The sequence below is a fragment of the Halichoeres trimaculatus genome, unplaced genomic scaffold, assembly GCF_033239565.1.
Source record: "Halichoeres trimaculatus isolate MK-OKI-2021-1 unplaced genomic scaffold, fHalTri1.1 fHalTri1_scaffold_6, whole genome shotgun sequence".
NCBI lineage: Eukaryota > Metazoa > Chordata > Actinopteri > Labriformes > Labridae > Halichoeres > Halichoeres trimaculatus.
The window spans coordinates 22,946,965-23,019,053 of NW_027437184.1; the positions used below are offsets into that span (position 1 = coordinate 22,946,965).

A 72,089-nucleotide genomic window follows, 5' to 3' on the forward strand; every position below is an offset into this window, starting at 1 on the left:
ATGCATGGAGATTGAATGAACGAAGAGGATGAATAATGTGTGTGACATCAACGTCCAACAGCCACTTATCAGTAGTGCATCTCAACAGGGTTGGCAGTGTATGGTATCTGAAACAATAAATAACAGAAGGTGAATCAAAGACAGTGTCTACCAGACGTTAATGATGCGCCCACTAGCTATTTAGCATTAGCAGTGCAACGTAAGGGAAACAAGAGCCAAAATTCCTGCCACATAAACAAACAAACTAAATGTTTATTCCCCTCTCAACACTCCTTAAAGATAACGTGCAAGCTATTAAAGTACTTACTTCCTCAAGAATGCATCACTGATAACTTATAAGATGTTTTGAAGATGCTTTTAAACAATCGCGGAATCTCCGTTCGGGATATACAACTTTGAGGACCCCAGGCTGCCCGCATAAAGGCATGAACGCAAATACGCAAAATCCTAAGGACCCCGGTCTGCCCTCCAAGTTGCCTGAATGAAATTATATACAAAATGCTTACAACACATCAACGAAGAACAGAGGCAATTTATAACAGAAAATACTGGATAGTTAGCCAGTAAGCAAAGGCAAGTGTGATCTTAATGGATCAGTAACTTAAAAGGAGAATTACAATGTGGGGTCTCTGTGTGTATAAAAAAATAAAGATATTTGGTAGCACTTTAGATTACAGCCCGCGTCTTACAGTGTAGTTTCCCGTCTCTTACAGAGTAGTTTTGTCAACTGTAGGGGTAACTCTCACACATGTACCTTGACATTTTGCGGTACCTATCGGGTAGTTATGCTCGCGTCTTACAGTGTAAGTCCTGGAGTCTTACAGTGTAGTTTCCCGTGTCTTACCATGAACTTATCAAAACAGTGTAATTTTCCTGGACATATGCTCTAACTATGCAAACCTTGATGTATCACTTCCTCTTAAGAATCAGCATGGATAAAGATTATGTAGACCAATGATAAAGTTAAAAGCTGTAAGGTATTGATGAGTATGGGTTTCACATAATAATGATATTCAGACGTATAAAATATCTGGTAGCACTTTAGATTACAGCCCGCGTCTTACCGTGTAGTTTCCCGTCTCTTACAGTGTAGTTTCGTCAACTGTAGGGGTAACTCTCACACATGTACCTTGACATTTTGCGGTACCTATCGGGTAGTTACGCTCTCGTCTTACAGTGTAGTTTCCCGTCTCTTACAGTGTAGTTTCGTCAACTGTAGGGGTAACTCTCACACATGTACCTTGACATTTTGCGGTACCTATCGGGTAGTTACGCTCTCGTCTTACAGTGTAGTTTCCCGTCTCTTACAGTGTAGTTTCCTCAACTGTAGGGGTAACTCTCACACATGTACCTTGACATTTTGCGGTACCTATCGGGTAGTTACGCTCTCGTCTTACAGTGTAGTTTCCCGTGTCTTACCATGAACTTGTCAAAACAGTGTAATTTTCCTGGGTGTATGCTTTTGCTGTTAATGTGCCACTTCCTCTTAACAATTAGTATGGTGAATAAAGTAGACCAGTGATGAACCTAAACACTGTAATGTATTGATGAGTATGTGTTTCACACAATAATGATAAGACTTGCAGATGTAAAAAAAAAAAAAACTTTATTTTTTCAAACACACAGGGACCCCACATAGTAATTAACCTTTTAAGTAACCTGGCCATTTAGTTAACACTAGCCACTGCTAACTGTCTACCTGTCCAGTACTTCCACTGCGACAACCCACTACTTTACCTGTAACTACTGGTCAACAACTGGAACCGGGCTGGATTTTAAAGTGCTCACTTGTTGGCTTGACTTACTGTGTAACTACCCACTACTTTACCTGTAACTACTGGTCAACAACTGGAACCGGGCTGGATTTTAAAGTGCACACTTGTTGGCTTTACTTACTGTGCAACTACCCACTACTTTACCTGTAACTACTGGTCAACAACTGGAACCGGGCTGGATTTTAAAGTGCACACTTTTTGGCTTTACTTACTGTGTAACTACCCACTACTTTACCTGTAACTACTGGTCAACAACTGGAACCGGGCTGGATTTTAAAGTGCTCACTTGTTGGCTTGACTTACTGTGTAACTACCCACTACTTTACCTGTAACTACTGGTCAACAACTGGAACCGGGCTGGATTTTAAAGTGCACACTTGTTGGCTTTACTTACTGTGTAACTACCCACTACTTTACCTGTAACTACTGGTCAACAACTGGAACCGGGCTGGATTTTAAAGTGCTCACTTGTTGGCTTGACTTACTGTGTAACTACCCACTACTTTACCTGTAACTACTGGTCAACAACTGGAACCGGGCTGGATTTTAAAGTGCACACTTGTTGGCTTTACTTACTGTGTAACTACCCACTACTTTACCTGTAACTACTGGTCAACAACTGGAACCGGGCTGGATTTTAAAGTGCACACTTGTTGGCTTGACTTACTGTGTAACTACCCACTACTTTACTGTAACTACTGGTCAACATCTGGAACCGGGCTGGATTATAAAGTGCACACATGTTGGCTTTACTTACTGTGTAACTACCCACTACTTTACTGTAACTACTGGTCAACAACTGGAACCGGGCTGGATTATAAAGTGCACACTTGTTGGCTTTACTTACTGTGTAACTACCCACTACTTTACCTGTAACTACTGGTCAACAACTGGAACCGGGCTGGATTTTAAAGTGCACACTTGTTCGCTGTACTTAATGTTCAACTACCCTCTACTAGTGTGCATTTTATAATCTAGTCCAGTTCCAGGTGTTGACCAGTAGTTACAGGTAAAGTGCTGGGTTGTTGCAGTGGAACTGTTGAAGCTACTGACATCTGTGTTTCTATGATGAATAATGCTTGGACACTTTATCCACACAGATACTCCGGTCAGAGAGTAAAGGCAGATACACAGTTCACAGTTCAGTCTTTTATGTATCCTTTAAGAAACAGCATTACAGCAACGGCCGGATGGATGGAGAATGAATGAACGAAGAGGATGAATAATGTGTGTGACATCAACGTCCAACAGCCACTTATCAGTAGTGCATCTCAACAGGGTTGGCAGTGTATGGTATCTGAAACAATAAATAACAGAAGGTGAATCAAAGACAGTGTCTACCAGACGTTAATGATGCGCCCACTAGCTATTTAGCATTAGCAGTGCAACGTAAGGGAAACAAGAGCCAAAATTCCTGCCACATAAACAAACAAACTAAATGTTCATTCCCCTCTCAACACTACTTAAAGATAACTTGTAAGATATTAAAGTACTTACTTCCTCTAGAATGCATCACTGATAACTTATAAGATGTTTTGAAGATGCCTTTAAACAATCGCGGAATCTCCGTTCGGGATATACAACTTTTAGGACCCCAGGCTGCCCGCATAAAGGCATGAACGCAAATACGCAAAATCCTAAGGACCCCGGTCTGCCCTCCAAGTTGCCTGAATGAAATTATATACAAAATGCTTACAACACATCAACGAAGAACAGAGGCAATTTATAACAGAAAATACTGGATAGTTAGCCAGTAAGCAAAGGCAAGTGTGATCTTAATGGATCAGTAACTTAAAAGGAGAATTACAATGTGGGGTCTCTGTGTGTATAAAAAAAATAAAGATATTTTATACGTCTGAATATCATTATTATGTGAAACCCATACTCATCAATACCTTACAGCTTTTAACTTTATCATTGGTCTACATAATCTTTATCCATGCTGATTCTTAAGAGGAAGTGATACATCAAGGTTTGCATAGTTAGAGCATATGTCCAGGAAAATTACACTGTTTTGATAAGTTCATGGTAAGACACGGGAAACTACACTGTAAGACTCCAGGACTTACACTGTAAGACGCGAGCATAACTACCCGATAGGTACCGCAAAATGTCAAGGTACATGTGTGAGAGTTACCCCTACAGTTGACGAAACTACACTGTAAGAGACGGGAAACTACACTGTAAGACGAGAGCGTAACTACCCGATAGGTACTGCAAAATGTCAAGGTACATGTGTGAGAGTTACCCCTACAGTTGACGAAACTACACTGTAAGACGAGAGCGTAACTACCCGATAGGTACCGCAAAATGTCAAGGTACATGTGTGAGAGTTACCCCTACAGTTGACAAAACTACACTGTAAGAGACGGGAAACTACACTGTAAGACGCGGGCTGTAATCTAAAGTGCTACCAAAAGTTATTATAGTGGAAATCATACTGTTTTAAATGTGGGTTTTTGGTTTGTTGTGTTTGTGTTTGAAAAATAATGTAAGCCTGACAGGTGAGGGTGGCACTGTGTGACATCGAGGGTGACAAACAGGAAATGCTTCGTGGACCAGACCGTCTCAACTCAGTTCGGCCAGGTCCTCCGAGGGCTACAGCCTATGGAGGCTGCAGCCCCTGAATTGAGACACAGCTTTTGACAGGGGAGTGATCGACACCGCTGTGAAACAAGACACAGATGAAACACATGAGGAGCAATCAGCAAGGAGAACCAAACCAATCACAGGGAAACTCAAGACAGAGACTAAATACATAAAAGGCACCGAAACACTAACAATAACCACAAAAAGACACACACATGACAAGAACCAATTCAAAACCACAAAGGACACAAACTAAGGACATAAACCGGAAACACAGAACACTCAAGAATAACTAATATTAACACAGAAACACAGGACAAGCACAAGAAAACCCAGAAATATACAAACCAAAAACCCAAACCATGACAGTTTCTTGTCATATTTAAGAAGTGCTCTGACATTATACAACTCCTTTTTTTTATTCTGTAAAAGCTTCAGTAAAAGCTTCATTAAAAGCTGCAGACACTTTTAGGGTTTGATGAGCCGAGAGCGGGTTTGAGCCCCTTCTGGAGGAAACATGACCGGAGGGGAGAAATGTACTGAAAATCACATGTGCTCATACAGCACTGCACATTAAATTTGTAAGTGAGAGCCGTGTTTAATTAATATTTAAGGGTAATTTAAAAAGCTTTTAAACACTGAAGTAACTAACATCTCAGCTTTTTCCTCCATTCTTTGTTAACTCAGTACGCCTTTGACAGTTGCTTAAAGGTCCTTTGTATTCACAGTGTCGAGTTGTTGTGTTACATATTGAACGTGTTGTTATGATTCTGTTTGGTTTTGGTTTTTGTTGTGGGGTTTTATGTTTTGTTGTGGGGTTTTATGTTTTGTTCTGCTTTTCCTCCTCCCCCTTCCCTTTCTGTTCTTTCACCTGCAGGTAGGTGAGTGGCAGGGGGTGTGGCTGGCTTCTCCACTCAGCAGCAGAGGCACACCTGGTTTCACTCAATTCATCAACTCTCCTATAAAAGCCTGGTCTTCACTTCACTGCTCTGCCAGATAATTCCGTTCTACTGGGTAGTTTCCCGACGTTCTTCCTTGTGGATTTTCAAGTTGCTCTTCACTGTGAGGCTTTTTGTGTTTTCTGCAGTTTTTTGGTTCTTACCTATGTCTTTTTGTGTGCAGATGTTCCTGGGTTCCTCGCTGCGTTTTTTCGTCATCTATGTTCTTGTTGTCTTCTGAGGATTCTCATCAAGCCAGCCAGCTCCCTGCCTTCACTGCCTGAATTTTTGATTTATTAAATACTTCTGTTTTTTGTGACTTCAATTACCTGTCTCAGTCTCTGCTTTGGGGTCAGTGTGAACTAAAACTTAACACGTGTGGTAATAAAAACATTGATACTGAAATAATGATTGACCGACTTGTAATTATGGTGCCCAACAGCAAGTGTGACGACATCTTAGTGAGTTGACTAAGCGTCTCTGGTGGAAACAGGAAATGCCACAGTCCACTATCTGAGTAGCCATTTATTTGAAAAATGACATTTCTTTTTATCTGCTTTCCTGACTGAAGTAAATAAAACTTTAATGAGGCAATGAAGAAATGTCAAGCTAAAATGAAAACGATATCCATGTCCAATCTATTAGCACATTGAAAACAAAATTATTTTATAGACTCAACATTAAACTTTTCTGGTCAACTGAATAATTCATGACCTGCCTGAGCGGAACAACTCAGTGGGATATTTTTCAATAAGTATACTGTTGTGAGAGAAGAGGCTAGTCAGGAGAACAGTTCATTAGCTGGAGTGATCCTGAATGATAATTTAATTCCTCCTTACAACTTGCTGCAGTCTAAAGTAGGACACAGCGGCCAGGCCTCAGGAGTGTTTGGGTATAAATTATTACCTTACAAATGAAGGGACGCAAAGTGGAGACAGGTGCTCAGTGCAGCACAGAACACAGCAAACACAGCAAACACAGCACCACGCAGAGCAGATAAATGATAGCAGCTGTGCACAGTAGCACAAACATACACCCTGCTCTCATAACAGATAGATGTAATACCTGAGAGTGCTTACACCATCATATCTCAAACTGTACATGCTTCCAAGACCTGCTCCATGAGCCAAAGAGTGTTGCTGTGTACTTTTACAAGTGTGACCTCTAGATGTTTCTTTTTTATTAGCTCTCAGAAAAAGCTGGGCTGTCTCAAATTGTGTACTTCCATACACTTATTATTTGGAGTGCACAGGTGCACTCACACTGACAGTGTGTAATTTGAGACAACACTACCCTGTAAGATTTTGTGTACTGTGCTGGTAAGTGCAGTGTATGCCGTGTATTTCATGTTAGTATACTGACAGAAGAATCTAGTACGAGACACAGCCCTGTATTGTATCTTAAATTTAACCAAAAGAGATTCTGGGTCCAAGTGTGAGAAAACCTGACAGGCTGTGTGAGTCTTCCACAAACAGACATACAGGAGGGAAGTCTGGTAGCAATGATCACCTTAAGGACAACACACTGCTCCCGATAAATGGTGTGAGTATAATGATTCTTAATTGTTAAAAAATAAGTGTTTTGGTAGACTATCTTTAAAGTCTTGTGAGCTAAGATGAAAGCTAGTCAGCTAACCAAACAATGTGACAGGCTACAATCAAGCTCTGGACCAAAAATATAAAGCAATACAGAAGTTTCTGCGTCGAACAGATCAGTGTGTGGATGCAGAACAATTTCCTCCAGCTGAACTCAGACAAAATGGAAACCATTGTCTGTGGCCCGCAGAAACAAAGAGAAAGGGTTATCAGTCAACTTCAGACTCTCTCTCTAAATGTGAGTAACCAGGTTAGAAATCTAGGGGTGATATTAGACTCAGACCTGAACTTCAACAGCCACATCAAATCAATAACATCAGACACTTTTTACCACCTTAAAAACATTGCCAGGATTAAAGGAATAGCGTCTAAACCTGACTTAGAGAGACTGATCCACGCATTTGTCTCCAGCAGGTTAGATTACTGTAACAGCCTGCTCACTGGACTCTCAAAACGAGCTCCAGCTGCAGAACATCCAGAACGCTGCTGCTTGGGTCCTGACCAGAACCAGGAAATGCGACCATATTAGTCCAGTGCTCAGGTCTCTGCACAGGCTTCCTGTGGCTCAGAGAATAGAATTTAAAACAGCTCTGCTTGTTTACAAGTCTCTTCATGGTCTAGCACCAAAGTACATCTTGGACATGCTAGAACCATATGAACCAACTCGGTCTCTGAGAACCTCAGGGAGAGGTCTCCTGCTAGTGCCCAGAGTCAGGACTAAACACGGTGAGGCTGCATTCCAATTTTATGCCCCCAAAATCTGGAACAATCTTCCAGAAGATGTGAGACAGACCTCAACTCTGACAATGTTCAAAGCCTGGCTGAAAACAGTTCTGTTCAGCATAGCATACAACAACTGAAAGTATTTTACCTGCACTCTCCTCTTTTAGTTTAATTAATCATTTTTTTATGTTTTATGATGTGATTTTATGCAATGATTTTTTTGCCTACTGTGATTTGATTTTATGTTGGCTGTAAAGCACTTTGAATTGCCTTGTGTATGAATTGTGCTCTACAAATAAACTTGCCTTGCCTTAGTTTGTCAAGTAGTAGCATGCTTTATTTCCAATTTGCTCCCACTGACGATTTGCTTCAAAAGTCCATTTCAGAAACAGATGAGTGATAAGATAAGGAGTATGTTCATATATTATATGGTCTATGGTTGCAATATGATATGATCAAAGTGGGTCAGCTGTTTTATATGAATTAAAAAGAGGCCAGCAAACTGCCATCATGGTGTTTTTATGTTTTTAAATCAAGAAAAAACTTTTTTCTCTTTTCTTTCTCAAACTTTGTTTACTGAGGGCTTTAAGCTTTTGTTCTGCCAGTCACAGCCACTTGTTGAAATCTAAAATTACCACTTCAGATAAAAGTGTATTGCTGCCTCATCTTTCTCCTTCAACTAAACAAACAAACAAAGAAAAAAGAGCTGAGTGAATGTGAAGTGTTAAAACTTAAAGCAGTTGACACTGATAAACTTTCTGGTATTTGAATGCTTGGTTTTTACTCAATGGTAAAACAAAAAAAGCAAGAAAGGCATTGATGGGATTGCAAGGTATGAGAGTTATTTAAAACTTTTGCAGAAACAAGAAAGTCTCATTCCAGTGTACCAAAACTCAACATCTTGTCTCATCAGACGAGTGTAAACAATGACTAACGATGTCCTGTCAGAGAGAATCCTTCATTCAATCCTTCAAGTGGTCACACATAACCTAATATACTTGTATTTACCAAGGTAATGCTGTGATTTGTTGAGGTGTTTTCTCTGGGTAAGGTCACAGTCACTGTCAGAGTCTCAGGACTTTATGATTCAGCTACTCAACTTTTACACAGTCGTAATGGTGTATAGCAGGCCAATATTTCTCCCTTCTTTTCTTCCTTTTATTTGTTCCTCAAGGGAGCAGAGGAGTCAAGCAGATGCTATAAAAGTGATCCAAAGCTCCAGCGCCTCAGTGTTCAGCAGCACTTGAGTAATGTTAGGCAGAGCTGAAAAATAGACCTGTGAGAGTTGGCTGGCAGAGACGCAGCTCTAGGTCATGTTCCTTATTAAACCCAGTCAAGTCAAATTAAAAGATGTAATGATCTTAATCATGTAAAAACCAAGGTCCCAGGTGGAAACAGATGGCTGACAAGACAGTTGCAAACATCAGGAAGTACAATTACAACCAGAAGTTTAAAAAGCTTTTCTGTCCCATGGGATCATGGGAGGTGAAGCATTTAAACTGCAAGAACCCTGTGACACAAATATGCCAACACTGAATGCTGAAGAACTGGAGTTTAGTTTTGTGGATTGATCACACACACACACACACACACACACACACACACACACACACACACACACACACACACACACACACACACACACACACACACACACACACACAATCAAGAGTTTGTCATTGTTTTCAAAGGCAAGTACAGCAAATTTTCATCTCTTGGCAGAGAGAAGTAGAAGCTGGCAGGTTGTTTGTTACAGTTTGCAAAAACAATGTCAGCTCCCAAGTGCATAAAATTGACTTAAAGGTGCCGTAAAGAGTTTTTAACAGTTTTTTTGTCAAGAGACTGACATTAATACTGATGCATCTGTTTGACCTTCAAAAGAAAATGGAGAGGGGATACATGTCATTGCCAAATTCGACCAGATCTATGTCCGGTCCATCTCCGCTTAGCCACAGCACAGGATCTGACGGCGAGTCAAAGTGCTGACCTCCACTGGCGCCACTCTTCTTTCAGCTCCAGGGCAGGAAGCATGGAAAAGGTATGTCATGTGATTTCACTAGTCCTGTCGTCTGACTCCAAGCTGCATCCAGACAAAGCAGCCACTGTACAAGAAAGGGTGGCGCTGAATCATAAAGAGCAGAGAAGGAGCCTACACAGATGTAGGGGAAGTCTGACATCAAACTCAACTATTGACAGCATCCTGGGCCTTTAGTTTCTAAGGGCCTCGTTTATTAATAAATGAGTAGAAAAGTTCTTACTCTGCACACAAGTTCCGTGTTCATGCAGAATCACCGTCGCATTCATGACATGTGCACAACAGGTTGAGGCGACCTCAACATCTGCATCACCAGTGTCCTGTCCCCTCACTCTCTATGAGGTGATCAATAATCAGCTGACGATCCTGGGTGCTGTGCAGGGGAAATCACAACGGGTTTCCAAAACATAAACAACATGTTGAACAGTTGCTGGACATTTTTGCAAACAAACAAATAAATAAGAATAAGTGAACAGTGATGCTGTGTGTGCGTCATTTGCTCAGAAAATGTAGAAAGTCATGAAGTAAATTAGTTATTTCATGTCTATTCATTTTGCATTTTGAAACGTTGTGATATTTTGAATTGTAAAACTAAGTATTTAATTCAAGATTCAATATTATAAGGATACTGAGGGTGAATATGCATCAATTTCATGGTTATTTAATACATTTAGTCAATTTATTTATTTATTTTTTTGAATAAATTCTATTCAATTTTTTTTTCTTTTCCTAAAATTAGTTTAAATACAGTGTGTCATACGTTTAGTGTGTTTACATTTTCTGAGTGAGCTGGTCATCATTATTTGTGTTTATGCGTGGTCTGAGGAGGTTCTAAATTTGTTTACTGAGTAAGAACAAATTCAAGTAAGAAAATATTGATGAATCACAGATTTGAGTTTCAATTCTTCTTGTGCACGATTTAAGCACAAATTACACACTGTTTGTGAATGAAGCCGAAAAAGACGACAGGATCATGAACATTTTCTTGCCTACAGGGCGCACTTAAAGGTGTTGTCAGCGATCATCTAATCTGCACTATTTGTCAAAATCGTTGTATTTCTCCTCTTTATCCACAAGCTATCATTGCTGACAGCATGTTGAAGAAAAGTCCAGTTTCATAAGTTTAATAAGGCATAAGAGCATTTAATGAAAACGAAGGTCTATGACCATAATAGAGGGAAGACCTGGGTCAACATTGGTGTGGCTTTCCGACGGTGGAGGAGACTCCGTGATTTAACAGAGCTGAAAAAGGACTCAGATGTCGCCGTCTTTCTGCTGGACAGGTAAGCAAGATTAGCTTTGTGGTGCTTCACATAACAGTAACAGCCGTCGGGCATTCATCTTATTGTCTAATCTGCCAAAATGTACTGTTGTTGTGATGTTATCAATTATGGCAGTTGAGTTGTGGCTACTGTTGTCTGACGAGTCAGGGTTACCTTAGCTTTGCAGCTTAGCAGTGTGTTAACCCAGAGTCGGCGTCAGAAAAAATTAAAGACAAAAATTAAACTGGGGGGCATGGTGATAGGTGCAGGGGAGCACAAATTCTTGTTCATTACTGGATTCATAACCATTGTGTAAAGTTCTGATTCACATATACAAGGTACTGTACCACACCAAAGGCCCTCCCTCTCTTCTCTCTCCCTTCGGTGCGCTCACAACCATGCGCCTTTAGCGAACCAAAATTAGAGTGAACATGAAACACCATTCAACAATCAAAGAACCATGAAACCCAAACAATAGTATCAAGCTAAAAATAGAAATACCTTCAAAACAGCTGGAGCCGGCGAGTGTTGCAGCTAAATCACCAGAGGACAGCGTCCTCCCACTCCGTCATACATCTGCGGGTCAAGTCTCTTTCAAAGGCAAGCTCAAGGCCTTTCCATTGTGGAGCATTGCATATCTTTGATCGGAAAATATTTAAATATCTCAATATTAAAATATCTTTTGCTACAATACTACTAAAACTTGTCACAGTACTACTACTTTCAAAGCAATAAATACGGCTTCACATATTATAGCGAACTAACCCTCGAGCGTTCACTGGTTAGGCTTCCGCCATGTTGATCAGCTACCCAGTTCCCATGGTCGTTTCCATGACGATGCACATCATCATCTTTTGGGCATGGAGCCAGGGGTGGGGTATGAAGGGAGAGGCGGGTCTAAATTCATTTATCAACAACCTCCCCACTCGTTTTCTCCCCAGACCGCTGACTACACCTTTAAGTCAACACAAACATTCGGTTTCCAACAAGAGCTTTCAATACATGTGTTTAATCTTGTGTCAGCCTCACAGAAAACTGTCCCTTGATCATTTTCCTGTTTATTATATTGTTTTTTATTTTACGTAATTTTACTGAGAGTACCTCTATTGACTGGTAAACTCTCTCCAAGGTAGTCAAAGATAAAACAACACCGTTTCTTTTTTTTCATCTCTCCATCTAGCTGCTTTTTCTTAAACAGCATGGATCAGGATGGGAATTACCTTCTCTGGTGCCTGCTGACCCAATTTCCATCAGGTCATGTTCCATCAGTTAAAAATATATATGATCTCAGCTGATAAGCTTAAGCTGTTTGTTCCATCTCTTTGAATGTAATCATCAAATGTAGAGGACTGTGTCTTTTAAAAGGGATGCTGCCTGCCACTTCTGTTAAGTTTGGAACGAGCAAAGCGGCTGAATGAATGCTGACACAGTTACATAAGCTCATATCAGCATGCATGCACGCACAAACACACATACACACTCTGGGACAACTCTATGTTACATTTTGCTGCCTGCAGTCTGTCATTAACCTTGACTGTATTCTCACTGTGACCCCCCCTCCTCTCTCCCTCTCAGGCTGAATCAGGATTGGCTCGATATCAATACACAGAGCTAATATGGAATGAGCCAGTGTGTCACAAAGGCTGGGAATTAAATGACATCCGCATATTTTTTGATCAATCCAGATTTTATCAATATGTGTTATCAAACATTTGTAAATAGCATGACTGTGTTTTCATGATGTTATATGGCCATGCTCTGCAGTATCACAGAAACAAGGATTCACAGGAAACAAATGGCTGACAGGGCTATTACTGGTGTCCTCATACATTTCATTTTCTCCATTTTCTGTGAGGAATGGAGTTCTGTTGTTTTCTTTATCTATTCCCCAGCTTTTACGTTAAAGGGGTTGTTATGCGTTATTTAAGTAATCATTCATCAGCTCAGCAGAGACTTCAAATGACAACCAAGACATGTAACAGAGTGTGATGTCTGAAGATGGCAAAATAAAGTTGGTCTTGAAGTTTGTGTAACTGAAAAACAAAACAAAGATGTCCACCTAATGAAGAGCAGGTTTTATAGCATTTAATGCTTTTTTTACACCACATGTAAATAAAGTGATTTGCTTGTTTTAAAATATTCTGTTTACTCTCTTGATTCATGCAAATAAAGCTGTCCGCTTGCCAAATCATGCATATGTAACCACCAAACGACCCGTGGTAAGTTATGCTGATTAGGGCAGAGCCAGCTTGCTCGTATAACCATAGACAGTATATTGTAAGGATGCAGTGACTATGTTGTTGCCTTAGGGCCTATTATTGATGGGGATTATTAGAAATGCTGATCTCAACCTAGCCTTGTTTAAGCTTGGATGAGGTAAAGAGGTTGGCTTTTAGCCTTTATGGCAGATCTGCTACAAAGTCAGTCAACTCAGTCATGCCCTCAAATGGACATGACATAACATAAATGTAATAACTTTAAAACAAGTATAAAAAAAATCACCTCCCATACAGTGTGTGCTGAGAATTGAGACCATGCATACAGTGGTGTGCTTAGGCCCCCCTTGGGGCCCAATTGTTGAAGTTTCTGGGCTCAAGTGTCCTCATAGAAACCAAAACACACTAACCTGCCCCCATGGCACCTTAAAGCTTGATGCACTGCCATCTCGGGAGGCAAAGTGTTCGGCACCCTCCAAAACACTCAGACCTTAGTACCCCTTCAGTGGCATTCAGTGCCTTTTTCTTTTCTTTTCACCCTAGTCCTTCAAAAGTTTACATGTCACTGAGTGACACCACTACTCTGGTGTTCCTGCTGCCAGCCTCAAGTGGAATCACAAAGAACTGCAGTTTTTAGCTTTTCCACATGGGCTTCATATTTCACTTGTTTTTCTGTATCCATATGCCACTGGAGGATCTCCATGATGATTGGCTGATGTTGAATGATGATTCACTGAAGATCAGATTTCTCAATCCCACCATATAAGTGAGTGATAAGTGTGAATTTATTCTTTTACATTTACTTTGTTATTAACTCATGGCAAAGACTGTATTTGCGTCTGGTGTCATGACAACATAAGTGCCAGGACCATAAATGCCTTTAATAGATGTTGTCTTATTTCATTTAAAGGTGACAATTTAAGTTGGAAAGACACCGGAAACTTGATTTTATGTCCCCTGACATTTATTCACCTTGGTAAAAAAAAATTAAAAAAAATTGGTCTTTTGAGTCTGTATCGTTGGTGTATTATTAAGGTCTATACCCCATTTGTATATTGACCCTTTCACAATGTATACATGGTAAATGCATGGATGTGTAAAAATGAGATCAGGCTCTAAGCCTCTCTTTTAAGTAGTGAATCTAACCTTAAGTCAGCCGGGACACTTTTCTGTCAGGTAATGCTTTGAAATAAAACTTAGGGATCAGACAGTTTGGCTTTGAAGTCATGAGCTGTTCAAAAACTTCAGTCTTGCTTTTTTTAATTTTATTTTGAACTGTTCTCAGGTTGAAAGCAATTGAAACAAGCCCTGAAAAGAAGGTATCGATCATCATTCAGGTCTCTGTAGAGGCTAAATAAAAAAGAAGGAAATTAAAGCGGTGGACCAGAGACATTTCAGTAACTGGAATACGCTGCAGATCCAGCTTTGATGTAGCCTAACATTTAAGTCAGAGAAAAGGAATAAAAAGCAAAGGGAAGGGTCTGTCCACATACTTTCCCCCTAGTAAGATATTGAAAAAATACTTCTGCAGTGACACACAGCTTTTTAAGAACAAAGATGCCCAAATATTAATCATAGTTTTTGAATATTTTTGCTATGTGTCGGTTTGGGTTAGGGCTCACATTTAGGCTAACAAACGAGGCGGGTGGAAGAGCAGAGGAAGAGGACGTGTCAACTGTCAAGTGGCTGTCAGGTTATGTAAATTCAGAGGGAAGGCAGGAACACAGCCGAGGACACCGAGCTTAGGGAGCTGGAAAAAAATATGCGTCACCATTTGAAATCAATCCTTATCGATCCTGTGCAGCGACATGATCCACCAATCACCATTCAGTGTTGAAAGGTACAGCCCCGCGTGCTCACACACACACACACACACGCACACACACACACACACACACACACACACACACACACACACACACACACACACACACACACACACACACACACACACACACACACACACACACACACACACACACAAATGCCTCTCAAATGAACTCAATGAGCCAGACTGAAAAAAATACATACATGTTTATTTTACAAGAAGGGCACATCTTTTTTTTTTTTTTTCTTATTTTTTAAATACAAACCATAAACTAAATACCGTAATTGTTCCGAGGGGGTTATAATCTTTGACATCACTTTCATTAATAAACACCATAAACATGTAAATAAATAAATATATAAATAGCCAGCAACTGTTACTGCAAATTATAATCCCACACTGGAGGAAGAAAAAAAACATACAGCGTACAAACTGCTACACACATTAAGGAATTTTTTTTCCAAGATAAAAAGCACTTGTGTTCATCACGACTACATTTTGAACATCATTGTACAATACTCTATCCCTGCACTCCCAAAAACCCCAAATACTGCACTTTTAATTTTTTACATGGAGTTGTCAGCGTCGAGGTAGGGACTCTGTTATTATCTTGGACAGTTAAGATGAGCTTCCCTTGAGTCCCTCGGTCAGTCTTGGTTGGAGGAAGAGAAGTGATGCTGCTGCACTGTCAGATTAGCTTAAGTTGTCATACGTCATGTAACTACACTGATTGAGAGTCCGTGTTCTGTCACTACAGATCCCCAAAGCAACATGTAGGGCAGCCTGGAGGGAATGCTCCAGATCAAACTAAACATTTTGCTTGTGGGACTGTTGCCTGACATCCTCCTCCCCTCCTCTTGAAAATCAAGCAGTGGCATCTGGATAAGTATGACTCACCCAGCTGACAAGGTGAGGGCTCAAAGGGGGTTACACTGAGCCACAATACAGCAGAGATTTCAACTCCCAGCTGGAGCTATGTTTCCATGTATGAAGCAAACAAACAAACAAAAACCTCCGGTAAACCTGTAGGTGCCAATCATGTCACAAGGAATGGCAGATTAATCTCTAGATAGTGAACCCTCCCCTCCCTAAAGTTCAGCTTATAAAACACTGGTAAAATCACAGCATAAGCTACAGAACAGCCACATTCAGCCAAAAAATTCATTTTGGCAACAGCAATAAAATGAACATACTTACAATAAAAAAACTTCCAGGTGGGCCTCTGATTCGAGAGCATTTTGACTCATACTGCAGCAGGGAAACAGTAGGCCCTGTCTGTTTAATAATGAATTCAATCTGTGCTAACATTGGGAGCGCACATCAAGTCGACAGAGGCAGCCAAGAGAAAAGAGAAAGAGATGAAAAAGAAAGCAGTGGAGAGAAGAGAGGAGAGGAGAGGAGTGGGTGGGGTTGGAAGGGAGACGAACAAATCTTCCTTGAGGCTTTTCCCATCCACGTCCAGTCCTGACAGGTTGTGTACATGTCATGTTTAAATAGTATGTTTGAGCTGGCTTGTGATAGGAAATAATTCAATGAACTGGTGACAGAAAAAAGAAGAGATGACAAACAAGAATTTTGATACTAAATTGGTTGACTTAGAAAGACATGGGACTAAAGGTCTGGATGGATGTTTGGGTGATAAAAGAGTACTGGGATAAGTCAACTTTATTAAAAAAGCACACCAAACCCCAAGTTTGCTTGAAAATTATAAGTGAAATATTGGTACAACAGCCAGCAGGGAGTCGAGGACAGGGAGGCAAAAGGACAATAGGAAGTTGTTGTGTCACAAGCCCAGCCGCATATTGAGCTAAAAGCTTTCCAACCCTTTGTTGCCATCTAGATCTAATTGGATTTTCCAGAGCAGGAAAATCAAATGCTTCGTTCAAGACCAATTGCTTTCTATCGGATTAGTTCTTCCTTTTTCTGATGCGCAACAGCTTCACGCCTTCATGGACACACATGGCACAGAGCAGAAGCATTTTATAGTGTCAGAAAGCATGCTGCAGAGCATTCCTCCTCAGCAACACCAGACGCGACATATATTCAGCTTCACAGGCTTTAGGTGGAGAGCTAATTATGTCTGCCTGATGATTATGTATGCCACCCATATACTTTGCATGTGTTTAAACTCCATTAAGAACAAAGTTCAGATTGAATTCAGCCTTTAAAGCAGAACAGCAAACTGAAAAGCTCTTTGAGCTTATGTAACATGTTTTTTTCTTCTTCTTCTTCTTCTTCTTCTTCTTCTTCTTTTTATGTAGTGATAAAATTAGATGCTAAAGCACAAGCCTTTCTTCCAAGGATCTTTTCTATATGTCTAATTAAAAAAAAAAACAAAACAAAACACATTTTGAGTTTAAACTTAAAGCTCCTGTGAAGATTTTTTTTTTCATTTTTGCTGGTTATGCAATGCAGATGCTACTATAGTATATGACCTACATCTGATCATGTTAACACATTTTTTAAGGTTTTCCAAGCAAATATTTGTAATGAGGGATGTTTTTAATTCAAACAGCAGAATAAGCTTTTAAGAGAAAATACAACTTAAAGCTCCAGTGAGATGTCGTTTTACTGGTTATGAATAAAACTCAAATTAATTCTGATGCCTCTTTGTGACCCACAGGAATAGACAAAACTAAGATAGATGGTAATTTATGCTTTTAAACATATCATTTATGCTTGAAACCTCTGACAGGGGGTAGGTGCCAGACATTATGATGAATAATGCTTGTGTTCAATTTCCACAGGATGAAGTCTTACATATGTCATTCAAATGTCTATTAAAACTCTTCTTTATCAACAGTTTCACAGGGTAAAATTAAAATAAAATTCTCTCCAAGTAGCTTTAAAGTAAGACTCTTCATTTTTAAAAATATGAAATAGACTTATAAATGTATATTTTAAATGGGGAAAACTCAACTCTTAACCTGCATTGTCACTCAATTCTATACCCTAATGAAGTTTGCTCTTCATGGTTGTTTACAGTAGCTAATTTGAGCCAACATGAGCATGAAAGGGATCAATTCAGCTGTGTTGTGAGTTTTTGGTGCTCGTTACCTTCTTCAGTTACATACTTTCTTTTTTTTTTCTTCTTCTTTTTTTTCTTCTTTTTGTATAAATAAGGAAGTTTTAGCATTTTCAGTTACATTTACAATGATTGAAAATGTGCTGCCAAGTGTGCAGTTTAACTATAGGTTAACCCCTGAAGCAAGTTGTTGCATTTACTGTTTTTCTTTCTTAAAGACATGAAAGCGTTAATGCAACCAGAACAAGGAATGGTATTCAGCATATAACAATACCATACAATAATACCTTGCAAACAGAGCACTGCCACACAACATGCTTCACATTGCCACTACATCACAGCATGGCTCCCAGCATGAGCAATTTACAAAATCAGATATCTGCAGGTTTGCAAAAGGTCACCAAGTGTCACTTGTATAGCGGTTGACTGAACTCTACTGTTGTGCCTCTTCTGTCCAACAGTCAAAGTTTGAGCTTACAGATTTATAATCCTATTTTAAATAATAGATAGACATCATCTGCCCAAAATAGAATCACTAGTGCTGCTTTAAGTGGTCCGAGTAAGGACTTAAAATGGAGGGCTGCCAAAGGGAAGATGACGAGACTGTATGAGAGAGACATAAAACGGAAGTATAGTGCAGGTGTAAGGGAGCTTGCTGACTGAGGAAACTATGGGGAGGACAGGTGGACAAGAGAAGAGAAATGGGGCAGCAAACAGAGAGAGGGACTCTGCTGACTGAAGGAAGAAAAGTAAGGAGAAGTAGAGGAAGAAGGGATAGTAGGGCTCCAGAGAGGGTTTGCTTGAGAGTGAAAAGGGGTGCAAAGATAATAAAAAAAAGAGCAGGGAGAGAAACTTAAGGTGAGCTAGCCTAACTAATCCCAGGTGAGGGTGTCTGGGGATGGTTAAAGGCTGAAGTGGACCATCAGAATGGCTTATTCTATCCTTATCTTTGCGTTCCAGACAAAAATTGATTGGACCTCTGAGTGTAACTCAAGTCAGGGAGACACTGCAGGATAAGACAGGACTAGGGGCAGCAAAACAATCCACTTTCACAAAACTTGGCTAAGAGTGTCGATGTTTTTTCATCCGCCTGTCGAGTCTGAACCAGACTGTTGTCACTTTGGTGTCCAAGCAACTAAAATAAACCTACAGCAAAACCTATGTTTTGCCAGAAACTGTCATTAAAATGTATCAAAGAGAAATAACTGCTGTAAGCTAATGAAACCATACCAAAACCACTTCACCCATATTTCTCCCTCTTTCATGAAACACAAACAAAGCACCTACTTACAAGACATTTTGCTAATGCTAACTACATCTCCCTTCACATACTGTGTCAGAGTCCATCCAGAATAGTGTCAGTACTGTACAATACACACACATGCAGATGTATACATCTTTGCAGAGTAAAAAATGTATACATGTGCACTCAGCTAGTTTTCTGCTGTTATATTCACATGATCAACATTTATCATCAAATGGAACAATTTCATCAATAAATGCTGAATGTATTTTGCAGATAGTTATATCCAGAATAAAGTGCCTTTACTTTGAAACATTCTGTAGGTTTTTCCATGAAGGTTATCATTGAGAGTCTGGAGGTCTTGAAAATCCCAAAAGTTGTTCCTGTCAGGCATGTTCTTATATGTCTCTTTAGTTTCCTTTGCTGTCTCTTTAAGCTTTTCTTTGCTTTATGTATACATACGTGCCTGTGATCCAACTCTCTTCAACATGATACGGCTTTATGTTGTCCGTTCTGCGTTATGGGATTGATCTTTTCCAAAGTGACTTCTGTATCACTGTCTAAATTCCCAGAGATGGCCGGGGAGAGTTTGTTCACCAGCGCGTTGTTTACCAGCCCCACCTCAATCGCTCCTCCACACCCTTCTTTCTTCTGCGACTCCTCCTCCTGGGACAGGATGCTGTGTGGGATCACATAGCTGGCTGAGTGGTTGCCCTCCTTTGGGATGTGACTCTTGGGTTGATACTGACAGTTGGGGTTCGAGGTAGGGGCGCCCATGTTGTTGTTAATACTGACGATCTCAATGGCGTTACTTCCTGGGCAGAGCCGGTGGCAGCCCAAGAGGATGGAGAAGGCCTTGCGGAAGTCAGCGTTGAAGGCATAAATGATGGGGTTGAGTGAGGAATTAGCCCAGCCGAACCACACGAACACATCAAATATGGTGGAGCTGATGCAGGGGAACTCTGTGGAACCTTCTGGCACTTCACAGAAAGGAATTATGCAGTTGAGGACAAAGAAGGGCAACCAGCAGCACACAAACACTCCCATGATGACCGAGAGCGTCTTTAGGACTTTGGTTTCTCGTTTGAACGACATTTTGAACGAGCTTTCACTATCCATGTTGGAACTGTTCCCCATGCTGCTGTGACGGTTTTTGGCACTCTCCGCTGCTCGCTCGAGAGCAGATATTCTCCTGATCTGTTTCTGGGCAATGCGGTAGATGCGGGTGTAAGTGACGAGCATAATAGCCACAGGGATGTAGAAACTAATTAACGAGGAGGAGATGGCATATGTCCTGTTAAGGCTGAAGTCGCAGTTATCAGGAGGCAGATCTTCTGGTAGCGTTCCATTTAAATCTGCGTAGATGGTGGTCTGAGCTTTGTGCCAGTCAAGCTGAACAGGGATGAAGGAGATCAGGATAGACAAGGTCCATGCCACGCTGATCATCAGACACGCCACTCTTGGAGTCATCTTGCGCTCGTAACGGAAAGGGCTCGAGATGGCCCAGTAGCGGTCTACACTAATCACACAGAGATTTAAGATGGAGGCGGTGGAGCACATGATGTCAAAGGCCACCCACACATTGCAGAATGCACCAAACGGCCAAAACCCCATGATCTCCATCGCTGCCTTCCATGGCATCACCAAGACAGCCACCAGAAGGTCGGAGATGGCCAGCGAGATGACAAAGAAGTTGGTGACCTTGGACCTCAGGTGTCGGAACTTGGTGACGGCGACACACACAAGGGTGTTGCCTAGCAGCGTGGTGAAGATGAGGAGAGAGAGGAAGCATCCTGTCAACACACGTTTGGACGAGTCTTTCGGCGCCAGCATCTGCTTGCCATCTCTAACCGTTGAGAAATTCTGATCCATTGTTTCTGTTACACGCTGCTAATAAAGTGACAGAGGGGGTGGGTGAGGGGGGTGTCAACAGTCACCCCATCACATCCCCAGCCTGCAGCACCAGTGCCTCTCTGGGGAGGAGTTTTAGGAGAACAGCGTTACTGATGGGGAGGTCGACTGTCTCGGCACCAGCTCTCCCACAGATTGGGTCATCCATAGGCTCATCGTCACAACCACCATCCTTGCACAAGAGCTGCTATAAATACTGCAAAAAGGTCTCTTCAGAAACTTGTTTCCCAAAAATACCTGGTTGAGAAATTCCTACAGCAGCAGCACCACAGACAGCAGACATTCTAGTTTGGCAGGCAAGAGGAAAATCCTGGCTGTTGTTTGCAGTTTGAAATCAGACTGTATGAAATACTTAAAAGCAGCAAACTATCACAATAGAAGAACAGTCCCTTTTTCTCCTTCTGTATCGCTCTGCTGTCCAGCTCTCACTGAAAGTTTCAGACCATATTGTTGCCAAGCTGTGGAGTAAAAAGAGGCTCGGCCAATCATTAGCCTTATATACCACCTCATCAATAATCTCTATTGATGTTTTTCGCGCTGCGTTTATCGGATTTGTTTAATGATCCTCGAGGCGTGTCTGTGTGATTATATTGGTGCATGTGTCGATGCTGATGCACCCTGGCTGTAGGTGTTGCGTTTCATTTGTTTATTTTTATTTCTTTGAATGCAGCTCCTGGCTCAGTCTCCAGCCAACGTTTCCACCTGAGTGCCGTGACAAAAAAAAAAATATTAATAATAATAGTTAAAAAAAAAAAAATTAAAAACAGCATTCAAAGTCCATGGAGTCCCTTCTCTAATCAGAGGTACATTTCAATTGTGTATTTCTTCACATACACGCTTCCGCTTTCTTTATTTTGACGGGAATCCACCTGTGAGGTCCGCTTTTTTTTCCCTTTTGGTTTAGTTTGCGTGCCAAAATGTGTAGACGCAGCACAACAGCAGCTCAGCTTTCAAACACATTCAGGATGTATTTTTTCCATCCATCGAAATCGTCCTTGGCAGTGCATCCAAAGGTTGATATGTTTGACACAGATGCGCATTTTTTTCCTCCTGATTTCCTAAATTTAAGACGGTGTGCGCTGCACCCTGTGCGTGCTGACATATAGAGACCCACAGCAACGTCTCCGCTTGGCTCAAAAACAAGTCTTCAAAAAATACCCTTTGAATCCGTTTTAGGTGGAATTATCAGAATAATTCATCTCCCATAATCCACTTTTCCTCAGCATGCATCCAACTTGAATCTTGGCACCAAGCGAAGGAGCTCACCCTTTCTGCGCTCTCCTCCATGGGGAGTCAGCCACGCTCTCTCCCTACTGCCACGGTCCTCAGGTGTTTTTATCAGTCCTTTTCGCTTTTCTTTTTAGGCTCATCTTTCACACTCCCAAAAATGAGTTACCCTGTCATGTGTCTGCGGTCCGCCTGTGCTGCCGGAGACTGATTGGAATGACTCTGGACTCACAAAGCCCGGTTTTCATGCGCGCTCCTCTCTCTCCGCTCAGCTGCTGTGCGCCACGGTGTGTGCCACCACTGCTCTATCCACGGAGGGAGGCTGCGAGGGGGGAAAGGTACGTAAATTCACTCCATTTAACAAAGCATCCGTTTTCCTTAAGAATTCAGCCTTACAACATGTAGTAAATAAAATAAGTAAAATTTTGATCACGCATGAAGCTGGTGGAAGATTTATTCTTAAAGAATGTATATTTTCAGATGTAAAATTGCTGACCCACACAGCCAAGAAAAGAAAAGAAAAAACAATAGAGAGCCAATTCAAATCAGTACAATAAAGTCCCCAAAAGTGAAGAGAATCTAAAGAGAAGGTGCCTGGATGTCCTGAGATGAACTTGTACCCAGCAGGCATGCACACAGAGGCACAATGAGGCCATCTACTGGATGTTACAGAGGGAGAGATAATGTTGGAGTGTGTGTGTGTGTGTGTGTGTGTGTGTGTGTGTGTGTGTGTGTGTGTGTGTGTGTGTGTGTGTGTGTGTGGAGGTAGGGGGCTGCGGAGCTGTTGCATTAATGTCACCTCAATAAACATGACTGAACATCTCTGAATTAGATTAGAGTCCCATGAGTCCTGCTGCGACAGGAAGCACACCCATGAAATAAGAGAGACACCATGGGTTCAGATATGTGTGTGTGTGTGTGTGTGTGTGTGTGTGTGTGTGTGTGTGTGTGTGTGTGTGTGTGTGTATGTGTGTGTGTGTGTGTGTGTGTGGGGTGAGGGGTTGTGCATGTAAAATACAGAGGCTAATGTTATCATGCCGCTAGCTGCCTGGTAGGCCTAGCAAGTTTGCATGTTAACTATTTAGCAAGAGGGAATCCTCAGTGGACGCTCTCCTCTCTGTGTTTGTTTGTGTTTGTATGTGTGTGTATTTATGCATGTGTGTCTGACTTTAAATGTGTGCATTTATGACTCTGCATGTTCATGTGTGGCATGGTAGCAAACGTGAATACCCACATTTGTGTGCATATTTTAGTGTGTGCACGCGTGTGTGTGTGTGTGTCTGTGTGTGTGTGTGTGTCTGTGAGTAATGCATGTAGACAAGCCAAGTGTAAGAGGCCTGGCAGACACAACGCCCACATTTCCCTGTAGCACTGAGCCAGGGTGTGCGTGCAGCCGACAAAGTTCAAACCAAAACCACGTCACATACAAACACACACAAACACAGACTTGCTAGCTCACTCACTCACTCACTCACACACGCACACACAACCAGCCATGCAGGGTAATTTATGTCTGCTCCAAAAAGCAAACAAAATGGAATAGAAGAGAATGGAAGTGAAGAGAGAGAAATGTCTTTTTTGGATGACTTTTTGCCACATGCATACTTCAGCTGAAGCTTTATTGCCTCCTTCAGTCTTCTTGGTGTTATTTAATTTGCTTTATATAAAAATCATCAATAAACAAAAACATTTGCACTTTAAAAATGATATTTTAAGGCAGCGCAAGTGTGATTGAGGAACTGAACACCAATTAATTCATAATCTTAAAGCACATATATGAAACTCCTTTATATAGCTTCAAATCACAGCAAAATTAATCTCATGACACTTAATATGGAAAACAAGTTTAGACTGTACTCTGTAAAGTATAATTCACTTAGACTCATTTTGGCCTGAAAAATAACTCTTATTAAATAAGAGATAGAGATACAGACAAACAGATGGAGGGAGCCTCAAGCATGGTTTATGCTTTGGCTTTGACCACACAGTGGCTGTCACGGTCGTGAGCGCTTGAGTTCTGATGTGCCTGCATCGCTCTGCAGTACTCCTCCAAAAAGCATGAGGGCAGTGTAGTCTGTATGATTATCAGATCACTTGTTACCATTTCTTTCCCACATCAATATTGATCATGCTAAACAGGAGCTGACAAAATAAAATGATTACAGCAGAAGAATAGAGAGGTAACATCAAAAGGAGACTGAATATATGGTCATATGGAGATTATGTAAATATAGGAAATACAGGAAACACAATGACACCAAGTGAACCAACCACAGGGCTTGCCTTCGTGTTGTTTCACCATATGTTTTCAACATGATTGCTGCTGGGCGCCGCCCTGTTGTGGCTGCCTGTTACAGCAGCTCTCTCTTCCTTGTCTGTTTCTTGTCATTTTTTCATCTTATTTTCATCATATTTGCATTTGGAGTGGATCATTTCTTTGTATGGCTCATTTGTTGGTCATGGACACCAAACTTTTTGTGGCTTCAGTGATATTTTTACCTGTGTTTGTCTGGAGATCCTACATGTAACCATGGCCACATTGTTTACATGTGAACGCAGCTGTTAGCAGCCTGTAGCATGTCAATGCTAACTGGTGCAAGGCCTGATGTCTTCCCATAAGGTGAGGAGAAGGAGGTGAGGACGACGTGCTGGTTCTCAGGTGTGAGCTAGGAAGTGATGACATGGACCTGTCCTTCCATCCATCGTCATTGGGATCGTAACATCTATCTCCAATAAGATGGACAAGCTAGCTGTGCTAACCCAACAACAGAGAGAATACCAGAAGGTGGAGTAGCATCATGCTATTCACAGACATGGCTAACGGAGCTAACACCAGAGACCAATGCAACATTGGAAGAACTTCACCTGCTGTGAGCAGACAGGCTACAGGAGACAGAGACTGAACAGACTGCTGAAGAAGCTCAGTCCTGGACCCTGTGGAGGTGGAGGCTGGCTGAACTGGACAATGATGGACAAGCTACACTTGAATACTTTTGTTTTTGTGATTGCTTCTGTGACTCCCCCTGAATATTCCCCCGAGGATAAATAAAGTATGTTCTATTCTATTCTATTCTATTCTATTCTATTCTATTCTATTCTATTCCACGTGGTTTCCTTTTTTTGAGGGGGTGCATGTCAGGCTACAAATGTCAGCATCTGTGTTTGAAACGGGCTTTTCAGAACAACAACAAAGGCTACGGCATCCTTTCAATGTAGAAGAACTAACCAGGCTTAACCCTGTAGCAGCATGGCTGAGGGGCTGGTCCAAACTTGAGCCAGCTCTAACTAAACTCTATTGAAAAATAAAGTTTTAAGTCCTCTCTGGAAAAAAGCAAAACAAAGGATCTCTCCCCAGAGTTTAACAAGAACATGAGTCCAAAGGAGAGATGCTGTTGACGGGAGGCTGTACCTGCCATCCCACTTTTGGAGACTCATGGACCAAAACGATCCCCTTATTTTGCAACAGAGGCTGCTAGAAGGAGGATGTGATACCTTTCCCTTGTTCCTGTTGGCAAATTCTCATGGCATTTTTGGTCCAGAATGTTCTTTGTTTCAAGATTAAGTAAGAAGCTAAAGCCTTCTGACACATTCCCTCTGGTTTATATGAAATTAATGCACAAACTTTTTCTATGAAGCTGCAACACAGAACTCTGTGTTACATTCTGTTCAAAAAGTGAAGCAATGTGTCTGCTGATGAGGAGGTAATAAAGTGGCTCTGTCTCCCATCCTCAGGCACAAGTAGCAGGAGATAACCTGAAGAAAAGAAAAGCCTTCAGAAAGCTTTCGCACTGTGCCTGTCTTGCCCATGCTGATCTGTGTTGGGGAAAAAACGCCAGCCTTTAATTTTCATGGATTCAGCCTTAGCTGAGTCCAATTTTCAAATATAACCACAAGCAAAAGCTTCAGCTTGAGACACCAAAAAGAAAATACTTCATATTTAAAGCTGTTTGTGAGCCAAATTCTCAAGGGGGAGGCTTAGTGAGGAATTTCTTGCACCCAACATAACTTTCACACTCGAATATTGAAAAAGTTCAGAAACTGATGGAGTACATTTCTACATTTCTATTAAATTTATCCCAAAAGGATTGTGTTTGCCAGGAGTTTCAAGCCAGGATTAATCACTCTGTGACACACAGATGATTGAAAAACTGAATCATGGAATTTAAACATAACTTTTCTAGGTGTGCAATAAGAACCCCCTGAGTGGATTAATCAAACGTTAAATGATCGTTTTCATTTGCAATTCACATCCAGTGAAATAAATTCCTAACAACTACTGTAGAAACTAATTGACACGATAGCTTTTTAATGACACTCTAAGCAGCATTCATTTCTTAACAACTGGAGCTTAGTTGTTTTATTTTACAACAAATGGGTATCTTCTCTTAAACAACAGTGAGTAAGCTTCCTGTGAGAACGGTTTATGGAAATGATGCAGCCCCACAGTCAAAAGGACAAAATTTCATCAGTGAAGTTGGAATAACCAAAGACAAGAGAGCGAAACAAACAGCCAGAAAGTGTGTGAAGCTGTTTTTGGCATACATGATCACTCAACAAAAGGACAGTTAAAAAACATCTTAAGCATCATAAACTGATGGGATGGTAATGATCAGGAAGGATTGTTTTTTATGTTGGGTACAGAAAGCCTCATCCCAACTTTAGTAAAACATCAGTGTGATCACAGCAGGACACTGTTTTTCAGATCTGAGTAGAGTAGGATTATAAGCTGTTAAGTGACCACCTGAAAACAGAATTTTAAAACTGTTATGAACCATCAGACCTCTCTAAGCTGTGCCTGTCAAACATCTTTCAGTCACATTTTAAGGTGTGTGGAATCTTCCCTTTTCTCCAGGTCTATTTGAGTCTGCGAGGTGAGAGGCAGAAAGGGCCAAGATGAATTTGGAGACATATCTGTGACAGAGATCACCACCTCCATCATCCCCACCACACAAATACAGCGTTGCTCATTCAAAAAATCCCCCTGTCCGTGTGAAGCAGGTTGTTGTTGAGCCTCACACACCGCCAGACACTAAGCATGAAATAACGTGTTTTGTAAATCCCACCGCTGAGATTTACCCGATTCACCCAGAATTCAATGCAAAAAAATCCACGTGGAATATGGCCACAGTCATAACATGTGACCTGTGTTTGTGCCAACTGGGTCATCACATACGTCTGCTGCCAATTTTAGTGTGAGACAGATTTTGTGAAATAATGGCATATTGGTGCTCCCAAAAGGACCATTGAAGCCTGTTACACCTCACTGCACTATAAAAGAAAAATTACTTCATTTAGGTGGGTTGCATGTGTGAATGTCTGTCTTTGTCTTTTTTTTTCACTGTATGATGCTTTAACTGTTTGTATTGCATTACCTTCAGATACAAATGTAGGGTGGTTGAAAAGGGCAGATGATCTGTATGGCCCCAAAGGTCTTCATCCAGAGAAACAAGATGTAAATACAGAGACAATGTAAAACTTTAAAAAAAAAAGTGAGGAGCAAACACAACAGCGAAACAAAACAAAACAAAACAAAACAAAACCGTCATTAACACCAAATTAATTCCAAGTATAAATGATACATCTGATACAAATTAAAAAGCAAACAATCATGTTACGTGAAAGTGCTCAGGCCAGTAGGGGGCACTAACTGACCATTTTTATTGTTGCAATTTTTTTTTCCAACAAAGTGAGGTGTCTTGTCTCACCCAAGCAGCACTACTGTTTCAAAAATATTGAGTCTATGAGTAATAAAACTTCCTATTCTTCAAGATTTTGCTTGAGGCTGATCAGAGAAATACCAAAACCCACATACACATCGAGTATATAACAGGCTGGTTGAAAAATGGCTTGGGTCTAATTGGCTCCTTTCTGTAATGGCACACTGTACAGGGGTGATTGTTTTGTCAACTTGTTATTTTTTAAGTTATTAAACATATGACTTTTACACACAAAAGGAAATTGCTGACTGATAGACCAGCACCCTGTAGCTGTTTGCAAGGAGTCTAAAAGCCCACCACTTTGCCTTATCCAAACTGGAATAAAGCAAGGTTGAGTTCAGCAATTCCAATACGGCTACAGTGGACAATAGTCTTCAAAACTCTGTATCAGAAACAAATGGTTGATGTCACAGATACAATGTCCATATGTTATACCCACTGTGGTCTCATCTTGTCTCCTTGCTGCTGGTTTCTAGGTTGCAGGGTAGGATGTTGCTCCACAAGTAGCTCTCCTTGCTGTTCTGACAGCTGCACTTTCTGACTTTAATTGACTCTGGAGCATAAGTCATAATTCATGACACCCATGTGGGGGCTGTTGGCACCTACAAATACCCCAGAATGGACATCTCAAATATTTTTACACTTTATAAACCTTATGATGGAAACTGGCACGAGGCAGTTTCCATGCCATCTTAGGAAGCTGAAGAAATGTAGGATCCCCTCAACATTGCAAAAATGTTCTACACTGCTCCAACTGAGTCTGTGCTTTTGAGCTGTATCACAGCTTGGTCAGGGGACTGCTGGTGATCTGTGCTTCAGTTTCACATAGAGATATTTATATTTACACCACATGAGATAATGGGGAAAAAGAGGGAAAAAATACATGTATTTGACATAAAATGATCAAGATGTATAGGTGTATAGGTTTCATAGTTGTACCAATCTTACAGCAGACAGGCAGAGTAAAAAGAAAAAAAAAGAAAACAGTGCCACCCCATGGCAAAATTACTGTACTACAACAGAACAAACCACATTTTGAAGTTTCCCTGCTTGTAAAATGACTTAACATTAGGAGAACCAACATTTATATGGTACCTTTATGTTTGCTTAATCTCTGCACAGCAGAAAGGAAAAGAAAAATTTCAGTTATGGATGTTCATTCACATACAGACAGGTTTTACTCCATCTCTCTTCATCTCATTTCTTAGTACTGGAGGATTATGAATTCTGTACAGATGATATTTGGGCCATCTGTCTGCGCTCTCATTTAATGAAATAGATTTGAAGGACACAGTCAATGGTTAATCTTAATCTCTTAATGTGCTCCCACCCCATAAGAAACTGCATTTGTTCATCCTTTCATAGCCAACTAAAGCATTAGAATAAAATGGTTCCTGTCTAAATATAACCCTATAAGGGTAATAATCACACCAAGACAATGACAACGTATTGATTTTTTAATTTGTTTTCTCTGTGCTGACTTATCAAGCTTTCCTGTAGAATCTACAGAAGTCAGAAGTTTGTGAGATTCTCACTGCCTTCCACTGGCAGAGCTCACACAGAAGTCGAGGATGATTTTACTGTCATGAGATTTGGTGACATTATTCCTTGAGAGCATGTTTCATGTGCTTAAGGGAAAAATGTCACTGAGCCTTTTAGTGCTAATAATGCCTTACAGAGGTAGAAAAAAAAATAGAAAAGCTTTAGTTCTGTTCAAACACATTTTTTAATCTTGCACAAGTCCATCACAAAGGTGAGCTGAGCAAAATATGATAACAGCTCTTTTTTATTCTTTATAGTTTGCTCTCGACACAAATTTTTAACATTTTTTTATAAATGTGAAACGATGTCAAAGAAATGGGTTTCAAAATTTTATCTATACAACTTTACAGTAATCATCTTTTCTGTCAGCTTAATGAAAACCACAAAGCATCTGTTCTATGGCAATACTGATACTGGATGGTTCTATCACAGGCTGAAAGAGATTGAATGTGAATAAGCTAACTCGACTGCTCTCCACTATCCAATATACCAGTGCTCACCCACAACACTGTTCTTCATTTGAGTCATGCAATGTGATCTAAAAACACTTTGGTGGAAAGAATTTTTAGACTGAATTTAAAGTACTCTTATTTTATTTTATTTTTTATTTTTTTATGTAACTGTAGTGTCCGAAAAGAAAAACTCTTGATTTTTTCCAAAGGGGTCACCAGAGTCAGCACAATATTAGAGTTACAGTGCCTTCAAATATTTATCTTTTTCTCAGTTTTTACAAAACTTGTGAATTAAGGGAATTGATTAGTATCTTTTAGGCTTTTTTTAAATCAATACTAAACTTGCTTTTCTCTGAGATCTGAACATCCCAACACAGAAGGAACTCATGCCAGCAGACATTTCACAAAGCATTGCATCCTTTTCATTTAAAAAGCTTAGCCCCTCATCCACAACTCCCACCCACTGCAGCTTACGCGCTGCTGGAATGAACACTTAAAGTTTAACCTCACTTATCTCAAAGCAAGGGCTGTTCCTGCGTTCACTGCATGTGTGTGAATGTGTCATTTATTACAGCAGCAGTAATGGAAGAGACAAGCGTGCTGGTGCCATGAATAAAGCATTAGACAAAAAATGATGGTGAACAAATTGAATATTAACACCTCATTCTGTTGAGACCTTTTTTTGACAAGCCTAATATGTTTCTCTGTAATGAGGATCGATGTCGCAGTGTGGTCTCTGTCTGCACAAACTAAAAACGTGTGAAATCTCTGTCTCTCAGCTCAAAGGCTGGCTGTGGGGAAATGAACAGTGTGTACTGAAAACGGCACAGGGTGAGAAGAACTTTTCCAGGGAGGATTACCTTGAAATGTAATTCATTAGAATAAGAAAATGGAAGTGATTTGTGCTGTTAGGAGCTGGACATGTACCAAAGGCATTTTGACACCTGGGCTGGGTGAGCAAATGTTTCAAAAAGTGGAAGGCTGTCAACTTGTGTTAAAAAAAATGAAGTTGCAAAGACACCAACAAATGCTGTGACCTCTTAATAAACTATGTAAGTGATGAGGAGACAAGCTTTTTTAGAATATACTTTGCCTTGTACTGAAACAAGCAGTTGGCAGCCTTTCTTGGCATTCATCCATCACAGTCTCTATCTCAGCACTTTTGATTTAAGTCAAGGTAGTGAATCCTGGCTGAACTCTGAAGATCAAATATCACTCCAGGCGACACCAATACGGCTGTTTTCACCCACTGCAGGGAGAGCCACACTTTCATCAATGCTGGTGCCACTCTGCCAGAAGCCGTCAGAGTCACCTCTGCTATTGTCTTTAATAAACGTACACAGGAAAGTGTCAACACCTGTCAGGAAGATTGATTGGAACAGGAAAGAAGTATGTTGGTAAAATCTGTTGAAAATGTCAATACTTTTTGAAATGCATATGGGATTCTGGGCATGAAGAGTGACTTGTATCATAATGAATCATGGTAGATATTGACAGACTGCTTTCAGTAATCATTGTCTTGCCTGATAAAATAGTTTCACTGCCATATAAAAACAAGAATACGTACAGGAAAAATGATTCAATGTGACAAAGTAATACACAGGAAGACAGGGACAAGTGGAGCATGATTACATCCTGCAACAAGCAGGAATGATGATAGCACCAGTTTTAGACTTTTGCCTCATTTAAGCTGCAAGATGACACATGTAAATCTCTCAGCTCAATCATGTGTCTTCAATTAACAGTGTTTCATGTACTCCCCATTGGGATTTAACAGTTTGTGAAGAGAGATCAGTTAGCACATCTAATGAAATCACAAGGACAGGTGAGAGTTTTAGAGAGCCAGACAGCACTTTCACCTCCCCTGTTCACAAAATAATGTCTCTCTTTCTCACAGGCCGTCTTGGATTAACTCACTTGGCAACTTCACCTCTCCTGATTTCACGCACCAGCTCATTTTCCATCACACAACTTCCATCAGGTACCAAGCTCACAGCATGGATAAGATGGGTGGAACAGGTAATACAACAAGAGAGCCCATCAATGCGCTCTGAAGCATCTGCTCACTACATCTGTAGTTATGTTCACCAAATCATGCTCACAGAGCTGAAACTCTGACCAACATTTGAATAAACCCAAGCACTAGATACCAGATGCATTTCCATTTAGTGCCCCCATTTTTAGGTTTTTCTGGAAAAAGCTCTTTGAGATGTAAGTTTTTACAGCTAAAGTTGGCCAAGATTAAAAAAAACATAGGGGCACTTCAACAGTTTGGGGCACATTTTCAAACTTGAACCTACTTCACTAAAATAGCAGACTAAAATGGAGACCAGTAGCCGCCTCAAAGCTGAAGAAGTCTTTCAAAAAACAAAACTAAAACATGACATCACATGATGTAAAAATTTCATTTGTATTACAGAGCAGATTATCTGACAAAAGATTATTCTCTCCCTAGCTCTCTTTCCCTTTTCCCATTTGTGGGCACTGCTCTGCCTCTAAAGCTGGATATCATCTGATAGCACTGCACTGCAGCAGTGAGGAGCTATTTTATCTCCCATTAACAGGTCCAGCACATGTTTACCCACATTTTCACTGCTGGCTTTGTGTCCCCATATCTATCTCCCTGCACGAATACTTGGTGCCATTAAAAAGACTCAGTGTTTGTATGTGTAAGAGAGAGATTGCTGGTGCGTGTGTGTGTGTGTGTGTGTGTGAGTGTGTGTGTTTGTTTGTGTGTGTGTGTGTGTGTTTCTATTCAACATGTGCTGCTTTCCTTGCATCATTATTTTGACCTTTATCTTGTCGGCGTGTTGCCACTCTAATTTCATAAAGCTGTAGTCTAGTCAGGTGCTAATTCCTGCAAGAATCCTGCAATAGATCTTCCCCCTGAACACGCATTGACTCAGGTGTAACCAACAACTTTGATAGCAGCTGCATATTTCAGCCTGATTACAGGTGACTGTGTAGCACTGATATAAAATTCTAATGGCCATATTCTGTTCCCAATGATGCAATACTCTTTAAAAGATTTTGAAATGCTTTGACACAAGTTGATCCATACAAATACTAAACGGAGGTGCAATAAGTTACGATATAACAAGATATGAAAGATATGAAAAAAAAGAGATTAAAAAAAAATTACGCCATATATTAATTAGATAAATGGTTAGATATGATAATAAAGGGGCTGCACGGTGGCGCAATGGTTAGCGCTGCAGCCTCACAGCAAGACAGTCACCGGTTGGTTTCCCAGCCTCCTTTCTGTGTGGACTTTGCATGATCTCCCCGTGCATGCGTGGGCTCTCCCTGGGTCCTCTGGCTTCCTCCCACAGTCCAAAAACATGCTTATCAGGTTAATTGGTCACTCTAAATTGTCCGTAAATGTGAGCGTGTGCGTGAATGGTTGTCTGTCTCTGTCAGCCCTGTGATTGGCTGCCAACCAGTCCAGGGCGTACCCCCGCGTCTCGCCCAGTGACAGCTTAGATAGGCTCCAGCCATCGCTACCCTGCACAGGATAAGCGGTGTAAAGGATGTCAGGAAGTTTCTCTGATCAGCTTGAGGAATTTCCTGATTGCAAGTTTAACCTTTGAAAAAAGCTTTTTTTTCATGTCATGCACACCCACAGTTTGAAGCTTTGTAAAGATGTCTAAGGTCATTTCTTTAGAAGAAGCCAGTAGTTGACACTAGTTCTTCAGTAAAAACCAATACCAACACCAGCATAAGGAGCTCAAAGTGTTGCTTTAGGAGCTTTGAAACAAGAGCCTACTGTGATGTCACCATGAATGAACACAGCTGCCGACAATTAGCTAAACAATGACCCCATGTTCATTTAGGATGGCCAGAGTGGAGGACTTATAATGCTCAGTTGTATTGTGAAGCAAATGCCCATAACTAGCTCCTCCTTTGTGATGCACACCTATTGTTAATGCTTTCAGTTGCAGCTGCTCATTTGAATGTTTCATTGCAATGATATCACATTAGACACTTTTTGAAATAGAAGCAGACAGGCATGAACAGAGAAGACAGTTTCATGACCTCATTAATTTTAGCCACAACCAGGACCTGTGTGTTCACTATTGCCCTCTACCTCTTTATCCGTTTCCCCTCATCAAACAGCTTTGAGGCTATCAAGCTAGCTTAGTTTCTTTGATGAGCTTTTTTGTGTAAGAAGTATAAACAGAAGAGTTCAAGTGTGTAATTGCAACTGAGAAGTAAACAAACGTGCGACAAGAGCCACTGAGTCAAAACAAAGAGATAGAATTATGGGGTTGGCTGCAGATGTAGGGTAGGGTACATCTTTGATATGTAACAATGGAATAAAAGGCTTGTGTAAAACATATCACATGACTCTCAGGGTTTGTTTCACTTATTTCTATTTTGTGTACACATTCAGAGTGACAGAAAGAAATAAATGTCTGAATAATCATTATGTATATGTAGATTGCAGCATATTTTTCTTTGTCAATAAAGACGTCATTGGCCTTGATTATAGTTTAGTTTGTTTTCTGCATTCATTCATTTTTCATTAAATTTTAACTGCTATCAGCCTGTCCTTGGCTGCCTCTTTGACCCAAACTAGCTTTAAAAAAAAGTGCAGCCACGCATGAAGATAGAGAGCAGAGTCCTTATTGAAGTGCTCACTGAAAGTGGCTAAAATAAACTCTGCCTGGTGGAGGCCAAGGGAATATTTTTGTTTATGTGAGCTGATGGGAGGGAAATGGGGTCAGAGGACTATACAAAGAAGGAAAGCTACATCAGAAATGCCACTAACTTTAACTATGAAAGCCAATAAATTTGTGTTTGACTTCATTTTTAAAAAAATATTGTTTTGTACAGATGAGCTTTATTATCCTGGGACTACAAAGATGTTCAGCCAATTTGGAGGTCCTGAAGAAGATGAAATGTCACTTAGTGTACAATCATAATTCTGTATTACAAAATAACTCTGCATTAAAGTGTGAGTGCTTACTTTTGATAGCTTTGCTGGCAGACGGTCAGAGGCAGATATTTGTGTGCTTATTTGACAGTGAGCTGGAGAAGTTAATTTGAAATGCCAGGATTTTTTTCTTTAAATCCTGTGCTTGAAAATACATCTCCCTTGTTGTTAAAAAGGTAACATATTGATGAAACAAGAACTGGAGGACTGCACCTTTAGGTCAAGAAACCTGTATGTGTTATCTGGATGCTGCAGAGATAAGGGGTTGTTCCTTTTCAGAGCTCAGTGTTTAACTTTTCATCATCTTGAAAGACATTTGCAAGAAATGGATCCTTCTCAGGGAACTCAGTGGTACAAAGAGAGTCTATCAACTTGCTGAAAAAGAGAAGATTGCTTTGAAAACTTTAAAAATCTCTCATAGAGTGCTGCCATGCTCCATTGCACCAATGAGCTTTTCTTCTTCTTCATATTAACCTCAAGATGTTTCCATCGAGGGGCCAATTTCCCATCTAAATAGTCCTTCAGGACTTCATAAAATATTTGCTCTGCAGTTTTTGCCAAAGACGTTTATGGAATGTGAAAAAGCAGACAGTTCAGCAAAAGGTGAATCTGTCAGTTCAGCTTCTTTGTATGCGACCGATGACTGTCAGTGCAGAACATTTTATTTATTCATTAGGAGGAAAATACAATCACTTTCAGAGCTGTAATTTAAGTAACATGTGCCTCCTTTCTGTCTATTTTTTCCATATCTTTCCTTCAGTTTAACTCACTCTACCAGCATCATTTTTTGGAGGATAAACCAGTAGAAAGCCAGCAAGTTTCCTATATCATCAAAAATGTGATGTAGGTTTACATGACTTCTATCAGATGCTTCAAAGGGAGGGTGACTCTCAGCATGCCTTCACACATTTAATCACATGTACATGATAAAACACACAGAAACATATAAGCAGTGGTCCAACAGAAGACACAAGGTCACAGCATTTCCATGTTAGGACACGATGAAAATAGAAAGAAGACCATGAGCTGGACAGACTCAGGCACAATGAGTCAGCCGGCTGAGAACACAGACAGACTGAATCAGTGGGCTGAAAGCAGAAGGCTTGTGAAGGCTGTGTGTGTGTGTGTGTTTGTTTGTTTGTGTGTGTGCGTGTTTTCGTATTTCTCACTTGGTGGGGCCATACCACCGGTAGCCCACCAACGGTATAAGGCCATGAATCCTTGTGAGACCACAATGCTGGGCCCCAAACCATTAAATGCTTTAAAGTAGCTCAGGACCATCCTCTGATACTCCTTATGCTTTTTATCACTAGGCCTCTCATATGTTGTTTTAGGAACTGCAGGTCACACACACTTCCTAAAGTGTGAGTGACCTTAGCTGATAGAAAGTTTTAAAAAAGGTCCATTTGACATTTAGTTAGTTTCTAGTTTCAGCTGCTCAGATTATCTATAAATCACTGATTGCTAGTCACTAGCTACAGGTTGCTGGTTTTGAATTTTATGTCCTAGATTCACTTCAATGTAAAATGTATCACATGAAACAAATGAATACTGGAGTACAGAAAGCACTGTTTCCTAAAATAAAACTTTGTGTTACTGTCTGCTTGCTTCTGTTAACTAAAGCTAGTTAGCTGTTAGCCTGTAGCTTTGGAGAAGGCCTGTGCTTTCACTACATACAGCCAGCCAGTTAAATTTATGACAATGCAGAGCACCCTTTACTGAAATTTGGTCATAATTTAATTTAATTGGTGTCAGTACATTGTCGCCATTTCATGCTATACTCCTTGATGTGTTTCATCTGCAGTCATTTTGAGTTCTATTACATTTAAAAATGTGTAAATAAGATAAACCTACTTTCTGTGTAAGACTACTCTTCCCCATGCTCTGCACTGGGGAGTGCTTTACATGCACTGGAGCACATGGCTAATTAAGCCAGTGACTAGTCCACCGTGGGATAGTCGATTGTAATACCTAAGATATGGAGTTTCACTGTGGTGTCTAACATTTACAGATGTGTAGTGAGCTGTTTGATACATGTGTTGTTCTTTTTTGGGGGTCCTGCCAAGAAAGCCTGCCATTTCCTCCCTGAAGTAGGATCCCAAGCCTGGTTTTGAGAAAACACACTAGGGACGCTTCTAGGAACCAGATGGTGGCTCGCTAGAAGCGTCAGGATCCTCAGGCTGCATCTTGTAGAGTTTTGCCCCAATTGGAAAAAAGGGCAAAAAATGCCCTTTTGGTCCTACCAAAATGGCCTGTGAAAAGAGCCTTTTTTTCTGAAAGTTGGACCTTTTTATATAAACACACAGGGAACCTGACAGTGGCCTCTAGGAGCATTGAAGCCCTTGGGCTAAGTCTTTGAAAGTTTCAGCCCAATTTGAAAAAGGGTGGAATGGCCCTTTTGGCCCTACAGAAATGTCCTGCCAAAAAGTCTGTTTCTTCTGAAAGTTGGGCCTGAAACAGTTTATTGAAAACAAACTTGGGCGCTCCTTGGGAGCTGACAATGCTCCTCTAGGAGTATCAGAGTTCTTGGGCTATGTCTAACAGAGTTTTGGCCCAAATGGAAAAATGGTGAAAAAAAAGCCGTTTTAGCTCTGCCATAATGGCCCTTGAAAAAGCCTGTTTTCCCGAAAGTTGGACCCGAGACCCACTTTAGAGAAAATGCACTGGGGACATTACTTGGGACCTGACAGTGGCTCTCCGGTAAGACCGGAGCCCTTGGGCTACATCTCGTGAATTTTCAGGAAAGTTTGAAAAGGATGAAAATAAATGCCCAAAACCTTTACTCCTGAGTCCATGACCCCATCCTAACCCTCACCATAACCAATGTCTGAACCGGTGGCGTCGTTAGGCCTAATTTGACGGGCTGAAGCCCCCCCTAAAGTATAATCAAGCCCCCCTAAATGATTTGAGGTGATTTCAACGTACTACTCACACCCGCTCTGGTTTTTCGGGGGAGATGTTAAATTGTGAACGAGTCGAGTCTTTTGTATAGCTTTTTCAAATGAACTGTGAAAGGGATTGACAGTCGTGAGTGAGCTGTTCAATCTGAAATGTGCAGGCAATTTGTATTCAGTAATGGCCTGCAAACAGAGGGCTGACACAGAGCAGCGAATCAGTTATTTTTGTTCACTGAAAAGCGCTGTTCAAAAGAGTTGACTCGTTGGAGAACGTCCCATCTCTCGCGAAAACCATCCCGGTGCTAGGACAACAAAAGTTACGAAACAAAGGCTCTTTTTAGTAGTGGAAGGAGATAACACTTTGATAGTAGAAGTTAGCTTAACTAATGAGGTAAAATCGACTCACAGAGGGCACTCAAGACCGTTTGGAGAGCTGAAGAGTTTATCTGATGAGGCAGAGACAGGCTAAACTTTCATATTGGCTCCCAGCGTTTGAGCTAAGCTAGGAGCGGTGGGCTGGCTTTATCCGTCTCTTCTTCCTTGTTACTGGACGGACAGTCAAAAGGATGGAGTCTAGCTTCTTGTCATGGACTCAGGAGTAAAGCAAAGACACAAGAAGTCTTTAGAATGGAATCAGGAAGTTTTTCCAAAAATTAAGTATTTATCACTGATGGTAGTTAACAATTGACTCCAGCCCTCTGCTAACAGTAGTTTATGATTATTATTATCATCATATTATTGTGATGAATATAACAATAATAATACATTAACAATAATCACTTCGCCATCCCTATTGATCTGTAGGAGTCAGGGCAGAGGAGCACAGAGAATGAGAGGGGAGAGACCTCCACTGGAAAGGTGAGTCTAAAGATAGAGTAATTTGTCTGTAGGACACTGAAAATAAACAAAATAAAATTTGAATAAGTAATATGGTAAAAATGAGATAGCCTAACTCGGTGGGTAATAAAAATAGCTAAAGCAGAGCCGGTCATAAAATTAGAAGTGATAGATCTGGTCTAAAAGGGAGAAATAAAACAGGTTACAAGGATTTAAATAAATAAAATATTAACAATAAATTATACTAAATACAATCAGCTGACAGCCAGACTAAAATGGCAGGTCTTGAGTTTACTTTTAGAAATATGAACAGTTGGAGCTACCCTCAGGTCTTGAGGTAGGCTGTTCCACAGATGGGGGAAATAATAATAGTAAGAGGCTTCCCCAAGTGTTTTAGTTCTTACTTTAGGTACCATTAAAGTCGACCACCTGATGACCTGAGAGCCCTACTTGGCTCAAATGATAAAAGCAAATCTGATAAATATAAAGGAGCAAGACCTTTAAGAGATTTTTTAGACTAATAAAAGAACCTTAAATTATATTCTAAATCTTTTCTAGTTACTTATGTGCCAAAATTTTATCAGTCTGACTTCAAAATACAAAACTATTATTGTGTTGTCTGTAAAAGTCATGGCATTACCCCCAACATTACCTGTTGAGCAGTTATTAACTCTATGTGTTGTGTTTCGTTTGTTACACATTTGATCGTTTGCATCTCCTGGGGCTGAAGCCCCCCCGTCTCTAAATCCTAGTGACGCCCCTGTTCTCTCCCACATTTATTACATGATTATTGCACAATTCAAACAGAAGTTCAAATCCTTCTCTGACGACAAACCACGGCACTGATGAACTTTCTTCCCTTACCTACACAGAGATGTGCAGACAGAAAACATTTTCACAACAAAAGCATCTGTTAGCTGATGGGCTCTCTCCATCATTTAAAAATTGGTTTAACCCACCACAAATCTCTCATTGGTATGATTGTCATGTGACAGGCCTTGTTGCTGTTCGTCTCTTGTGGTATAAATGAGAATATCTGATATGCAGAATTATTTCAGAAGCTCAACCATGCAAGAATTGACATGCTCATTTTTTTATTTCCACAACGTGGCATTTACTTGTTGTCGGCCTCAGACCTGGGTCTCATTTTCCTCCCCATTTTCAGCACCATCGGTCCTGGCCAGGCAAAGAAGAAATTTACCAACGTAAAAAAAGGATGAGACAAGCTCAGGATAGGAAAACAAAAGGTCTGCAATTGGAGTTCAAACAAAAAAACAAACAAACAAATACCACTCCATCTACCCATATCCAGCTCACCTTGGCTCTACCTGCTCCTCAGTGCCTGTCCTTGCCAGATCTTCCAACATCAGAGCGTCTATCAGAGCAACACCAATACAGTCTCCCAAGACGTTCATGACAGTGTTGAAGCGGTCCCTGGGAAAATACAGCACCTTTAATAGTTTTTATTTTCTATGTGAAGTATACATTCAGCACAAAATGGGAACAAAACATAATTAAGCCAGCTTAAGCTCAAATTAAAGGCCGCGTGTCTGTTTATGATGAGGTTTGCTGTAAGACAGGCTGTACTGGCAGCTAATGAGTGTTTGGCCACCCAACAAAAAAAAGTCTCTGAGGGTCTATATTCAGGGTTGGATCATGGGAAAGAGAAGAAAGCAGAGTCACGTTTTTACTGTTGCCTCAGGAGATTTTTTTTCCCAAGGTGTGTTACACAAATCTGATGCTTTGTGAAGTTTTTAAATCAACTTGTTCTTTTTTTCTAGAAATTAATATTCAAATATTATCCTTCACCGTAAAAAGCCTGTATTCAGAAAGCTTTCTGCGCCAGTCTGAGTCTGTCAGTGGACACACCAGCTCTTCTACCACTGACAAATTTAAAGGTTACGATTGCTGCAGACACACCATGCCGCCTGTTACTACTGCTGCTGCTGGGATTGTTTTTGGAAAGTCAAAATGTGTTAAAGACAGAGAGGGAGCTGGACAATATGTGCCACCATCCAGCTTTGAACCATTAATAAAACTTACAGGATCCATTCCACGGCCACCAGAATGGCCACTTCCTTGGTAGACACACCCACTGCTGACAGGACAAAGATGGTGGTCACTGCACCTGTGGCAGGGATTCCCGATGCTCCCACGCTAGACAGCCCCGCTGTCACCCTGCATATCCAAACCAGGAGGGAGTGGTATTAAGCCTGACATTTTCGCTGCACTTCCTCTTCAGGATTTCTTCTTAAATGGTCAACATAGGGAGCAAAAGTCTCTTACAAAATAGTGACTGTCTGGCTTGCGTCCAGCTGGAGCCTGTTGAGCTGGGTGATGAAAAGTGCCGCAACCACCTCATAAAGAGCCGTCCCGTTCATGTTGATGCTCGTTCCAAGGGGCACCACAGAGCGGGTGACTGCTCTGTCCAGCCTGAGCCGCTCCTCGCAGCAGTGCAGAGTCTGGGGCATTGTTGCAGAGCTTGCAAAGACACAATATGGGATTTCGCTGCTCATCTGTTGCACACCTCTTCCACACCTGTTGTACATTACCTTACCTGGATGACATGACAAATGCAGAAAACAAGGCTGGAGAGACACCCTTGATAACACTGAAGGGGTTTTGCCAGGTGACCACAAAGTGGAGCAATGGGAGGGTTACAGCTCCATGGAACAGAAGCCTGAAACACATAATGGAAACTGGTCAAATCCAAATACGATCGATCATACTCTCATGGCAGCCAGGGTCCTGTGACCGTAGACATACATAGACGCCGCATTGAGCACTGAATCATACCTAGACTTGGGCGTTAATGCATTGGATGTGGCAAGAGTGAACAGAGAAGTTACCTAACTCGTGCTGCAGTGAATTGTACTGACCGGTTTGCAGTCCAAACCAGATCTCATGGGATCACCACTCACTCATGGGTAAGACTTTTGGCCACTATAACATCATTTTAGGAACAGAATTTCTTGATTTTGTGGCTAATACCACAAAGTCAAACATATAATACCATGGATTTCTGCAGTGAAACCAGCCTCTGAACAACAAAGATGCCTCTCTTATACAGCAAAATTGACCCCAAGTAACCACTCTGATTATTGTTAGTTGCTTAGCTAATTTTTCACATACTACGGAGCTTCCCCTAAGATAAAGAGCAGAGAAAGCTGAGGGAAAAAAAGAACAGTTGTCAGACCAAGAAAGGTTTGATCTTACCCAGCAACAATCACCACCGTGACCTTTCCCAGCAAGAAGAACCTCTCCCAGTCTTGACCCTCAACAATGGTGGTGGCGATCATCGCCATGATGCCGAATGGCATTAGGCTAGAAGAGAAACCAAAGAAATATGGATCAAGATAAAAAAAAAAAAAAAAAATGCATAAATGAAAAAACAAAAAAAGATCCACAACAGCAACGCTGTGCCTGTGTTTTGGAGGAGAAAGTTCATGAGTAAATATGGAAGAGAAATAACTCAGATGTCATGGCAAAATGAGTCAGACTACTTCTGACTACTCCTCTTCTAGCATTTTCGTTGCTAAGCGCTGCCCAAGTAGCTGCCTGTTGCAGTAGCTCTCTCGTCTTTGTTTGTTTCTTGTAATTTTTTTCGTCTCTTTTTCGTCATCTTTGTATTTGGAGTGGATCATTACTTTGTATGGTTCATTTGTTGGTCATGGACACCAAACTTTTTGAGGCTTCAGTGATATTTTTTACTACTTTTCTCCTGTGTTTGTCTGCAGATCCTACATGTAACCATGGCTGCATTGTTTACATGTGAAATCAGCTGTTAGCAGCCTGTAGCATGTCAATGCTAACTAGTGTAGGGCTTGATGATTTCCCTCAAGGTGAGGACAACATGCTTGTTGTTATACAAGAAGAAGAGAGAGTATAGTGTTGTCGTTTTGGTCCAAAAAGGTCAGGAAGAAATGAAAAGAAACCAGAACAGACAATGACTAAAAGGAGAGTAATCATGGGTGTAGAGTTTCCAAGCTGGGAGTCATCAATGAAAAAGTTGGGTCTGAAGGAGGATGCTGAAGTTGTCTGCTCCACAGGTAAAGGTGACATGTACTGTTGGAGAACGCTTCCTTAGCAACGTTTGTTGGTTGTAAAGGTCATTGTTAATCGTTTATGGCACAGTCTAACAAACGTCAGCGTTTCTCTGTTTGAGAGTTTTCTTTTCTCTGACAGTCAGAGGTGGATTTGTGCTTCAGTGTTGAAGGCTAGCTCCGTCAAACAAAACATGAGCTACCAGAGGGCTATGTGGCTGTGGTGGAGCTTTCTGCCTGTTTCACCCATCAACATGATGATCAGAACGAATGATGCCATCTTCAGGATCCCCTTTGATCTGCAAAGGCTGAGAGTCACTTCAGACACTCCATGTCGTCAAAACTCCAATTTCTACAAACTGTACCTTTAAAGTGTGTTCTTTTACTCACCAACGAACCCAGCTGGAGCTTTTTTTGGTGATCTTATTAACGACACTGATGTTCTGGGCGATGAATCCAGTGTTTACTCCCATTCGGATCAGGTGAACTCCAAGAAATATTGCCCACATAAACAGGCCCAGAATGTTGGGCCCATCGACATAGTGGTCCGTGACATCTACGTCAGGGTCGTCCTGTAATGAGACCGAAGAAACGTAAATGAGAGTGGTTTGAGAAAGAAAAGCCTTTTTAACATTTACATCATGGAACAAACATTGAAGAGAGAAGGACAAAACAACTTACTGGATCATCCCCAGTGATCTCAATCAGCTCCAGCTGGGTCTGAACAAAAGATAAAAGACAAAAACCTGTGTTTGTTTGATAACTACAACAGGCATGTAACGAACACATAGAGGGATGAAAGCAGACCTTCTGGATGCACGCCCTCAACGAGTTGGGCAGGAGGATGTTGCTTTAAACAACAAACAAAATACACAATGTCAGTGCGCCTCACACACACACACACGCACACTCACACACACAATGGGCTCTAATTTCGTGGCGCAGCGCAAGGGGCGCAAGCCTGGCGCACCCTGCGCAGTGCTAATTTCGTGCGGCGCACCGCCGTGCGCTGCCAATTTGACAATTTGACAGACGGTCTGTGCAGAGATGGATGTGATGGCGCGCCAGGGGAAGGTGTCAGCAGATTCATGTTGGCGCAGTGACAATTTTGTGCCAAAAAAGTGCGCTGAAAGCTTGCCAGCTCCAACCTGGTCTATCTTCAGCGCAAAGCAGAGCGCACCCCCTGCAGCTATCATTTGGTGACAGGCGCACATGTGCACACATGTCAACAAAGCCTCAGAGGCAGGTTTCCAGAGTGTCAGGCACATTTTAATGCAATAAACAATCACAGCAATCACTATTTAATGTAACCGTCTGAACCAGCATATACACTTACATCTATATTAACTGTCCTGTCACATCTGATGCCAGATTAAAGCCGTTTGTCATAATGTAAAGTTAACCTGACGGCAGCTGGAAGTTTGATGCATATCTTACAATTAAACAATAAACAGCCTTAACATCTGATACTGAGTATATATCTGGCTTCTCTCATTTCATTTAATTCAAAGAAAAGAGGGAGAGAAAAGACGAAGTAAAAAGAGACAAAATAAATGTTTGTCACTCAGGATTTACCTGTGATTTCCCATATTTCTCTGTTTTAGTCTTTATTTTTAACGTGATCTAAAAAGATGGAGTACATTATTGTAAGGAGGATGAGGCAGAGACACGGGGAGAGTATACAGTGTATCACCAAAGGTTCTGCTTGGCGATGACAAACCAGGAGTGCAGGTGGATCAAAAGTATTCTGAATAGATAAGCCAGCTGTGTAACTGTCTCTTCATTTTTTACTCCTATTAATGACAAAGGAACAGATTAAATCTGTCCTGGGAGCTGGCCCACAAGGTGACGCGCTTCGTGTCCTCCGATGCGCCCCGCTGTCCGTTCTCCTGCTGCAGGGACAGCGGCTCTGACCATCTCCGCTATCAGCTCTTTTCAGCACACTGTTTCCGCTGTGCTGGGGATCACTCAGACCAATCAGACGCTGCGCCTAAGCCGCAGCGCATTTAAAGGCGGGGAGAGGCGCTCATTTGATTGGTGAAAACAGCGCTCGGCTGTGTTAAACCCACTCACAGCTTTTCTCCTCCTCTCTGCCATTTGCTCGGAGGGAGGCGTGGACGCACAGCTCAGCGCTCCTTTGCGCTTTGACTGCGCCTCTCTTGGCACTGCAGGAAATTTGCAAAGTGCGCTGGTCGCGCCCTGTCCGCGCGGCGAAGGCCGGCGCAGGGTAGGTGCGCCTGCGCTTGCGCCTGGTCTACAAAATTGGAGCCCAAAGAGTTTCTGATCTAATTATGACACAGTAAGCTCTTTCTCTTACATCACTAGTTCCAATAATGTCCCAAAAAGGGAGAAGGACCCAAGATCATCATTGCCCGCCTCATGTTCCATTTCAGCGTAGGCATCGTTCAGCATAATCCACTTCATGAAGGCCCAACCTACAACATATAGGACACAGTTGAACAAAAACAAGGCTGTAGCCGCTAAAAGCTCTCTTTACTGATCCTAACTTTAATCAGAAAACATGGGATATGGGAAACAGGAAAACTTTAATTACATCTGTACTTGTTTTACATGCACACCACAAGGAAAATATAAAGCTGCCATCAAGTTCTAAGTCATAAACTATTGAGGTAAATGCCAAAATTGTGGAAAAATTAGTAAATCAATCATGGTGGAAATAACCTGATCCCAGCCTCAGCCCCAAAACTTAATTTCAGTTAACTGCTTTTCTGCTACAGTCAGTGTTGGCTGTATGACTTCAGTTAGAAGATGGTGCTGTCACCACATAGTTCCATAAAAAGGCTTCCAGCTCATAGAGGGTTCAAATATCTGGTGACACTCAGTGCATGTTTGCTTTTGTCAAATCATCAACTGGAGAGCAGAGAACAGCGCCCTCTGAGCTGCTGCTGCTTTTGTGGTTGTGTAATCTGCAGTGCTGTCCATGGTCCTGGCGCCCCGCTACGTACAGTGTGTGCTGATAGTTGCAAGACTCTTCTTGTACCAGACTGTGAACTTGCTTATTTCTGCTGTTAATATCACTATATTTGGCTTGGCAGTACTTCCAGAGCCAGCCTCAAGCAGACTCTGTAGAAGCAGCAGATTTTAGCACTTCAGCGTTGTCTCGTATTTTTAGACCGGAGGCTGCTGCTCGGTCACTGCCCTGTCAGGAGTCAAGTGGTTTTTACAGATTTCTTTTAAGGTCTTCCTTCAAATTCACAGTGAACATCTCAGTTTGAATCTGTTTTCACATTAAAGAGACAAAATAATGACTTTGAATGTCTGAGCTGGCCTCAAAACTCTAGGTGCCAGAACTGGATATATCTATGCCAATTAAAAAGCTCCTATCCTGACAGGGCTCAAGTTCAGGATTTGTCTTACCTGTGACTACAGCCAGAAGATTTGTGACACCAAAGTATACCATTGAGTATGACAAGAGGTGCCCGGTGGTCTGCGAGCTCAGAGTCACAACACCTGTGGAGAAAACATCAGCCGTGACCGCCCACCCAAAACAGGCAGGAAAACACTGACCAACAGCAGCACAGCTGTTACAATATAAACACCAGAGCCCATACGTGTGGCAGTGGATACGTACTAGGGACTATTTTAAGAGGCCGAGAAGGTGAGAGAGGTGTGTTGTTATTCACGTGTAGTGGCATGATTTTGTGAAAAAAGTGTTTCAATTGTACTTTTGAGATAAACTTCAAAATCGAATCTTCTGAAAAACCACCTTGTGAGAGCGCAAAAAACTGTAATCTGAGAGGTTTTTCCAAATTTTGCTGTTTCAATTTTTTATTGTGATATTAATGTTTAGTGCAATTGTAGGCATAACGGAAAGGCAGCTAAAGACCCTCTCCTCATATCCACCAAGTTGTGGTCTTGTTGTGAATCATCTTTTAAAGGATTAGAATGAGAATATGAATTGTTGAACTGTGTTAGAAAGTAACCTTGTGATATTACCTGAGAGAACATTGGCAAAAAGGACGGGGACAGCCAAACACTGGAACATCTGCAAGACCAGCTCTCCTGCTAATGCAAGGAGCTCAAATTGGAGCGCAGTCAGTGTGAAAGTGGACTTTAAAAGCAATCCTATCACCATGCCTGTAGGATAATCACAAAGGGAGAAAAGTTTCAGTTAAGCACAGAAATGAATTTAGCTGATGAGAGTGGAATGTGTCGTAGAGGCAAAGCTAAACCAACCACATTCCCAACTTAACACAACTGATTGGGCCCACATCTCGTTTATTGTTTATGGGGTTCACATTAAACTATAAAGCATTGCAAAATAGCACAACCATTTCACAAAACTTACAGTAAATAAAACAACAATGAAATGGTCCCTGTTCCAAAGTTAATGCACTCTTATGCCGCGGCCACACCAAACGCGAACACGCAAATTTACTCGGGCAAATGGCCTGTCACGCGCCGCGTGAACGCCCGAGTCTCACCGCTGGACTTTTTTGACAAGCTGAGGCGCGAACACGCGAATGCGCGGTACTGCGCATGCGGAGTAGAGAGCTCGTTCATTTAAAGACCGAAAGTCCAAAAGAGCAGCTGAAAAACAATGAGCTGTGGTTTCCAAAGCATGACAGGAGAGTGTGTGAAAGCTTTGGAGATCACAATCAATGCCTGCTGCCTCTCCCTGGTAATCCACCAGCCCTGCTTGGCTGTTCCCTGCGACCTCATCCTCGATCCCCAGAACCTCCGACCCCCCGTACCCCCGACCACCCGAACCCCCGACCCATGTTCCCGGAGGTCTCCCTGAGGATAATGAAGGGGTGGAGGAAAGAGAGGAGCACAGAGAACTTCCATCTTTTCCCTGGCTCTGCCCCTGCCCCGCACTTTCCTCCTCTCTATCAGGCTCAAAACTCCGCTGAGGAAAACACAGTCGGACTCAGTGATAGCCCGTGCAGGCAAATCCAGCTGGGAACGAATGTTTTCAGAACTTACATTCAAAACCTGTCTCCTCAGAGACTTTCAACCAAGCCTGCTCCTGTTTTTCCGGTCTCTGTAGAGTACACACGTCGTATCGTATAACTCTGGATGATGACTCACCGCACAGATTGTTTTCTCCTCCATCCTCCGGCGGAGTTGGAGCCGGAGCAGGCGGCAGTTGCCCCCCAACGTTGTCAAAACAATGACGTTGTGGGGGAATATTTTGAACTCGAGCGAATTCGCGTCTACCGCCCAAACGCGTGAACGCTCCAAACTCGCCGCGCCAAACGCGCGAGTCGCGCCGCCCGAGGCAAATTGGCGGCTAAACGCATCTTTGCATAGACTTTTTATGTAATTGCGCCGCAAATTCGCGTTTGGTGTGGCCGCACCATTAGTTCTCATTACTTGGTGTTGCCCCCTTCAGCATCTCTCGAGAGCTTAAAAACTCACTGATTATACACGGACACTGATTACAATCAAAAAGTCACAGGCATGGACACTCACTCCTAATGGCTATTAAAACTTGTGTGTGTCAACCCAGCAGCAACCTCTGATCTAAGAATACGAGACAAGGCTGAAGTGGTAAAATCTGCTGTTTCCCAAATGTCAGCTTGAGGCTGGCTCCAGAAGTATCGGAAGTCACAAACACACCAAGCCAAAAAAGTGATGTATACACTGTTGATGAGAGCCATGTTGGTGATTTCAGCTCTTAGTATAATTTTTTTTTTAAAAGGCCACACATAATTATGTGATAATTAATGGCTTAACTGGGTTACCATCACTAAATTAAATAAATAGTAAATGAATAATATTTTCTGCATTGACGGGTGCAAGGGTATGTAAACTCGTTTACACAACAACGTTTCATCCAAAAACACTAAAAAGCGGTGAAAAAGTGGGAGGGAATCTGCGTTTACACTGAAACGCTGAGGGCCTGAAAACGCTGCAGTACGCATGCATACAAAGTGCAAAAGTGGAGCAACAGATAAACATTTGGATGAAAGACAGTGGGCAGATTCAGCAGCACAAGCACAACCAGTGTTGCCAGATATGGTTGAGCTATTTCCGCCCAATCACGTTCCAAAACCCGCCCACTTCCGCAAAAAAAACTCCCAATAGTGTTTTACACACGAAAACATTCAATATTTTAATAAACGTGGATTTAAATGCATTTACAGTATTAAACATTTAAGCCCAAATGGCAAGTTGTATTATTACAGACAGTGCATTTCACAGAAAATGTGGAAAAAATGCACCTCCTGTATCCCAGTGACAGGCCCAAGTTAAGCGCTCGGGCTTCTGCCTCAGGCTTCTGTGTAGGCGCACTATGCTAGTTTGTTGATGTGACGTCACGTTGTTATGGCGACATTGATAGCAACTGAATAACTCACTGCAAATAAAAGTGTTTTTAATTGAATATAATACGAGTGAATGAAGTATTCTGAATTTTGTATTTGTACTGTTTTTAAACCATAAAATAACAGTTTGTTGTGCTGTTTCCACAATATAAAATAACGCCAGATGTTGGCAAAAGCAGCCCAAATATTATATATCCGCCCAAATATTATATATCCGCCCAATGCATTTTTTCCCCGCCAGATGTAATCAAAAGTAGCCCAATTGGGCGGAAAACCGCCGAATCCGCACAACACAGTAGTTTGCGACGATCGTAACAAGGGTACTTTTGTCCTGTTGTATGCATAAAGCGAAGCGGAAGGTGACGTCATCGTTTCTACTGAAAACGCAGGCTTACTGTTTGTGACGGTTGAAGAATAATATCACATATTATAACAGCTTGAGACTTGTTGTAACATGTTGTTTATGGAATTTTATGGTGACAAAAAGAGTTGAAATATTGTTATACACTTTTAGCAGGAGTTAGACCTTGAAAAATCGACAAAAAATTCTTGAAATGTCAAAATTCAATATCATACGTACCACAAAAGAACAACACGCATTAGCTTATCCAGTTTTACTTACCGAAGACGACGGCAGTGATGCTGCTATATGCCAAGTCAAAGGAGATGTCGCTTCCAGAAGCTTCTCTTGCCATTTTAAACGGTAGTTAACCTTTAATTACTTACCTATAACAGGCCAATTTATCTCTTTTCTCTTTTTTCAATATATCTCTTCCCGTAATTCCGTCTGCGAAGCATTACGTTTCAAATCAGATTTAATATGAAAACATCATGCAGACCTCCTGATTGGGGCAGGGTAGTAACTTTTTTAAACCCTTTTTCCCACTGTGCTCCAAACTTGTGATTTCTCCCGACTACCCCCCTATTGTTTAATAATGTTATGTGTTATCTCTAGCATTTTATTCCAAGTCAAAGCAAGTCCCCTACGTGTTCCTTATACCCTGACCCCTAAAACATCCACCCCCCTCCTTGTACTTGGTTTCATCCAAAAAAAAAAAGGCCGCTTGAAATCGTCTCTAGGAGGTTGTAGTGATCATAGACATAATAAAGAGTAGGACATATGTTCAATCTACTCTGAATATATAAAGAAAGAAAGAAAGAAAGAAAGAAAGAAAGAAAGAAAGAAAGAAAGAAGTTGTTCTCTAGATTCACTAAGAAGTTAAGTAAGGTTATGATTTCGTTGTGTAAGACCTTTTCTTCAGCATCAAAAAAATAAAAAATAAAATAAAAAAAATTGGAGTAAACTGTAAAGCTACAGAGAAACATGTTATAAAAAGTCAATATAGCCTATAGTTTTGTGTTTCAGACTTGAATTTATCTTCGTAACAGAAACAGCGATTTCTTGCTACATCATTTCTGGGTGCCTTGTTTTAATGTCACTTAGCTAAAAAAAAAAAAAAAGGTCTGTGTGAGATGATGTTCATGATTTGCATTTGTATAGCCTAAGTTTCCCTGATTTTAATAGGCCTAGCCCTATGTTTGAGTCAATGTTGAAATGAGTTAAAAATGCATAGCCATGATGGTGAAAGGGAAAAACATGATTGATTAGAGATAAGAGATTACGATTTATTAATGCTGTACAAAAATACATGATGTCCGAGGTTTTAGGACATCCCTTTCTTCAGGGGCACGCACCCACACATGCACACGCATCTGAACATATGAACCCAGCTAAATGAAGTTTGGTGAGATGTACTTCCCGTGGAAATATTGCCATTTCAGGGGGTGTCTTATGTCAGTTAAAGGGCAATTAAGGTCAACTGCCTGTGTTTTGCACAGCAATAACAATGGGTATTTAAAGTTGTTTTTTTTCTTGGATCAGATTCTCTGAGGCCGCAATAAGTTCTTTGTTGACTGTGAATTTTTAATCGACTATTTGTGTTAGGAAATATATTTTAAATGGCCAACCTCACAGGAATTTCAAAGGTGCTTAAAACAGCTTTGGTTATTATTTCTCTATAATTGAATTGTATTTATTTATTTATCGCATTTTCTTCTAACTTTTATTCTTTGCTGCCTTAGTGGCCATGTTTTCTTTCTTGGCTCAAGAGCTGCCATCTTATTTAATTTTATGTTTGATGTTTATGTTGTCATAATAAATGCAGAAATAGGCATTGACCCAAATTCATCTAATTCTTAACCATTTTAACTAAAATTTGGGAGACTGTATTAGGACTGAGTGTTCAAAACAAACACTCATTCACTTTGCGGTTGAAACACAGAGTGGATTATTAATTTATCATTATTAGCATTTGTTTTATCAAAATAAGGGAGGCCTAAGTGACTTAATGTTAAGGGAGGCTCACTGTCTCATACTTTGAAAACCCCTGTTGTAGAGGAAATACTTCCAATAATATAGTGTAACTTCAACTGTGATCCAGTAGATGGTGTTAGAGGTTATTCATTGAAACTTTGTACAGTGTAATTTACATGCTGTCTGTATAAGAACCCATCAGATCTGGTGCCTCAGATATGAATGGTCATTCCTCGACCCTGTGAACTTCTTGCTGTTTCTAATTCTGTGGCAATGCACCCAGACAGTCTCATCCACTCATACCTACAAGATCTCATTAAACCAGCAGCAGTCTGTTGTGTAACAGCCAAATCGCTGGAAACCAGTCACAGATGGAAGAGCTGAAAGAAAATCAGTCTACTTGATGATACTAGATGTTTTTTTTGTTTTTTGTTTTTCAGTTTTTGTTTTCAAATGTTTAGGTTTATTTATGCCTATTAATTGCTAACATCTCCCACAAGTTTTAAAGCATTTTACTTAGACTACTTTAAATCTTAAAGTAGCTAGGTTAAAGTCTCACTTGAAAACTTTATGTTCATCATAGCTTATTATAACACAGAGCAATAATGATAAACAAATCTAAAAACGCAAACGTGTGTGGGACCAAAGAAAATGCTTTTTCCTGCCATGAGTCACTTCACTTATCTGGAAGAAGTTAAAACATTGTGGGGTTGCACTTATAGTTTGATGGTTTAAATGTGCTGCCATCACCTCTAGAAGACTCATGAATGCCCAAGGTCCTCAAAGCCTTGTTGTGATTGGCTGCAGGATATTTGCTCACCATAATTTGGTGAATAAGTTTGCTTTGGCTGCATTCCAAGATCTACCTATCAAATCCTGAAGGCACTGTGAGGAGTTCTTGAGAGACTATGAAGGGATGTCATATTTGCACTCATCTGTCTAAATGAGTCTCATCATAAAGTGAGATTACAAAATGAGATTAGTTGTGACAAGGTTGGTGGTTTCATCACAGAATGTCTAGATTCAGGACTTTAAAGTTCAGCAGAGGGATATAAGCTAGAGGAAAATCTTCATAACAGTTTACTTTTTCCATAATGTTTTTGTAGTGATGCCTGATACCAGATTGAAGTATTGCAGCTCAAAATATCAAAACCATGTGCATATTGACAAGTTATAGAAGCAAAGGTTGATAGATAAGAGTTTACAAAGCTTTGTTGTAATTAGGGATTGGTATTGATAAGATTTTATTAATACTGATGCACTTATGCTCTGTCCCAGATCTGATTCATTATCAAATCCTCCTGCAAATTTTCTCTGTACAAAAGTAGCTTTTATTGAGTTTAAAAGTAAAAACATTTTATATTGATCACTGGATCTGGATATCTCTGGTCATTAATAAATAAAAATATGTGAAAATCCCATGTCACTTGTTGATGTACTGTTTTGTTATGTCTTAGGGACTGAATTAGGCCACCTCCTGTCTCGAAGTGGTTAAAGCACATTGAGCTTGCTGTAGTTATGTTGAAGTCAGCCATGAGCCTGCACATGCCTTTTCTTTTATTTTGCCTGTTAGTATTTTGACATTTGGAGTTCTTGGCATCGTTTACAGAAAGTAATTTTGTTATGTGTCTTTGATGAAAGTTGAAATTCCAATGTTTTACCAGTGTATGCTGACCACTATTAAAAAATGCAGTTTTCCAAGTAGGTTTGCATCAAGGAAGGGCCAATTTTTCAGTTTCATTTTTGGTACAATAGGAAATGTAAAACATTTTGAACATACTGAATAGGAATCTTGTGTGACAGAGTATGTATGCGTGTTCAGTTCTTGAGTAAAACTTCCAGTGGAAATTCCTGAATCAGGGTTTTTTTTTTTTTTTTGGAAACTGTCATCTATCTGCTTAGATAAGATAGCTGTGGCATGCTAGTTCATATGAAGTCAGGAAGCTTCAGCTTAATGTAAAGAATTGATGAGGCAACGGTTAGGCACAAAGGCTAATGATATCGATGGACTGAACCATTTCTTATCGATTCTTAACAGGGGACAGTTTTTGATACACATCTCTAGTCATCATTCGGTACAATAAAAACTTAAACATAAGTGTGAACCAATACATTTTGTAGCACTTTGTATCCTAAAAGTTTCAACAAGAAGGTATTTACCACTCATTTGCGTCTTCACATCACATTATAGCTGGAGCTGTATCTTAGTAATCGTGGGTGAAGAATCCTTACCGAGGTCCCAAAGGTTATTAGAACCAACACGAAGGTAAAACTCCTCACAGTGCCTAAAAACAATATTGGTTATGTCATAAATGTTGTTTACTCTTGATGTGTTACAAAAAATTTCACTGAACTCCTTCTTTTAAGGTTTAGCTCACCAAATCTTTTCACCCTTTTGCACTCACACTCTGACAAAGCCCCACGCAATAGGCTGTAGTGCTTTATTCATGATAACACAGGTTTTGGATGATACCCCTGTTAAAAGCATATTCATAATGTATGTTACAGATGACTGTGTAATGTCTTTGAACCACCTTTTTTTTAAATGTCTGCTCTTACTCAGGGAACTTAGGCTAGCAATATGCTGCGTATTGTCTCAGTATCTAGGGAAATTTAAGCCTACATACACAGAGTGGCTCTGACATTGTGATGCAAAACATAATGATTAATTTAGAAATGTCATCTAAGCTCTACAGACCAAAAAAAAAAAAAAAAAAACCACACACACACACACACTGAAAAGAGTCACTAGCTTGTACATCTGGTAACTTGTGTTGTAAATAAATACTGTTTAGTTGTAATGAAAACAGTCACCATTCTGCACAGCTGAGGGTATTAAACAACTGCTTTGAGGTCTATAGTTGTTCTTGCCTGTTGAGTTAGCCTAAATAGGTGGATATAAATATGTGTTCTCTTTGAAGACCAAAAAAGCTTCTAGGGAGAAGTTTCTTGTGGATGGCAAAACCTTGCAGATGACCTGAAGTTGTGGTACAACTCTTTCTATTGGCCAAGAGGAACTACACGGTAGAATTTTGAGAGAGGACAAGTCCACGGGGAGGGAGTGACACTTTTGGATCAATTTATCTCCAGGGAAACCAAAACCACCTCTCTTTGAGAACAAGAGGCTGGAGGAAAGAGCTGAACTGAAAACCCGCTCATCTCTGTAAAAATCAGTGCTACGGTGTCTTAAAACAATAATTTCATTTGAGAAATTAAATCTTTGTCTTCATTCTGGCCTGAGCTTGAAATTAAATGTAATCTTCTCAAAAACTATATTAGCAAATTAATCACATCGAGGAGAACTGCAGAGCACATTTACAACCTTACAATTACTTAAATCATGATTACAGAATATCCCATCAGGGACTTTGAGTATCATGTCATTTTACTTGAGAATTAAAGTCAAGGCAGGAGTGCTGAAAACTACAGTTCCCTGAGTGGCCACTTGAGGCAAAACAGCCGTTAACTCCCATATTCAGTGTCGATTTTCATAGGACAAATTAAAAAAGCCTGGTACAGAGGCAATTAGGGTTAGTGTTAGTCAAGGTCTGTAATTTCTCAAGTCACACTAACTGGACACATGAAGGGGTTTTGTTCATAACTCATTCATTGAGAAGATATTTGAGGCCACAAGTTTTGCCAAATTTGGTAAAATTAGGTAAAACAAGGGGCGTGACTGACCTGATGGACAAGTGGCCATGGTTGTCAGCTGAAGACTCATGCCAGAAGCACTACTTATGCCCAAAAATTAGGTCAAGTCATCATGGTGCTCTCCCCAGAAAGTTGGTCCGTTTTTTTATTTGAGAGTCTGTAAGAGCAAACTATCGACTGGATAAAACTTAAACAATGTCTCTGTGAAGTCAAGATCTGGTTGTACAGTTGTGCACATTGATGTTTGATATTTTGCGTTAAACTTTAAGATTTAACTTATAGAATAAAAAATGTAATATCTGTCTTTTAGATTTATTCCTATATCCAACATTCAGTACCTAAATATATATTTAACATTTTGAACCAGCAGATTTGGTCTCTTTAGTTTGCTTTTCAACACAAATTGAATTGAAAAAGTCAAAAGTTGCCCCTTTGGTGACTCTGGATAACCTGGAGCTGATCGCTGGCCCCCTGCAGTGGTGACATCTCATTCAAATGTCTGCCCCAACTTGATAAAAATAGTAATCTTAAAAATTAACACCACCCACACAAAAAAATTAAACTGTCAAAAGAATTACATTTTTTTAACAACTTTACAGTACAAGGAAATTATATTTTAAAGAAAAAAAAACCTCCCCCTTCGATTCATTCCTTTATTTCTTTCCAACCTACAGCAAGTGTAGTTTCCCTAAGTAAAAATGTTTCTCAGTATAGCTTTTCTCTGCTCTAAAAAGAAAATTTAAAAAAATCGAAAATAAGAAATTCCCAAACCAATTCAAAAATTGTCATGTAGGTTTTACAAAACAAAAAGTTTTCTACACATGATGTGTAAAACATTTTTAAAATCTTCCTTGTGTTTGATGATCAAAAGTGTTATAATTTCAACTGTATATTGAAATGTGACATGTCATGATAAATTTTAGCCTCTGTTACAATCAAGTGTTTTTTTTTTTGTTTTTTTTTAGCATCATCAGAAAACTTGGAAAAGGGATGTGAAATGTCAATGAACTGCAAAAATCACATTTTTTCTAGTTTTATTTGATCTCCTTAGCAGCTGTTACATTTGTAAACCATCATTGGTCAAAAAATAAATAATAATAAAGAAATGAAAATATTTGGCTTTTTCTTTAGTTATCGTTTGTAAGAAAAAAAATCAAGACTTTGGTTCTAATATTTAGTTATTACTCTCTTAAGTCCTGTATAATCATCTAACTAAAAAAAGTACTTTGACAGTGTGGAAGAACTAATCTGGCCAAATATGTTTAAAATGTAAAAGTTTCTTCTCCGATGGTCTGAGAAACATTTAAAATCTTTTAACATTGACTGAATAAATCAATATGTCATTTGTGCACTCAAAAAGTGTTCTTTTGGGACAGCTGGAGGTGAGGTTTAAGCACGGGGGAGAGGATTAGCAACTCAAGTGTGGCTTTGCTGTCACAAGCACGAATGTTTTGGGACTCGCCCTTGCAAGCAATGCACTGCACTCATGCATACATAATGAGGTGCAGCGGGCCACAGACACGCTCATTCACCTTTATTGCTCAGCCACTATCATCTAGCCAAGGGCACGGTAACCGCAGCTGTTTCCAGCAATGAATCTAACAAACTGTAGTGAAGCTTTGGTAAACATTAAGTAATAGAATTGAACAGTTTGTGTTTAAAGTAGCAGTTTTGATGGGCTCCTGGAGAGAGGGAACAGCTGTGCTGGGATTACAGATCGCATCGTTTCGTAAGGTCATGAAGTACATTCATTCATGGCCGTTGTTGTCTCATGAACTCTTTGGAGTGTCAGAAAAGATGACCAGAGAGATTAAAGGTGTTAAAAGGACGACTAAGGTACAACAGAAATGGATAGAATTAAGGATAAGGATAGCCTGCACGGCTGAAGTTAAACAAACTGAGAGGATTACAGGTTGAGGATAACATCCAGACAGATCCTGATCCGCACTCGAGAACTGAATCAAGTCCAGCTCTTTAGAAATCTCTTTCTGGCTATATGGTCCAGATCAGAGAGCAGACAGAGATGTTTAATGTTTTTTTGTGCAATGTTCAACAACTTTCCAAAAATAATAGAAACATGTGACCAAACTGTATGGTGTAAATAGAGGAAAGGCAATGAAGTTCAGAGATTAGACATAATTAGACAGATGCTTCTCATGGTGTAAACAGCAGAGGTAATCCAACTTATTTCTGATCTCTACCATCTGGATATTTTACTCCAGTCATGTATTCTAAATAAATTATGACAACAGTTTAAAATGTGAACAGTAGCTTTATTTCAAGTGAGAAAAAATAATCAAATCACAAAACAATTTACCTGAAAAATTTATCTGACAACCTGACAGATTACTTGAAGACATTTGACTAAAGTGCTTTTTAAAGAAATCAAACAAAAAAAATACATATCCTGAGATTTCCCTGAAGTCTGGAGAGCAACTTTGGTACGTGAACAGGAAGTGAAAGTGTGACAAGGTGGTACACGGCTCCTCATTTCTCTTTGGCAGGATTAACGGTGAATTTATCCTCACAAAGATGTAGTTTTTCTCTATGTAGAGATACAAAGAATAAAAACCAAAATAACAACATTTTAGTACAAAACAAAGTCACATGTATCCAAATAAATGTTCATCAGATATATGTTTAAAGCACAACATGTATCTTTCAGAGCATTCTACTTGTACTTGTTTTAAAAAGAGGAACTCTGGGATTATTAGAATACCTCAATTCCCCATTCACAAACATCTTGGGCTGATAGTAAACATTGATTTCTATTTTTCAAATCAAAGAACTCTTGATGCTATGGTTTGAATGGGGCTTACTTTGGTTGAAGTCACATTTCTTAGGGAGACTATATATTTTAAACCAGTTTTTATACAGTAAAAACAATAAGACCTAGTGATAACAGGATATTTAGTCCCCTAGATATCATTGATTGTTTGACAGAAAACTTAAATAGCAGCATAACATGCAGATTCTGACGTGTACTTAAAGTGATTCTAATGTGAAAGTCCTGTGTCTCTCACGCACAACCCTCTATGTGTAGAGTGAGACACAACGTATGTGGAAGTCCACTATGAAGAAAGAGATTTACTAGGTTCTTTCACTGGATCCTGCAGGTTTTGAAGCTCTTTAACAGACTCCTTAACAATAGCTCTCATCGGAGCTGTCTTCAGCTTGGCCTCAGTTCTGTGACTAGGACTGTCCAGCACTGGACTTGATTCTCTGCTTCCAGATTTGGTTGGCTCAGACTGGGAGTTTGAACTCCCTGGTGACACAGCTGTATGTAGGTTTTGGCTTGAGGTAACAGAGGTGGGGATCTGATACGGACTGAACCTCAACCAGGGCTGGTGGTTCCGGAAACAGTGGTGTCTAGATGGTGTGGAGGCTGCAGAGCAGGTGGGGAGAGCTGGAGTGATGGCTGTGGGTGCTGCCATGTAGCGATAAGGGTAGGAGAGCAATCCTCCAAATGGAGATAGTGGGATTCCCTGCGTGAGACAGAAAAACAAAACAGATATGTTTCTGAAAACTACTCTGTGATATTTATCATACCCCTCTATAGTTATAAAAATGCCCAGCTAACTGACATGAAATAAAACAAACAAATCAAACGAAGAAACATCAAGCTGAAAAGTAAACATCGCGAGTGATTTGATTTACATGTGTGGCTGGCTTCTTGGAAGTGTTTCTTTTCCTGACCTTCCTTTATTTACCTGCAATCAGCCTCACCTTAAACTACCCCTAAAACATGACTTTGATGGCCAACTGGCATGGAGAGTAGTTATCTCATTAACTATTGGTAAATATACCAAAATAGCTTTAGACACTAAAGGAATTTGCAATGTAACTGTGTCCAAGCAGCAGCGCAATTTGTTTTTCAGGTCATGAAATTAAATTTCTCCTCAGCTCAAAATTAGATAGATTTTAAGTGCTAACTTCTTAGCCTTTTGTCTTTCAGAAGAAGGTGATTTTCTTATATGGATAACATCAAGTTAGTTCAGTTAGACCAAAAGGCAACTGCATTGACGTCAATACAATTGTAATTTAGAATGTGCTGTCACCTGATACTGCCTCAATATATCTACATTCTCTTTTAAAAGCTATGTGTTGTATTGAAACAAATATACACTTAGGTTCGTGGCCCCATTGTGTTGATGTGAGACTGAGGACACTACTCTTTCCAGACATTAGATGACCAGGCAAGAGACAGGTCACCAAAACACCAAAAGATCATTATTGGCTTTTCCTCATAGCGACATGGTGATATTGTTTTTGGAAGAACAATTACAGAACTGCTGTCTAGGAAAGTATTTGGCCATATTCAGAGGCTGGAGTCTTCATGGACACTGCTGCTCTCTACTCCCAACATTTCCTGTCTCTCAACAGCTGTCCTATCAATGAAGGCTAAAATGTGCCAAAACATTATTTACAAACTAAATAATCCCATTCCATACGTTTTCTTTAACAAATGTATTGAAATAAGTGTTGTGGCTGAGTAAACTCCTCCTGTTGACACTTACCTGAGAGGCCAGCATGTGCTGTGACAGGTGAAACATGAAGGGTGATGCTGATGTGATGCTCCGAGATGAGAGCGCCACACTCTCTGCATTATTTACTCCGGGCAAAGAAGAAAACAAATGTCCCATCCCTGTGGCAGAAAAAGCCTCGGGCTTCATCGACAGCTGTCCAGGATGAAGCAGCAAAGGTGCCCCGAGCTTCAGGAACTGTTGCCTGTGCACATTTGAGAAGTCCAAAGTTTGACGGTGTGTGGCGCTGAGGGATGCTGAGCTCTGAAGCATCACAGGCTGGGCTCCATCTTTGATCTCACTTGCGTGCTTTTTGGAAGAGTCTGTTTCTTTGAAGGACGGCTCATCAGATGTCCTGATAATTGATCTTTCTCTTACTGTGTCCTCAGTGCTGTGGCTTTTATTGAGAGCAGATCTTTTTCTCTGTGTTTCCTCACTCCTCTGACTCAGAGAGGACACGCGATCAGTCCTGGAACAGCCGGCTTCAGCAATGTCCTCATTTCTATGGTCATCTTCTGACTCACTTCCAGTGTTGTTCTCATCTGTGGGAATAGTTAATGCATTTATTAAGTGTTTTTAGATGTAAAACAATCACATATCAGTCGTTTGAAAGGATTTTATAACACTTTGGTAACTTTTCAAATAGCAATATTTCAGCACAACATCTGGGTGCAGGATCGAGAGTGTTTTCATAAGTCAAACTATTGGCAAGCTAATTCTGCTGAGTCAAACTGAGTCACACATTAAATTAATTACCTGTTACCAAGTAGCTACTTTCCTGTTTTGTTGTATGCATACACAGTAACCACACTGTCCTTGGTTAACCTTAACCCTGAAAAATATGCTGTATGACATACTCCCAACCACAGTGCCATCTCACTGGTAAAAGAATATTTTTACCATTAAAAGGACCTTAAGCCAAGCTCAAATTGCTAGCTGATGGGGTTCAACATAGCCCTGTTTCCACCAAGCAGTCCAGTTTAGATCAGTATGGTTTGGTACAGGTTGGCTTGGTAAGAACTGATCCTGTTTGCGTTTCCACAGCCAACCGTGCTCCCTCATGGTAGGCAGCGTATAAGCAGGGTACCGCCTCAGTTACACAATAGAGTGATCTATAGCAGCGTGACGGTGTACTCTGCTAATAAATCCAACAAAAAAGAAAAAAGCAACATGATAAACAAAGAGCAATGATGAAACACATCCAGCAATTCATCTTCTTTGTGACCGGCATGTGGCTCTTTGTTACAAAACACAATCAAGATTTTTTTCAGAGAAGGCTGTGTGCCGCGAAGAGAAATACAGCAAGTGAAAATTCTTTCGACTAATCAACGGTCTGCACAAGCAGCAACCCCTGTCTAAGAATATGAGACAATGTGGAAGTGCCAAAATCTGCTATTTCTCAAGTGTCCGTTTGAGGCTGGCTCCAGAAGTACCGGAAGTCACATACACACCAAGACAGGTGGTGGTTCAAAAAACCAGGCTAAAAATGCACGCTAATTTTGTTCTCAGCAAATACTGTACTGTGGATGAATTTTTTTCTGAATCCGCAGGTTAGAGGATATTAATCAAAGGCACCACTCAGGTCACATGACTGACAGGCACCCTATAGATGTGCGACAATCCCTTGCCACTACCAATATGGCCGCTATAGCTGATGTGCTTAATTTTCCTTTCCAGAAACAGACGGGTGACGTCAGGGAGACTACAGGGAGACTACATCCGTCGTTTATGGGTCTGGAGTGTTGTAGCCCCGCCTTCTGGAATTGGGTCTGTTTAGTCTGGCATTTCAAACAGAAGAGTCCCAAAAAGTGGGATGGCTCGTGTTGGTTATTGGGGATCTGTCCCAGGATAAGTCTGTGGAAACACCACAAAATGCATGCCGTACCAAAACATACCAAACTGAACCACTTGGTGGAAATGAGGCTTAATTGTTTAAGAAACAATGAGTTGTAAAAAAGAATATACTGTTACAAATGTAATGCTTGAGTTAAACTTAATAGTTTATTATCCTTTAAAATACAATTTTTGATCCTTCACTGTTAAAGACTAAGTAAAATTGTAACTGTGATGGCCTCTTGTTTACTTTCAGGGACATATGAGCCCCAATTTACTATTGGGGCACACTGTCACGCTGCTATGGCGTCATACTATTGTGTAACTGACATGGCTATCATAAGGGGGGCATGGTCAATGCAAACAGGATCAGTCTTAGCCGAGCCCATCCGTACCAAATTGTACTAATCTAAACCAGTCTGCTTGGTGGAAACAGGGATTTAGTTTTTTTCCGTATACATACATAAATACCTGGATTTTGAGCTCTTATTTTCTTTGAGCGCAGGATCTACTGAGACTTAGATGAACTCCATAGACAGACAGCACTGTGTCCTACTGTGACATTTCAAAAAGCCACATTAGGACAAACCCAGGTGTAAAATGGTACACTTAATGGTGACTTAATTCCATTTAGGTGCCTAAGTTCAAGGTCCTGCAATTGTGTGTGAAGGCTTACTTTAATGGCTTACAGTGACAGAAGAAAGCCTTTGTTCATCTCAACAATAACCCTTTTTTTCCTGCAGTACTAACTGGGTATGTCTGCTGTGAGCAAGACAGGTTTTACAGAAAGGTTCATAGAAACACTGCAATAAAAGCTGCATAGTCTGTGGGTTAACCCACCTGGGTGTGTCATTGTGGACCTCACGGGGCTTCTTACCCCCCCTTGAGGGGACTGAAATGTGTCCCTGGTACTTGGTTGTTCACAAGAATCGTCAGAATCAGCACCATCGTGGTCTGCTTTGCTTTGGTTCTCAGGCAGAGGATAGATGGAGAACTGCTTACTCCTGAAAATAACAAATTAAGGCACGTCAACACAAAATACCCAAGACAGTATATCTTCATAAACTCTATGAATTCTGTTAGAAGAAAAATACCTCTTCTCTCGTCTCCCATTTCCAGTGTCTCTGAAACCTTTGGCAAAAGGATTGTTGTCGATTTTAAGTTGTGTAATCTAGTGAAGTGAAAGAGAATTCAGTAAGTTAGTAATACATGAGACCCAGGGTATCTGTAAACAAAGCCTAGTTTATGAGACTTACTAAATACCAAGAAAGGTAGGGGGAGAACTAGGGTTACCTTTTCATTCTGATAAGCAGTGACAGCGATGAACTCTGTCTCAGGGAAAACATAAGTCCGAAAGGTGCTGTAGGGAAGCTTCATGATGTCGTTGGCTCTCACAATATGAAATCTGGGTTGGTATTTATGCATGGAGTTCAAAATTGTCTGGGAGAAAAAGAATATAAAAAGAATGAGAAATTTATGAAGAGCTGTTTGTCCAGTTAATATGACAAACAAAAAAAACACAACAGTTTGTAGTTGTAAAACCAAAAGCTGTAATGTCACATTGACGGATGCTGGGATCTGAGTTTGGCGGTATATAGAAATAGCTTGGCTTATGAACATATCTTTAGCAAGAAATTTAAACTTAAAATACTTACAAATCCATGTTTGTCCGAAATGTTATTGGTAAGTTTGAGTTTGTGGAAAGCCACGGGCTTGCTCATCCACTGCTCTCCTTTAGATGGGCTGTCTGGGTGGATGTACATACGCTTTGGCATCTCTGGGTCAGCTTTTCCTGCCACCATCCACCGAGAGTTGTGAAACTTGTAGCGACAGTCATCCACTGCCACTATGTCCATCAGCAGGATGTACTTTGCTGTTTCATCCAGGCCGTCCACTCGCACTTTGAAAGGCGGAAACATCCTCCTGCAGCAGAGGGATATCCAAAAATGATAAAATCATTGGTCAATAAATAAAATAAAATATAATGTCAGCCTTCTTCACAAAGTATTTATGGGATACAGTGGCTGATAGAAATGTTGGAGATATCAGGAAGTTGAACTTTTTTTTTTTTTACAGTACAAATATTGAACTGGATTCGTGCATCATAAAGGGCTGTCTGCTTCTGTCCACTGAATCACAAACAAATGAGCATAATTTCTCTAAATTTCTTCTTTTTAACATATCACTATAACTCATGAGCTAGAAAGACCATACTTTCCACGTACCTTCCGGATTTTGTAATAACCATCTCTGTCCCTCTTTTGTGAAATTCATTCCATAAACTCTGTGACTCCAGTGTGACTTTCGGATCATCCTCCTGTCCTTCCTCAGCCTGCAGACTCTTTACGGACCGCGGATGGACCGACGGCTGACGTGATCGTCCCAAAGCCGCGTGCAGCCCCGCGTCACACGGGGACTGGTCGGCGAGAGGCTCGGACAGAGAGGCGACATCAGGGAAAGTCATGGCAGGGAAAAGCGGCTGCTGAGTGGCTGTGAAGTAGGCTGACAGGGGCAAAGCACCTGGCCGGTGGGCTTGGAAAGGATGATGAGCCATGGCAGCCGCTGCATCAACTGGATCTCTCATCGGGGCATCCGAACTGACAGGTCGATGATAGAAAGACTCCCACTTGCTGCTGAAGACGCGCGCGAAGTTGTATCCATTTACTTACAAACTTTCTCAGTTTTTTTTTAGTGTTGTCGCATGACCAAAAAACAGAAGACTGAATGAAAACTTCTGCAGGTCCTGGGGCAAATGCAAGGGTGGAGGGTGAGGCGCACAGTGGGGCCCTGCGTAAAGCTCTATAAAAGCGGCAGTGGCACGGATAAGTGAGGACAACGGGATGATGTTTACACACAGTCACACGTCTGCCCTCCCACGCACATGTTAGGCTAATGAGCTGAATTTCTGCAGACATCCATTGCCTGGACCAATTACAGAGCGCCGGGCGTGGTTTTAACTTGCCAGACTACAGAGAGATGGGTAGTGAAGTCAAAAATATTTTTTTTTTTTTTTTTTTTTTTAAGTTTAAGCTTTAATTAGTTTTACAGTCTCGTTGTTTCATTAATTATTTCACCCACAAAAAGATAAAGCATTTTTATTTCAGCCCCTTGTCATTATATGGAGCAATCTGGCATAGCAATAATATTTTACTCCAGGGTTGAGTTAAAACTGCTGACCCTATAAAAAACTACTTAGGCTATTTCCGTATTACCGCTGGCCCCACTTGAACACACTCCCAGGTTTTTTTTTTTATCATAACGGAAAAGCACGGATCTGTAAGGCGGACTGGATGCTCAGTTCGCTGGTGTCCCACAAAGAGGGGGCCGAGGTCTCACTCCTGTCACTTCACATTTCCGTAACTCTTCAAATCCTCAAGTTGCCTGCTCCACTTTTTCTTTCTAGTGCAGCCTGTATGCTAGGATGCTTCCGCTTTTGTAACCGGGAGGAAACGTGAGATGAGGAACAAATCCGAAATGTTTGAGTGGAAGTTTTTTTGACTCATCGTCAGAAGATGACACTTTGAACGATTTTTTTAAATTTCTTCAATGAAAGGAAAAAAAATATTTTGTAAGAAAATCCCTTGCTGCAATTCCACAAATCACACTGACCATAATTTGAAATGGGGGAATTTTTTTAAAACTGCTTAATTTTTTTTTTTTTAATTCTAGTTATCTCATTTTCTGTTTGAAAACTGGTGTCGATGCCCGAGTTGCCATCAATTCACTTATTTTACTCAGTTTGGACAATGCTGTTTAAGGCTGTCCTAAACCAGGAAATGACATTATTTGGAGGTTCTAATTCACATATGATGTGCCCACATCTCAACTGCAATCGATGGCACAACCCTACAGTAATGCTAAGTCAGCAGTCCCCATTTCCTGAAAAGTCACATGTTGGCATTAGTGTGATGACTGCGGATGGTAGGGTTTCACTTTAAACCAAGTCCCTAATAGTGAGGGTAGTAATAATATAATGGGAAAATGTAAAGTCACTTTTTGACTGCAACTATTTTTGATGTTTCTCCCCCCCCCCCCCCCCCCCAAATTCAAGTAATTATGTAAATTGTTCAAACTAAAACACTTTAACACCTTACTGCCAGAAGTAATTAACAATAATATAAATAGATTTTTAAAATGTTTTTATGTGTTTTTGCATTTTTACAGACGTTAAAATAAGTGGTGGTTGTAAATTTGAGTATAGTACACACAATAGGTACAACTAGGTTATATTATATATAAATATAGACATGAGAAGTTCACCCCCTGACCAATTCAATGTGACATAGTAGATCTGATACAATCTTTGGTATGTATAGAATATGAATCAATAGGTAATTATGAGATACAAAGGTCATTCCAGTTGCATCAAGACCTGACTGGGTATGTTGCAAATTTGTGACAACATCAAGGGGTTAATGATGATACAAAACATGCTATTGGTCCTATCCTCATCAAGTTCAGTGGACTAACTTTCAAAAGTTCAGTGACTGCTTTTTTTTTTTTTTTTTGGGCCACCACACCACGGAGTTAACCATAAAAAATGTGAGGTGACGTGGAGGGCTACTTGACAGTAAAAAGGCTGGAAAAGCTCAAGAGAGGAGGTGATCTCACAGGTAATACAAGTGATAAATAGCTCCCCAGATACCAGAGGGTAATAACTTGTAATCAAAGCCATGAGACGAGTTCAGAGTGGAAAGAAAGAGGGATAAGTGGGAAGACATCATTCTCCATCTCTTCCTCTAAACATTTGCTGATATTGCATGTATGAGGTCATATGTCTTCACAGCACAAGAGTTTTGGAAACTGAAGAGAGGAGCATTGGTGGTTGTGTCTGCTTTTCTTCACTCAGTGCGACTGCAAAGGACGGTCCAAGTGCCACCATTATTCTCTGGTGAAGCTCCAGCGCTGACAGTTTGAGGGAAGCACCAGAACAGGAAGGAGGCAATCCATCAGAGAGATGGTGAATTTCACTCCTCCAGTCACAGTTCACACCTGGGATGAATTCAGGAAAACGATAAGCCACTGAAGGCTCCTCCGAGTCATCCAAAGGGCAAGCTGGTAAATTTTGAAGCCCGCCCATGAATGAACTTATACCTAAGTGGTGTGGTCACATTTCCACGAAAGGTGTTGTTTGGGTTCTGCTAAGTCTAGCTTTAATCATGCCATCATATCAATTACATACTGGACACAACACGTGGATCTGTTTAACTGTTTGGCAAAATCTTCAAAATGGGATTAGTGCAGCTTCCTCGAAAAGAAGGGAGCTGTGTAACCCCTAGATGTACATCAGTACCCAAATACTTTGACCCATGTGGAGAGAAAAGGCAATCTTAATTGACCTTCCTCCAGAAGAGCCCCATATTTCTTATGAGAAAGAATACAGAAATGCCCCACATTAGGTTTTAAAAATGCGACCGCAAGGAGTAATATTTTCAAAGAGACTTCAGACACAGACCATCTATCATTTTCTTTATTTTAATTGAAGGATCAACAAACTGATTGCAAAGATAGGAGAGCAAGCTAGTACCACCATCCCTCTCCTGAAATTTGTTTTTGAACTCCTCCCTCAAAGACGTTGCCTGACAAGGTGAAGAAATAATCCCTCCAGCAAGCCCTGGGTCTCTTCCCAGTTGGCACCCTCATCAAATATCCAAACCACCTCAGCTGGCTTCTTTTAATGCATACAAGTCATGGCTCTCCTCTGAGCTCCTTACCCTTCCTCTAAGCCTGCCCGGGAGGAAGGTCATCGTAACAACTAGATTATTACCGCAATCTCATTCTTTTGGTCACTATGTGGAGTTCACAACAGGAGGTAAATGCAAGAGCTTAAATCAATGCTAACTTTATTTTTTCTTATTGATTCAGTAACAATGTAGGAGATGTATACATCACAGAGTGTGTTAAAGACTATAAAGGAGGTTTTCAGTCAGCTTATAAACATTATAAGTTGTAACTATGAAAAATTTTAGGAAGACAAAAAGAGGGTATCATGCTTTCTTATATTTTAAACATGGATATAAAGTAAAAAAAAAATTAAAAAGCTGTGTTTTCATACTGAAGTGTGCACATTTTAAATCTGCTGCATATTTTCATAAGAAATCCATGAAGCTGTATGTAATCTGTTCAGTATGGTAGGTTCATTTGAATGCATCTTCACAAGACTTGCTAAAATGATGAGGTCCACACATAAGGATTTCCTAACTGGTTCATGATTTGTTTGCGGGATGGAACTCAAACACCAAGTTCTGCCCGTAGCTCTGCCCCACCAGGCCTCCAGAGGGCTGACCAACCAGAGAGAAGGGGATTTGTGGACCTGGCAGCCATCAAGAGACTGCAGCTAAAACGAAGCATTTCAGACAGAAGCTGAAATAAGGGTTTTCCAAAATACCAGAGTGAAAAAAGGGATGGTTTCAAGTTGTGAAAAATATAAAGCTTCTACAGGGTACCGAACAGACAATCTAAACCTGCAAAAAAAAGAAAAAAGCAATATCCCCGCTCTAAAGCTTGTCATGACAGTCTAAGATGCTAAAATAAAGTTTCTGATGTCCTAGTGATCACACTGAAACATAAAGATTTTTAGGAAACTAATAGTAAAATTGGAAATAGTTGCTATTACTCAAGGACATTGTGACACACCAGGAAACCGGGAGTCAGGCAGAGAGTTTATGGTTTAATCAATCCAAGGTTGGTACACAGGCAAGCAAAACCCAGGTAGAGTTATTCAAAACAAAAGGCAGCAACAAGGTCAAAAAGGCAGGCAAAGATCATAAAACACACAAGGACCACATGAGGGAGGAATGCTAGGACGCTGACTAGGAGTACAAGATATACTGGCACAGAAGGGAGGTTAGGCTGGGTAAAAATACACTCAAAGAGTGAGGCTAACAAGACCCAGATGAGACACACAAGGGTAATCAGGTAAGTGGCGACATTAGCTACGTTTACATTCAGTCAGTGGGTAACCCTCTCATATTCAGAATGTTGCGTACGGCCATGTTAACACCAAAAACACGTTTTAAAAACCTGAATATGCTCCCCATCGAATGTATCCCCATTGAAAGGAACATTAATTTGCGTTCTGCTGTTCTTTCTGTTGTGTTAGTAAGGAATCTTGGTCTTTTGAGTTCAAGAGAACAGTACACAACAACAGAACACAAGGCGAGAAATATAAGGGAGAAAATAAGACACTTAACCTGGAGATGTGACAGACAATACTACAAGGACCATAGGCATTCTCTAAACCAGGGTTCTCCAACAGAGTACAAAGAATCGACCTACTACAACTCTATATCTACTCAACCTCCCCCTAACTCGCTCAACAAAGAATATCAGCCAATCACGCACTTAAAACCCCATTACATGTCCTAATAAGCAGTACCTATTGTGTGGACTCAGTAGCCATGAACTATTGTTTTTGAACTCATTGTGAAGGTAATTATCGTCACAGATTTGGGTTTTATTTCACTGTCATTTTACTGTTACTAAAGTTTGTGCACCTTCTGGAGACTAATGGGTGAGCCTGGTCCACGAAATAAATAAATAAATAAATGAAGACAAATTACAAGGCCCTGGTTGACAGGATGCATTGTCACACATCATATCAAAGGTAAGCCTATTAAAAAGTGCTTAATAACAAAGTCAATGTCAGTTTCACTTTTTAAAGCACATTTAAAACAGGCAGTGGCCTACCAAAGTGTTACAGTGAAACTAGACAGAAACAAACAATTAGAAAAATAAATAAACAGAAATAATAAAAGACAATAAAAGCATACAACTTATAAGAACATAAAACAACACTATGAATGTAAATATGTACCTGCCGGAAAAATAAATAAAAAAGAGGGCTAGAGGTAGGTTGTGACTTGTTTTATTGTTGAAAGTAGCTCTTGTCCTAGAAAAAGTTGGAGACCTCTGCTCTAAATAGAAATTCAACCTATTATACACAAGTTTGGTCCTGCATTGACAGATTTTATAAACTCTACAAATGGAGATCAAAAGGTATTAGTTTGAACAAAAAGAAGAATACCCAGCAAGAGATTTTACTGAATACTAAAGCAGGATAAGTGAGTCAATACAAGCGGAACAAGTGATACAGAAGGAACTGTGTGTGTGTGTGTGTGTGTGTGTGTGTGTGTGTATGTGTGTGTGTGTGTGTGTGTGTGTGTGTGTGTGTGCGATTCTAAAAAGAGGGGACGGCTTTGGACTTAGATATTAATTTAATCAGAATTGTTTACACTTTGACATGAATTGCTTTTCACCAGCCTATGGAAGACAGACACATTTAGACACACCAAACACTAAAGATATGGATCTTTATCCTGAAAGATGCTCTTTCTTTATAACATTGTTCTTGTCAATTATTTATACTCAGACTTTAAAAGGCTGCCACTGTGCATTTCCTGGTATCAAACGTGTCCCAAATCCCATCAGAGGGACACAGACAGCCAACAGTAGACATTCCTGAAGCTGCTTTTTTCTCATCTCAGCCCTTCCTAACCTTTCTTTTTGGAGCTTTGAGTTCATAAGGAATTACTATAAGCATTTTAAAAGCTCTACATTTGGACTTTTTCTCTTTGTATAATCCTTTTCATGCACTTTTTTGCCTGAACCAGGCGGGACCTTTCACAGCCAAAAAAGCCTGCTTCCATGCCCAAGGGCATCTGCCAGGGGTGGAGGGGACCTTAGAATTATTTTCACAATACTAAATATTAAATGACAGTCAAGTGTAGTTGCATGGCACTGAAGCTAAATTCACATAGAAAAATAAACCACAAAAACAGTTTCTGATTACATCAAAGTTATCTCTTGTAGCGCAAAATTGTAGTTGGAGCAACCAGTGCTACAAATACAGTCATGTGCTTCTTGACATAATCATAAATTGGGCAGGAAATGATCTATAAAACAACTGCTGCTATCATGTGTTGTTAGTGGCAGAGAATACACTGTCATAGCCCATGGCCAAAATACCCTTGATGTTCAAGTTTCATTCAAGTTAATGTGTCAACTTACACTGAATCTGTTCTGTTGCAGTACGTTTGCGTGGCTGGTCCGCCGTGTTGCAGGTAAAACGCAGCCATCCTATTTTTGACAGACCGGATTCAGCGTAGGGAAGATCAAGCGGGACAGGAAGTCATGACCGGAAACTACCTAAAAACATCCAGAGATGTTCAAAATAAAGCAGAACGTGTCAAAATCAGTCCATATTTAGCTTGACTACAATGACAAACAGGCATAATGAGTGGAGCCAGACCCGGGCCCTGTTCTATGAAGCAAGTTCAGCCTAGCGAGATAGCCTTGGAGCTACCTCGCTGAACTTAGCGCTGTAGCCGGCGGTCTCGCTACACAGTTTGACAACGCTGGTTATCAACCTCATAAGTGGATCCAGCTAGGCAATGAGCGCGTGCACGGCGGAGCCCACTGCATCTGACCAATCGCGAACATATAGCAGTCTGGAGCGTCAGAGCAGGCCGGAGAGAGAAGGACCGCATACTTCACACAGGAGGAGCAGGAGGTGATCATGAGGAAGTATGACGAGGTGAAACATGTAATTAATGTTAAAAGCAACACCGTCGCCGCTGCTAAAGCATGGAAGGAGTGCTGGAAGAAAATTGCTGACAGTCTAAATGCGTAAGTGTAGTGCAAAGAAAATCTTTTGTGCAATTATCATCCTGAAAAAGCACTGTTCACCATGCACTTTTACTGTAACATGCACCATACTTAATTTATTTCTTAGATGAATTTATTCATTTGTTCATTCTTGTCGTGTTTACATTTTTTGTGTGATATGTAGCCCACATGAGCCCAACATGAATTCCTATCACAATCTTAATACGGGCAATAAAATATTGTCATGGAACAGAAGTGTTGGCATTGAAGATCTTATTACGGCAATAAGAGTTCTTCATTACCTTTAACTACCTGTAGAAAGTGTCATGTACTACCAACCCCTCCCTGGAAAACAAGTAACTTTCATAAAGGTGGTCATCCGAAAAAGTGAGTGGGTCGGTGCAGTCCCTGAAAACCCTCGCGCGCCGGAGTGCTCCTCGGACAATGCGAGCTCCGTTGTCCACGGGATCCTCTAAGAACGGACAAGCCATTTTTTCGCGAGGGCTCATTGGTCAGTGGGCGGGGTTTTTACAGTCTGCGAGTTCAATCTGGAACCTAACCTGCCCCGGAGTAGGTTAGCCGTTCAGCGTATGTTGCCATGGAGACTCGCCTCGCTGAGGAGTGATCCCGTGTCGTTGAACAGGGAATCCGGAACCTATCCTCAAAGCTACCTCGCTAGGCAGTAATCCTGCTTCGTAGAACAGGGCCCAGGAGTCAACAGGTTTGAGGAGAGACTTATCAATGGAGTGGGGAAGCAGGGGAACTCTTTGGTCTCATGACTCCATCTGTCTGTCAGTCACGCTGCTTGTTGGATTGAACACACAGCCGGTGTAAGTTGACAAACGCAGTCAAGATGCAGCAATGGAGACGCACTACATATGTGTCTGGTGTACTTCAGGCGTAATACAACATTTTGCTGCATCGTTCAAGCGTGGTTGGAAATATCTGCCACTCCCTGTGCCGGTGTGTGTGTAAATGTGCGAGAATGAGGTCAAAATCCAAAATACACCAGATGTGTCTTTAACCCAGCTCTGTTTTACTGTTGACCATGCATGTCAACTCACACCAGCTGCATGTTCTG

The 72,089-nt window shown here is 40.7% G+C and overlaps 3 protein-coding genes across 3 annotated transcripts; all 3 read right to left on the reverse strand.

Moving 5' to 3' along the window:
• Positions 1-15,188: 15,188 nt before the first annotated feature.
• On the reverse strand, positions 15,189-22,744 carry LOC141792110 (D(1)-like dopamine receptor). Its single transcript, XM_074672905.1, has one exon. The coding sequence runs from the start codon at positions 21,099-21,101 to the stop codon at positions 19,713-19,715; it is 1,389 nt and encodes a 462-aa protein (XP_074529006.1). The 5' UTR covers positions 21,102-22,744; the 3' UTR covers positions 15,189-19,712.
• Positions 22,745-39,808: 17,064 nt separating this feature from the next.
• On the reverse strand, positions 39,809-49,828 carry LOC141791816 (excitatory amino acid transporter 3-like). Its single transcript, XM_074672471.1, has 13 exons — positions 49,704-49,828; positions 46,749-46,889; positions 46,170-46,262; positions 45,109-45,226; positions 43,599-43,641; positions 43,473-43,511; positions 43,182-43,363; positions 41,965-42,072; positions 41,306-41,428; positions 41,035-41,229; positions 40,792-40,926; positions 40,066-40,182; positions 39,809-39,924 (listed from the first exon to the last, which is right to left on the reverse strand). The coding sequence occupies exons 1-13, from the start codon at positions 49,774-49,776 to the stop codon at positions 39,879-39,881; spliced, it is 1,413 nt and encodes a 470-aa protein (XP_074528572.1). The 5' UTR covers positions 49,777-49,828; the 3' UTR covers positions 39,809-39,878.
• A 7,741-nt stretch (positions 49,829-57,569) lies between these two features.
• On the reverse strand, positions 57,570-64,060 carry LOC141791967 (T-box transcription factor TBX2b-like). The gene is made up of 7 exons (XM_074672697.1): positions 63,628-64,060; positions 63,058-63,325; positions 62,696-62,842; positions 62,497-62,573; positions 62,243-62,406; positions 59,564-60,111; positions 57,570-58,531 (listed from the first exon to the last, which is right to left on the reverse strand). The coding sequence occupies exons 1-7, from the start codon at positions 63,984-63,986 to the stop codon at positions 58,118-58,120; spliced, it is 1,977 nt and encodes a 658-aa protein (XP_074528798.1). The 5' UTR covers positions 63,987-64,060; the 3' UTR covers positions 57,570-58,117.
• Positions 64,061-72,089: the final 8,029 nt, after the last annotated feature.

Bases quoted from the DNA above. Each gene is read 5' to 3' on its own strand.
- LOC141792110 (XM_074672905.1), bottom strand. From the start codon at position 21,101: ATGGATCAGAATTTCTCAACGGTTAGAGATGGCAAGCAGATGCTGGCG.
- LOC141791816 (XM_074672471.1), bottom strand. From the start codon at position 49,776: ATGGCAAGAGAAGCTTCTGGAAGCGACATCTCCTTTGACTTGGCATAT. The intron at 46,890-49,703 runs GTAAGTAAAACT...ATTATCCTACAG, and splicing joins CATCACTGCCGTCGTCTTCG to GCATGGTGATAGGATTGCTT. The intron at 39,925-40,065 runs GTGAGCTGGATA...TTGCCTGGCCAG, and splicing joins GAGGAGCAGGTAGAGCCAAG to GACCGATGGTGCTGAAAATG.
- LOC141791967 (XM_074672697.1), bottom strand. From the start codon at position 63,986: ATGAGAGATCCAGTTGATGCAGCGGCTGCCATGGCTCATCATCCTTTC. The intron at 62,407-62,496 runs GTATTTTTCTTC...TGTTATTTTCAG, and splicing joins AATGGGAGACGAGAGAAGAG to GAGTAAGCAGTTCTCCATCT. The intron at 58,532-59,563 runs GTAAGTGTCAAC...TGTCTCACGCAG, and splicing joins AGCACATGCTGGCCTCTCAG to GGAATCCCACTATCTCCATT.